At 42.0% G+C, this 72,089-nt stretch overlaps 2 protein-coding genes across 2 annotated transcripts in view; one reads left to right on the top strand and one right to left on the bottom strand.

Annotated features, from left to right (window-relative positions):
* The first annotated feature begins 25,824 nt into the window (after nt 1–25,824).
* On the top strand, nt 25,825–33,250 carry LOC110565990 (alpha-1-antitrypsin 1-6-like). The gene is made up of 6 exons (XM_060388351.1): nt 25,825–25,859; nt 26,136–26,210; nt 27,485–28,164; nt 31,152–31,254; nt 32,082–32,229; nt 33,065–33,250. Exons 1-6 carry the CDS (start codon nt 25,825–25,827, stop codon nt 33,248–33,250), a joined length of 1,227 nt encoding a protein of 408 aa, XP_060244334.1.
* A 27,898-nt stretch (nt 33,251–61,148) lies between these two features.
* The window catches only part of LOC110542091 (cytochrome c oxidase assembly protein COX16 homolog, mitochondrial), an 11,989-nt gene continuing 1,048 nt past the window's right edge, over nt 61,149–72,089 (bottom strand). Inside the window, exons 2-4 of the mRNA XM_060387796.1 lie at nt 68,595–68,666; nt 64,169–64,231; nt 61,149–61,401 (exon numbers count right to left, since the gene is read on the bottom strand). Of these exons, the coding sequence (XP_060243779.1) occupies nt 61,285–61,401; nt 64,169–64,231; nt 68,595–68,666 (252 nt within the window). The 3' untranslated portion in view covers nt 61,149–61,284. The remainder of the gene's footprint in view (nt 61,402–64,168; nt 64,232–68,594; nt 68,667–72,089) is intronic.

Genomic DNA, 72,089 nt, shown 5'->3' on the forward strand with positions numbered 1-72,089 from the left:
ACTCCCATCCAGGCCCAGCTCCAGTGCTTTGAATTGGCCCACCCCGACATCTACCCCATCTATGAACTGCTGAAGTGCACGAAGAGACGAGTCCTGCAGAACCAAAGCATCAGGATCTCCATAAGAACTGGGCAACACCATTGTTACTACCATCTCATTGACGGCTGTTGGAGCTACCACCAGGGCATTAGCCATGAGTCATACTAGGCAGACTGCTCAGACCCTGAATAATCATTTAGCCAATGTAGCTCATGCCTTAGTTGTACATAAAGGAATTAATGCTCAACTAAAAGGAAGCTTGATGGTGTTCAATCAGAGGATTGACCTCTTGCAGGAGCAAATTGATACCCTATGGCAAATCGCTCAACCTGGCTGTCAATGAAAGTATGCTGGACTTTGTGTCACTAGCATACAACATGAGAATTTTTCCTGTGCTGCAAATCTGTCTAAACAATTGTCTAGCTATATTTTAGGTAATTGGACTGGAGAATTCGATACTACGATGGAGCAGCTGAGAGTGGCCATTGTCACAGTAAATTCTACCAGAGTGGACGCAGGACTAGCCACAGGATTATCAACATGGATTGCTGCAGCCATGAATCCTCTGAAGGAATGGGCGGGCATGGGAGTGTTAGCAGGCCTTCTGGTGTTGGTCTCCTTGGTTTGCCTGTGGTATATATGCAAGATTAGAGTCTCACAACAGTGTGATGCAGCCATGATCATTCAGGCCTTTACAGCCATTGAAGCAGGACATTCTCCCCAAGCATGGTTGGATACCATAAAAAGCTAAAATGATACGCTCAGGATGGGAGGCTAAGCACTGCACTCAGGGTCAGCCGCTTTGGACCCAGAGAAGAGCATGTCTGATTGCATGCGGGTTGATGCCTCAGGTCCTGCCTCTGAGAAAAAGGTATCGGACGGGTCTGATGCTCTTTGGGTGGATGACAACTAAATGAACATCTGTACAAAGTCCCAATTTATTTCTAATATCAGAGATCAGACCTCTACTCTTGCCTGATGCGTCTAAAACAAAAAGGGGGAACTGTAGAGAGCTGCGGAATGCTATGCCTTAAAGATGGAGCTGGTTTCCGCCTTCCACCTTCCCGATGGTGAGTGCTCTCTGTCACGAACAACTCCACATTTGGCTAAGGCCGAGGATCTGGCTTGCTTCCATGTATGTGGACCTATCTTCATTGCCCCCGTGGCACGCCTGGGTTGGCTACCCAGAGGCTATTTAAGCTGTGGGCTGGCTTTCCCCGGGGTCCGAGGATTGTTCAATGTTCCTGAATAAACTGCATTGAAAAAAAAAAAAAAAAAGAACTGGGCAACAACAGGGTATCCCAGAGGAGTCCTAGTGGGGATCCTATATTGATGGCGTAGCAGAAGCCAGAGGCCCTAAACCAGGCTAAGGACTCATTACAATGAACATGTACAAGCAAAATTGTTTGGGCAAAAGGGTAACTGGGTGACACATGGTAACGCAAGGCAACATCCATGATGCGATATTTTTTGGGTTTTTTGTTTTGTTTGTTTGTATTTTGGCGGGGGGGAGTAGATTACGAGGGATGGGGGCAGATATGGAGGAACAAAGAGATTGGTACTGTGGTGCATGATGTGAGATTCACAAATCTTGAAAAATTATAAAAAATTTGGAAAATAAGACCACAGATAACACTTCGTATGTGTGTGTCTGTGTGTGTGTGTGTGTGTGTGTGTGTGTGTGTGTGTGTGTGTGTGTATGTGTGTGTTCTGGGCATACATATATTCTTTTTCTTATTAGGGAGGAAGTGAATCCAGAGCCTCACAATTCCAGGGTGACTATTCTGTCACTTTGTTGTACCTAGGCCCCTTAGTAATGTTCATTATACAAATTAAAAAAATCTTCATGCAAATAAAAACCAAAACCAGACAATACTATCTGGACAGACACCTAGACTGCTTAGGAGTATAGATTGCCCCGTGGCAGGCCTACTCGTTAGGAATGTTCCTCTCTGCTCCCTGCCCTTTCAGCTGTCTCACCAAGTTTCTCCAACAAAGACCACAAGCTTCCACCTCCTGGAAGATCACTGAATTGTTCTTGTCTAGAAAGAAGCACCCTCTCACACTTGAAAGGGAGCACAACCTGTTCCCTCCATGGTTGAGACTGCCACCCACCTCCACGTGAAAGAATCCTCCCTCCAAACTATTGTCTCCTCTCCATTCTTCTTTTTACCCTTCTACTATTGGGAAATGTTAGGTAGTAGCCTCGGGTAATGAGGAATTGTGTCAGGGTGCCCAGGACAGTAGCTCTGAGCAATAAAGAAAATGGCGTAGCCCCAGACACCACCTGCTTTGAGGTTACAAAAGCCCATGCCTGGCCCAGTCTCTCTCTCTCTCTCTCTCTCTCTCTCTCTCTCTCTCTCTCTCTCTCTCCCTGTCTGTCCCCCCCACCCCAACCCAACCCACCCCGACCCAACCCAACCCACCCCACCCCACAAGCACATACGGATATAGATCTCAGCTATTTTCTCCAATCCCATGCCTGCCTGCTACCTTGCTCCTGGTAGTGATGGTAACAAATTAACCTCTGAAAGTATAAGCAAGCCCCAATTAAATGCTTTCTCTTATATGAGTTGCCTTGGTCATGGCAACTTCACAACAAGAGAACACTGACTAAGACAATCATGAATGGATGTAGCACTTATCAAATGTTTTTTCTGCACATACCTAGATGGTGATCTATTGCTGATCATTCCGTTGGTTGATGGAGCATGTAAGGCATATGTGTATATTGAACCATCCTCGCAAAGGAAGTTTAAATCCTGCCTGGTCATACTACCCAATCTTTTTAAGTTCTCTTGGCTCTACTTTGCTAATATTTTGTTGATAATCTTTTTCTTTAATTTTTCCTTTTCCTATGTTTGTTAAGGTACAGGGAATTAACCTTTCTAGGGAGTAGCTAGGATCCTAAGTTGTTCTGAAGACATTTTGACACTGATGAAAAGGAAGAAAAATGGTAGAGTTTTTGATGGTCAGCAGGGATTGACTGAGCGTTTCCAAGCAGTTTGTTCTAACCACTAACTCAAAAGCACAACTCTCACCTCAGAGGGAAGGAGAGTCTATTCTGTAGTCAAATAGGTGCGCTTGCTGCCCTGGCGACCAGGCTAGCTTACACCAAACATGTTTCAACAAGGAAACAGTTTCATACATTTTTTAATACTGACAAAACAAAGAAAGCAATACATCAAGTTTTTTTTTTTTTTTTTTTTTTTTTTTTGCTTAAGTTCTTTGGTGGAAACATCAGAAACAAAAGCTTTAGCAAAATGATGGAGTCTCTGCTACAGGCCTCAGTGCTAACTGCTGATGTTTTTAGCTTTGGGGTTGGTAGAAGCTGTCATTTTTTTGTAAAACAAAAAACATATATATTAACTATTTGTGACAAGAATACTAGGTCAAGCAAAGAGGTGGGCAAGGACTCTGTGCCAAGCAGACATAGGTCTGTGTATCTGGCAAACCAAATGTGTTTATTCTACCTCCAAGATCTACAAAGCCTTAACTGTTCAAGCTTGGCTCAAAGCCTAAGCCCATTCTCTCATTTGAGACTCTAGGGCAACTGAGCTGATCCCCCACTAGAGGCCAAAATAAATGACACACACTCAAGATACAATGGTGAAGCAGGCATTGGGTGAACAGTCCTAGTTCTAGAGTGATAAAGAGAGGGACGGGGGAGAATTACTGCGAAGTAACGCTTACTGTGTTGCAAGCACTTCCAATGCTGCTGAAGTAGGGACAAAGGCAGGTCCTTCTGGACTCCTAGGGGGAAAGTGAGTCAGAATGGGGAGGCACAGCTGAGACATTGAGTCCCCTCCCCAGAAAGGACAAAGAGGTAGCCAAGAGGTGCCATGTAGGCTACAATGTGAGGGAAAGGCTGTGTGAGCTGGCATAGGTTCCTCAGTGGCTCTGTGCCTTTGGGGTCCTTCCTCAAAGGAGTATCAAAAACCATACATAGTGCCTCCATGAATACTCTCACATGGCTCCTTTCTCAGAAATCCCCCTTATGCTGCTCACACCTTCTGAAGAATGGTCCTGAACTTGCCTCTTCTGCCTTTGCCCATGTATTCTCCCAGCCATTCTTCAATGGGGATCCTTGAAATTACATTCACGACCAAATCCCTGCGTGGACATACTTATCCTGATTGTATCACTGGGTGCCTTTGTGAGTGTAATTAACACTGAAATCTCAGGACCAAGAGGTCAAGAACTTCACAGTGGCCATCACTGCTGTGTACTGGGGACTGTCCAGCATGACCCATGGCCCCATGGCCCCCTTCTGTAGCTCTCTGAGGTAGGTTGCAATGGCCAAAGGCTCCCTCGCCTATCTCATTCCAAATGGGTGACTCTGGGTGGTTACACTGAACTAGGTCAATTCTGGAAAGAATAGCCCAGCCCTCCAGTCACACCATCACCTGGCCAAGCTGCCCCAGGCTGTTTTTCATCACAGAGGGTCCAGGGCATGTAAGGACCAAGTATCTCATGCCCTCTGTCACCCTATAAAGCACGAAGATAAGGGACATATGAGGAACAGCCAGTACTGCACATCTACCCACAAACCTCCCACTGGCCACAGGGGACCTTGCTCAGTAAGTCCTTCACCAGACTCTTCCTTAGCTCAAGGCTGGGTGCTATCAATCAGCTTCTCAAGCTGGGTTGGCACCATCGGCACTTGGGGGAAGCAGATACCAGCTGTAGTTCCTGACATAAGTTCGGGATATAAGAATAACCTCATTCTGCATGCCCAGAGTTTAGTAGGGACACTCTGGAGCATTGGGTAGGCTGACCTGGTTCATTGTTGAAGCGCCTCCCCAGCCTGGGCCATTGAGTTTCCTTCCTCTAGATACTCACTTCAGAGGATCCACTTCAGGGAACCCTACTCTTCTTCCCCTGCACTTGCTCTGCCTTGGGGGTTCTTATTCCCTGCCCCTTTCAGAACCCAGTCCTAGCTTCAGACCAAGAGTGTAGGCTTTGGAGTTCAATGAGCCTCAAGGGCCTAGAAGAGACCAAATCACTTTCATCTCTAGATTTTCAAATCTGAATTCCAGAGCTCAGTGTGAGGTCCTCTCCCCTCTGCTCTCTGAGCTCCACCCTCCTGCCCAGGGGCCAGCTATCTGTGATCTCTTCCTAGCAACTCTCCAGATAACCTTCGTGGCCTTCTGTTTCCTCCTCTCACTCATTCTTGTATGGGTTCATAATCCCAAATTCTGTCTTTGCTTTATGTCCCACCCCCACTAGTGTTGAGCGCTAGGGGTTTGCAAAACCCATCTCTTTCCTCCCTCATGAACTGTCCTGAGGTCATAGCTTGGTGAAAGTTTGAAATCGCCTCTAATTCTTCTTACTCTCCACAACAACCCTGTTTAAAGTGAGATTTTAGAGAAGTTTAAATATTGGTTGTCACAAAATGGCTGGTGTCACAGTCCAAATTGAAACCCAGATGTGTTTTCACCTCTTCATATCCCGCACAATTGTGTGTCTCTAGAGAGTCTGGATTCTCCTTGACTCACGGCAGGTGGACAGGGCATTGGCAGTGACTGCTGAGGTACCAGGGCATCATCATACACGTTAATGAAACCCCCAAATTCTTACTGTCCTCTGAGCCAAGCTCTGAGCTCAAGCCCCATGCTCAGTGGAGTCAGTGCCATGGGGACTGCCTTAGCTTACATGGAGCACAGGCCAGTCTCTGCCACTCTCCTGGCTGAGTGATCTTGAAGAAGTTGCTGAATACTCTGGGCCTTACTTTTCCTGCCCTGTCAAGGAGACAGAGCTGGATGTCTGAAACCCGTAGGGAATGGCTACAAATGCCTCCAGAACATAGCTTGTCTCATAGGCCCCTGAACAACCAAATTCCTCAGGCTCATAATGTCACAGGCCATGGCACTTGTGTCTTTAAGTCACTACAGATACAATGGAACCTGTCAGAAATATGGGCTACTGACCGGAACAGCCCACTGGGGGACCTGGTTCTGCCACTCTACCTGTGCACTGACTTTGGCTGTGGGCTTTCACCTCTCTGGTGTTTGACACTCTCATAAGCCAATGGAAAGAATAACCACTTCCCCTGTGGACTTCAATAAGAAAGCAGTGGAGGCTGTGGAGGGTAAATTGGCTACTGCTGTGGTTGGTGATCTTTGGTGGTCCCTGGAGCCACACAGTAGCATGGTAGGAGAGAAAAAATTCCCAAAAGTTGTCCCCTGACTTTTATATACTTGATGTGGTGTTCACATGTGTACACACATACACACACACACACACACACACACAAACACACAAACACAGACGATTAATGAAAAATTTAAGAAAAAAAATCAAAGGAATGAGTCAGTTTATCTGAGCTCTTATGACTCTGATGGTTTCCTCTGTTTCTTTCCAGGATGAGAATGTGGAGCATTCCCAGCTTCAGTTGGGCACAGAGCTTGGAAAACCTAGCTGCTTTTGCTTGGTAGTAATGGTTGGTCAGTGAGAGTTACTGTAACACCGATTTGTGGCTTTTGTCCCCTTCTTTGTCTGACAGGACAATAACACCCTATTTTTCTTGCAGCTTCTTTTTAATAGCAGGGCTCAGCTGTCTGCTCCCTGGCTTTCAGACTGAAGGTTAACAAAACACAGGAGCCTCAGAGCATAAAAAGAAGAAGCAGGAGCCTCCTCAATGCCAGACGTCTGCCCCCATCATCATCAACGTCTCTCTGTTCTTACTCCAAAATGCAATGCATCAGCCCAAAAACCCAACATTGCATTCTCCCGAATGATCATTGTAGCTGCCTTCACAGTGCTTTCTCTGGGCACTAATGGCAGCACTCACAAGGAAATCCTGAAGGGCTGGGACTCAGTCTCTTAAAGAAACCTGCAAGGGAGGTCCACACGTGTTTCCAACATCTCCTCCATACACTCCTCCAGCCAGATCACCAGCTTCACTTGACCACTGGCAACACCTTGCTCATCAATAAATTTCTGAGGGTGTCAAACAAAAAAGGCAAATAAGGGGCTGGGAACAATATGCCCTGATCCTGGTGCCTTCCCACCATGCACACTGTGCCTTCCAAATGTTCACTGCTGCCTTTGAGACAGTCACCAAAGCATATCTTATGACACAACCAAGAACAGGAAGATGGGCTTTGACACAAAGAACACAATTGGTACAATGTCAGGGACTAAAAGAAAAGGGGCATAAATTCCCATAAGCTTCTTGGATAGTCTCCTGGTACGAACAGACATTGGTAAAGGTATTATTGCTGGGTGAGCTCTCTGTCCAGCACACTTGCTGCAGTCTTAATGAAGCTTACAGAAGGCCTAAATATCGAGGTGTGCTTGGGCCTTGGACTCCCCTTGAAAAGGCACTTCTTCCAGAAAATGAGTGCTTTCACAGTTTTCCTGGGCAGAGCTTGGTTACAGAAGCCTAGAGATGAAAGGTTAAAGTTGGACACCCAGGACACATTTGCAGGATGCTCTGTTTTTTTTTGATACTCATCAGTGTGGTTTATTGGGTTCCCAAGAGCCAACAAACCAGAGTGTGTTCCCACCAGTGATCCAAGGCCCTGTGTCTGTTTCATGGGCCTGAAGCAAGTGTGGGCAGAGGTACTACTCTGCTGAAAATAGCTCTAAGACCCCAACCTGGAGCAGAGAGCAGAAAACAGGATGGGATTGTGATTGGAAGTAGGCACACAGGGAGGGAGAACATGGCAGGGCCAAGAGAACACCGTGTCTGAGGAGGACATTTTATGTACAGTGACCAAGAGATTGAACTCTCGGCCTTAAAACAACAGCGATCATGTTTCCCAGGTGAGAGAAAACCCCCATGGCATGGGAATCACTTGCCTCCACTCTCATGTGACACAGCCAGATCCCGGAAGAGATCCCAGATCTTGCAGGCACTAGGTCACCAGACCAGAACCACATGCCTGTGTGTCCTGATCACCTACCCAGCCTGAACAGTGGGCACAAAAATACCAGAGACTGGGAGTCCAAGTCGAGAGAAAAACCCACAGGGAAGGAAGGAAACAGGACTGGGCACAGGTCACCCAGTCTTTCCCTAAAAAGTTCTCGCAGAATGGCAGGTGGAAACTGCCAGCACTGAACTGAGCTCCAGCTATGAGCACAGAGATTTGCTGGGAGCCCACCCAACTCTCCTCTGCATCAAAGACAGAACTGGGAGCCCCAGGACATCAGAGTCTTGGAGTCCCTGTTGGGAGAAAACCCCACAGGAAAGAAAGGAAACGGGACTGACCTAGGGTCACCCAGTATTTCCCAGGAAAAGGCCTCACAGAATGGCAGGAGCAAACCGACATCACTGAACTGGGCTCCACCTGCGAGAACAGAGACTTGCTGAGCACCCAGCTCTCTGGTGCAGACAGAGCTGTGCACCCCACAGCAATAGAGACTGGAAGTCTCTGTCGGGAGTAAACCCCACAGGGAAGGAAGGAAATGGGGACCAAATTAGGCCATCCAGTATATCCCTGTAGAAGGTCCCACAGACTGACTGGTGCATGCACTGCCAGCCCAGAGACATTCTCTGCACCAACTATTAGTCACAAACACAACTGTGCACCCCAGAGCACCAGAGACTTGGACTCCCTGTCTGGAAAAATCCCCACAGTGAATGAAGGAAACGTGGACAGAATTTGGGCACCCAGTATATCCCTGGAAAAGTCATGCAGACCAGCCCAATCCAGGGACCTGCTCTGCACCTGCCACAGATTACCGCTAGGGTACTGGGGCACAGAGCCCCAACCTCAAACCTACAAAAGCCTAGGATCTCCGATATCAACATCCAGATACTGCTCCAAGTGGCAACCAGTTATCCCTAACAAAACTGACCATACCACGGGACACACACGTTACAACAGCCGCTGACTAAATTTACAGGAAGAAACCCAGAAGCAGGGCGGCTGTCTCCAGGACTTCCCCGGGTGAGAGGGGAGCCCTCTTGACCAACAAGAACCACAGTTACCACTCAGGTCTCTATGCCTGAGGTGAGCTGTGGCAACACCTGAAAAACACTGGACATACAGTGACCATACACAAAAAGCTGAGGAAGCTTCCTTCAGGAAAAACCATCTTCCCACCAAGGGTATTCTCTCCACCATAGGATTCCAGGAACCAACAGAAACTAACACCCAATACCTAAGGTAGCCCAATGGATAGAGGCCAGTATAAAAGCTCAACCAACCAAAGACAAAGCAATATGGCATCTCCAGAACCCAGTTATCAGGGGCAAGTAGCCATGGAAACCCAGCATAACTGAAATTCAAGAAGATGACCTAACATCTATGCTCATGAAGAGGATAACAGAGGAAACAAATAAAATGTATGAAGACCCAGAGGAAGATATAAACAAACAGATTATGGCCATCCGTAAAGTAATAGAAGAAGATAAAGAAAAACAGATTATGGCCCTCTACAAAGAAATACAAGAAATTGCTGCCAAACAGTTTATGGCCGTTAGAGAGGAAATACTTAAATCACTGAAAGAAATAGAAGAAAAGAGGATTGTTCAAAAAAACACCTGAAGGAATTGAAGGGAAAACAGGAAAATACGGCCAGACAGGTGAAGGAAATCAACAAAATGGTTCAAGATCTGAAGACAGAATTGGAAAAATTAAAGAAAACACAAATGCAGAAAATTGTAGAGAGAAAAGACTTAGGGAAGAAAACAGGGACTACAGAGGTAAGCATAACCAATACACACAAGAGATGGAAGAAAGAATCTCAGGTGTGGAAGATACAATCAAAGAAATCAATGTATTTCTCAAAGAAAATGTTAAATCTAAAAAATTCTTGACACAGACCATCCAATAAATCCAAGACAACATAAAAAGGCAAAACCTAAGAATAAGAGGAATAGAGGAAAAAGAAGATTCACTCCTCCAAGGCCCAGAAAATATTTTCAACAAGATCAGAGAAAAAAAATTTCTCCAACTTAAAGGAGAAGCCAATAAGAATACAAGAAGCCTACAGAACACCCAATAAATTAGACCAGAAAAGAAAATCCTCCCACCACATAATAATCAAAACAGTAAGTATACAGAACAAAGAAAAAATACTAAAAGCTGCAAGGGAAAAAGGCCAAGTAACATAATGGCAAACCCATCCGAATCACACCTGACGTCTCAACAGAGACTATGAAAGCTAGAAGAGACTGGCCCTAAGAGAACACAGATGTCATCCCAGGCTACCATACCCAGCAAAATTATCTGTCCTCATAGACGGAGAAAACAAGATATTCAATGACAAAAAAAAAATTTCAACAATACCTACACAGAAATCCAGCATTACAGAAGACGCTAGAAGGAAAAATCCAACCCATAAAAACTAGCTACTTTCAAGAAAACACAGGAAATAATTAACCTCACTACAGTAAAACAAAAAGCAACCAAGCACACAAACTTATGACCACAGCCAACATCAAAATCAAAGGATCTAACAGCCACTGGTCATTCATCTCTCTCAACATCAATGGACTCAATTCTCCAATAAAAAGACACAGACTAACAGAATGAATGCATAAATGAGACCCAGCAATCTGTTGCATATAAGAAACACACCTAAGTCACAAAGATAGACATTACCTGAGGGTAAAGGGCTGAAAGATGGCTTTCCAAGCAAATGGACCCAAGAAGGAAGCAGAAGTAGCCATTCTTATGTCTGATATAATAGACTTTCAACCAAAATTAGTCAAAAGAGATGGAGAAGGACACTTCATACTCATCAAGGGAAAATTCCACCAGGAAGACATCACGACCCAGTACATCTATGCCCCAAATACAAGAACACCCACATTTAAAAAATATTGATAAAATTCAAACCACACATAGATCCCCACACATTAATAGTGGGAGACATCAACACCCTACTCTCTACAAAGACAGGTCAACAAAACAGAAATTAAACAAAGAAACAATGTCTCTGACAGATGTCATGAATCAAATGGTCCTAACAGACATTTACAGAACCTTACACCCAAACACAAAAGAAATTACCTTCTTCTCAGTGCCTCATGGAACCATCTCCGAAATAGACCATATGGTTGCTCACAAAGTGAGCCTCAACAGATACAAGAAGATTGAAATAATCCCTTCTATCCTATCTGGTCACCATGGAATAAAGCTGGACCTCAACAACAAGAGAAATAGCAAAAGCCTACACACACATGGAAACTGAACAACTTGCTACTCAATGATAGCTGGGTCAAGGAAGAAAGAAAGAAAGAAATTAAAGTCTTCCTAGAATTTATTGAAAATGAAGGCACAACATATCCAAACTTGTGGGACACGATGAAAGCAGTGCTAAGAGGAAAGTTCAAAGCACTAAGTGCCTTCAAGAAGAAATTCAAGACAGCTCATTCAAGCAACTTATTGGCTCACTAAATACCCTAGAAGAAGAAGTAGACAAAACCAAAAAGAAGTAGATGGCTGGAAACAATCAAACTCGGGGCTGAAATCAATAAATTAAAAACAAATAAAACAATTCAAAGAATCAATGAAACCAAGAGCTGGTTCTTTGAGAAAAATCAACATTATAGACAAACCCATAGCCAAGCTAGCAAAAAGGCAGAGAGACACCATCCAAATCAACAAAAGAAGAAAAGAAAAGGGGGGCATAACTACAGACACTGAGGAAATCCAAACAACCATTAGGACTTACTTCAAAAGTCTGTATGCCACAAATTTGAAAATCTAAATGAAATGGACAATTTTCTTGATCGATTCCACTTACCAAAGCTGAACCATGACTGGGTAAAACAATTAAATATTCCTGTAACCCCTAAGGAAATAGAAGCAGTCATCGAATGTCTCCCATCCAAAAAAAGCCCAGGGCCAGATGGTTTCAGTGCCGAATTCTACCAGACCTTCAAAGAGCAGCTAACTCCAATTCTCTTCAAACTATTCCACAAAATAGAAATAGAAGGAACACTACCAAACTCATTCTATGAAGCCACAATCACCTTGGGAACCTAAACTTCACAAAGACCCAACAAAGAAAGAGAATTTCAGGCCAGTCTCCCTTATGAACATTGATGCAAAAATACTCAACAAAACACTTACAAACCGAATACAAGAACACATCAAAGATATCATTCACTATGACCAAGTAGGCTTCATCCCAGGTATGCAGGGTTGGTTCAATATACAGAAACCATCAATGTGATCCAGCATATTAACAAACTGAAAGGAAAAACACCACATGATAATCTCGTTAGACGCTGAAAAAGCATTTGACAAAAATCCAACATCCATTCATGTTTAAAGTATTGGAGAGATCAGGGATACAAGGCACATATCTAAACATAGTAAAGGCAATATACAACAAGCTTATAGCCAACATCAAACTAAAAGGAAAGAAACTTAAAGCAATCCCACTGAAATCAGGGACAAGGCAAGGCTGCCACTCTCTCTATATCTCTTCAACATACTTCTTGAAGTACTTGCTAGAGCAGTAAGACAGTTGAAGGAGATCAAGGAGATACAAACTGGAAAGTAAGAAATCAAATTAACACTATTTGCAGATGATATGATAGTATACCTGAGTGACCCCAAAAACTCTACCAGGGAAATCCTACAGCTCATAAACACCTTCAGCAAAGTGGCTGGATACAATATTAACTCAAAAAAATCAGTAGCCCTCCTGTATACAAAAGACAAAAGGACTGAGAAAGATATTAGGGAAACAACACACTTCACAATAGACAAAAATGACATAAAGTACATTTGCGTAACCCTAACCAAGCAAGTCAAAGACTTGTATGAAAAAAAAAAATCAAGTCTCTGAAGAAAGAATTAGAAGAAGATATCAGAAGATGGAAAGATCTCCCATGCTCATGGATTGGCAGGATTAATATAATAAAAATGGCCATCTAACCAAAAGCAAAAGCAATCTACAGATTCAATATAATTCCCATCAAATTACCAACATAATTCTTTATGGATCTGGAAAGAAAAGTTCTCAACTTCAAATGGAATAACAAGAAACCCAGAATTCCTAAAACGATCCTCTACAATAAAAGATCTTCTGGAGGTATCTCCATCCCTGATCTTAAGCTGTACTATAGAGCAACAGTTATAAAAACTGCATGGTACTGGCATAGAAACAGAATGGTGGATAAATGGAACCCAAGAGAAGAGCCAGAAATAAACCCACAACTTATGGACACCTGATTTTTTACAAAGTTGCCAAAACCATACAATGGAAAAAAGACAGCATCTTCAACAAATGGTGCTGGTCTAATTGGATGTCTACATGTAGAAAAATGCAAATAGATCCATACTTATCAAACTGCACAAACCTAAAGTCCAAGTGGATCAAAGACCTCAACATAAAACCAGACACATTAAATCCTTTAGAAGCAATAGTGGGGAAGGCCCTAGAACTCATTGCTACAGCAGACACCTTCCTGAAAAGAACACCAAAAGCACAGATGTTAAGAGCAACAATCAATAAATGGGACCTCATGAAACTGAAAAGCTTCTGTAAAGCAAAGGACACCGTCAACAAAACAAAACGACTGCCTACAGACTGGGAAAGAATCTTCACCAAACCTTTATCTGACAGAGGGCTAATATCCATTATATACAAAGAACAAAAGAAGCTTAAAAGCAACAAACCAAGTAATCCAATTAAAAAATGGGGAACTAAGCTAAACAGAGAATTCTCTGTAGAGGAATATCAAATGGAAGAGAAACAATTAAAGAAGTGCTCAACCTCATTAGCCATCATGGAAATGCAAATAAAAACGACCCTGAGATTTCACCTTACACTCATCACAATGGCCAATATCAAAAACTCAAGTGACAACACATGCTGGAGAGGTTGTGGAGAAAGGCAAACCCTCCTCCACTGCTGGTGGGAATGTAAACTTGTACAACCACTCTGGAAATCAATCTGGAGCTTTCTTAGACAACTAGGAATAGTGCCTCCTCAAGATCCAGCCATACCACTCCTAGAAATATATCCAAAAGAGGCTCAAGTACACAATAAGGACATTTGCTCAACCATGTTTATAGCAGCTTTATTTGTAATAGCCAGAACCTGGAAACAACCCAGATGTCCCTCAACTGAAGAAAGGATACAGAAATTGTGGTACATCTACACAGTGGAATATTACTCAGCAATGAAAAATAAGGAAATCATGAAATTTGCAGGTAAATAGAGGGAACTGGAGAGGATCATCCTGAGTGAGCTGTCCCAGAAGCAAAAAGACACATACAGTATATACTCACTCAATATAGACATATACTATAGGATAAACCTAATAAAATCTGTACATCAAAAGAAACTAATCAAGAGGGAGGACCCTGACTAAAATGTTCCATCCCCATCCCAAAAGGCATACAGGATGGACATCAGCAGCATAAGAAAACAAGAAACAAGTAAGGAACCTGCCACACAGGGCCTCTGAAAGGCTCTGCCTTGCAGACTATTAAAGCAGATGCTGAGATTTATAGCCAACTGTTGGGCATAGTGCATGGAATCTTATGAAAGAAGTGCGAAATAGTAAGATCTGAAGAGGACAGGAACTCCACGAGGAAAGCAACAAAACCAGAAAATTGGACATAGTTGTATTTCCAGAGTCTCATACTCCAACCAAGTACCATGCAAGGAGATAACCTAGAACCCCTGCACAAATGTAGCCCATGTCAGTTCAGTGTCCAAGTGGGTTCCATAGTAATGGTAAGAGGGACTGCCTCTGACATAAGCTGATTGGCCTGCTCTTTGATCACCTCTCCCTGAGGGGGTAGCAGCCTTACAAGGCCACAGAAGATGACAATGCAGCCACTCCTGATAAGATGTGATAGACTAAGATCATAAGGAAGCAGAGGAGGAACTCCTCTATCAATGGACTTGGGGAGGGGCATGCATGAAAAAGGGGGAGGAAAGGTGGGATTAGGAGGGGAGGAGGGAGAGTTTTATAGTAGCCACAGAGCTGAACACGAAGGACAGCCTGCTCCCAGGCTTGCTTCAGCTTACAGGGTCCCTCTGCTCTTCATCTCAAAGTAGATGTCACTCAGCTGCATCAGCCCAAGACAACACACAGGAGTATCCCTAGCTCTGGGGAAAGAGATGAGACATGATTTCCTGAGAGCGCCCTTACTCTGTCAAGAGGACTTTTCAGAAGAGGAGATCCTTCAGGGGCTACTAGTATCAGTTGATCCCATTAATGTCAACACCTGACCTCCATGCCAAGTGTAGAGGAAGTTGCAATGATAGGTCACCATCCTGCTGTGGACAAAGACAACAAGGCAGTAAATGTGAAAATAAAACACTTTCACACTATGGTTGGTCCAAGAAGAACAGGGAAAGCTACCAAACCCTCATGTTTTTCTTCCAGTATGAGAGGTTTGCCAAGTTACAATTCCCCAGATTCACCACTTCGACCTTTGAACTGAAGACAGTCATGATGACACTGGGTATCAGACAGATCTTCAGCAAAAAGTTGACCTGTCAAAGCTCACAGAGGACATTCCTGTAAAGCTGTTTAAGGTGAGGCCACCTAACCAGTGCATAGCTCAAAGGGTGTGAAGTGCAGAAGGAAATATAGAGGGCACAGCTTGGGCACGAGGCTCCAGATAAAGAAAGACACATGAGCAAAGACCTGGTTGAGCTCTTAGGATTCCAAAGGTACCTAGACAGGATGGTGTTAAAGATCAGGGATGGTACCTCATGTAGGAGGTACCATGGCTTTTGCCTGAGGTGTTTCTCTGACAATCTTGGGCCACAGCCTTCTGCTGGCTGAGCCTTGGTTTGCTCATGCTTATACAAAGAGTCTTAGGCTCAGTTACTTCAAAGAATGTTCTAGAATTTTCCATTAAGTTACAAGTGAACCACAAAGTTCAATTTATGAGGGAGTTAAGCAATAGATCTGGGAAAATGAGTAGACACAAAACAAAAGCCATTGAACATGAGCTTCAGGTTTGGGGAGGCTGGGCATTCTGAGGGTCACAGTCAGAGTCTTTGTTGCAACAAAAATAAAACAAAAACTCAAAACTGTGCACTAGAAATTGCATTTATATTGCAGGGGCACAGCTTTAGGCAGCACCAAAGGTTATCAGACATGGGGGTCAGAAAGGGAGAAAATAAAAAGCAGACCAAGTCAGGAAATGCTCTGAGTGATCCTGAAGAGAGGGGGCCATGAACAAGGTAAGAATGGTCAAGAGGTCAAAGGCCTCCAAGAGGCCCTCCTTGAGTGAGGTTCCCACACGGAGGCTTGCTTCAGCCTAGAGTGGAAACAGCGCAGCCTCTGACCTGCTGCCACCTCACCAACCTGCTCTCTCCCTAGGCGGCGCATATGGCTGTGCTGAGAACTGAAGAAAGAGAGACACAAGTCCCAGAGGGTGTTGACTTGTACCAGACTTTGTGGCCTAAGATCCTCACTGACATGTTCACCAGGCCTTTCCTAGTCATCATCAAAAAAGAAACCCTTGATCTTCCATTTTTCATGACCTAATCAGAATCCCAGACCACAATAATTACACTTGAGCATCTGTCTCTACTTCCTCCACCACATTCTCCCCCTAGGTTACTTCAAGCCTGGGTATTTTCTGGGAAGACTATTTCTATTCACCCCAGATAGAGAGGGCATTGACAAAACAAAATAAAATAACATATCAAAGATTTTCATCTGATTCCTGTTTGGTGAACAAATGAATGAATGACTCTACTGCGTTTCCTCACAAGATTATCAGTGTGTGGTTATTTATGGGAGCATGGCTGACTTTTCAGAAGCTGCATCTCTGAACAGCCTGACACAGCAACTTGAGTGAGACATCAGGAAAGGGCTGTGGCTGAAATTCCTTACATAATTTGCAGGCAGCCAACTCAGTGCAGAGGTGTCCATCCTTACAGTTATTTACTGCTTACATCACCTCAGGAATGGGCCTCCAAATCTTACTTCTTCAGCCTCTGAGGTTCCTCTCCTCCCATGAGAAAATGCTTCAGTCTGAAGGAGCAGCTACACAACACTACACCCCTCTCTTGGCTTCCTCTTCTACCACATTCCCTGAGCCTTGGAAGACATGATCCTCTTCTTGCATGTAGAGCTGAGCAGTGGGCCACTGTGTCAAGGCAGCAGCAACCTATCTTTAGCAATTTGACTGGTGGTAAATCTGTGTCGTCATCATGATCTACTTCAAAAGGCTTTCTTGACCTAAACTACCAGCAGCAGGAATCTAAGCAAATAGACCACATATGTTCAGAAGGCAAAATGACAGACATGTCACATATGTTTAGCAAAGCAATGATATCAACCTTCGACTGGGTCCTCTACCCTTCCGAGCCACAGGTTTCTGTTCAGGCATTCAAGTACTAAGTAAGGCTCCCCTCCTATGGTGCATATCTCCAAACAGTCCATGAACCACACACTTCTGAGGTAGGACTGTGTCCCAAGGGTATCCTGAGGCGTTAGAGCCCAGGAACCACACAGGTCTGAGAGGTCTCCTTGGAAGAGATGTTGCAGCTATCAGGGGAGGCTTGACCCAGCCCCTGATGGGCCTAGGAGCCTGAGCTCACCTCCTTCTCCAGCAGCTACAGCTCTCAGTGAAGGGAAGGAATAGTCACCATGGACAGTTCCCACTGAGGTCTTGAAGGGTGTAACAATATTGTCTCCTACCTCCACAGCCCCAGGGTGGGAAGCAGCGGCTGACTGTCCTGGAGCAGGAAGGAGAACTCTCAGGGAGCCACTTAGAATTTTAGTGGAATTTCATTGCTCTTGGTGTGTGGAGAGGTGGAGCAGTGAGCCGCTTGGATTTCTCACTGCTGCAGCGGATGCAAGGGGAAGGAGGGAAGGCAGCAGGTCACCACAGCTCAGGGAGGAAAACATCAGGAAGGCGTGGTCCGGCTGGGGTGGCCCATCCAGAGCCTTGGGGTAGGTTAGGATGGCTTCAGTTTAGGATTGCTGCAGCGTGGAAATTCCACATCAGTGGGCTATGAGGGCAGCTTGGGATGGCAGGACACCTCAGCTGGGTGGGCAGCCACCACTTTGATCTCTCTGCTGCAGGCTGCTTTGATTGTGGAGAACAGCTGAAAGAATCAGACTAACTTTGTAACCTGTTTCTTTTAATTGCCTTATAACTTATATTTGCAAGTTTTAGGCCCATGTTAATTAAAGCCTCTTAATGCTTCTCCAGAGAGCTGAGGAATATAAAAGTTCCTGACATTAGCCATCTGTGAGGGCAGAGATAAGGAAGAGAACAAGCAGAGATCTCTACTAAATGGAGAAAAAAATCACCGGCTGGTGCCAGTGAGATGGGCTTTGTTTGGAAACTGGGCCAAATGGCCCCAATCCTTCTCCTGACCTTTGATCCAAAGCCTGTAACCCCCACTCCTCAGAACAGACATGGGATGAGTTAATCACCCTCCCACATTTAACTGTGGATGGCAGGAAATTCCAAACTGACTTGAAGATCAGATATTTAAGACACGACTGACTGGACCTAAGGGTGATCAGAACTAACCAATTATTTTAAAAGTTAAACACCTCAACCAAACCTAAATCACCAAGAAGGCAACCCCAGGAGATTGCCGCCTTGTGTCTTTTAAAAACCTAAGGTCTTTGTCTCCTGGTGCCACTCCTAGCTGACCAGCAGTGGTGACCCCATTGCGCAATGGTCAAGAGTAACCTCTTGAATTTTTTTTTTTTTTTTTTGCATCGATGGATGATTAGTTTCCTGAGTTCTCTTCATACCTTCTTATATTTAGGCTCCTGCTGGGCCTAACATTATGGGGGCTCGTCCGGGATTAGGGGGTACTGAGGAGAACTTGGACACTGGCTATCAGAGGACTCATCTGAGCTCAGAAGTAGGTACCGTGATTGTCCTTGTCCTGTGTCTCTTGTCTGTTGGGTTTCTATCTCTCCTGAAGCTTTGCTTATGGTCTCACTCCCGAGCATCTGTAGAAGGGATTCGAGTCCCCTGAGTTGTTCGAGGCCACTCGCCTGGAATGGTCTCGTTAAGGCAGACAGACGTGTCATTAATGCCGAGGCTGTGGGGCATCCTGTAGGACGCTAAGCTTGCCCCTTTCTGTGAATAGGGAGGAGACGGAGAGATTCCGCTCCTCCAACCTGGATTTGGGGAACTCTGCTCCGCCAACAATCTGAGTCTGTGAGCCTTGGCCAAATAAGGCAAGGTGGCAATTCCTGTGTCTCTTATGTATGTACGTATTTCTCTGTGTCTGTTTCTTTGTAGACTTGGACTGACAAAAATTTGGACAGAGGACAGTTAAAATTAGAACTTGTTCTCGCTCGGAAGGGTACAAGGCTGCATGGCAGGTGACACCAAGCAGTGTGCTCTCCCTCCCCAGGCAGCCAAGGAGGGAGTGCTTTCAGGTGGCTGGGGAGATGCATGGAGCTGGCTGCCCAAGGGGATGGGGCTTGGGCGGTGCTCAGGCATAACAATGCACACCCAGCAGGGTACGAGTTTGATGTGGCCCCTTGTTGTGATGGGCCACCGAAGAGCATGGGGGAGGGGAGAGGCCCAGCTGGGAAGCGGTTTCAGGACCTGTGGGGGAGGTAAGCTAGAGTGAAGCTCACAAGAAAGCCAAGGGAGCAGGCAAGGGCGTGGGCTCGCTTGGTGGAAGTCCTTACCCGTGGCTAGGCAGGGAGCAGCACCCGACAGGAGCTGCTCAGGCTGCTGAGAGTGAGGAAAAACTCCTCCCCCTCACCTTCATGTCAGCTCAGCAGGGAAGTGAGCAGCAGGAGCTCACCATGGCCTCTTGCTCCTCTCTTCCCTCCTCCCACCTAGGGGGCGTGAGTCAATTGCAATTTACAGATCAAACAAAGATGTAGGAAGAAAACTGCAGTTGCTGTAATGTTTAGAGTTACAGCTGAGTCTAAAAAAAAAAGTTTTGTCTGTCTGTTTAAATATATGGACATTATGTAATTATTTTCAACTGGTCTTAAATGGTTGGTTTGATCAAAAATAATTGGGTATGTTTTAAGGTTAAATTCAAATTCTTGTTTAAAACATGTATATGTGCCTATGTGTTTGTAGGGTCTATGAATGAATATGTTTAAATAACAACAATGTAAATTGCCACATGGTGTGGCTCAGGAAAAGAACAAAGTTTGCAAAATCTCTGAGTCAAAATGATTTTATTTCCTTTTAGGATAAGAAGGGAGTTTTGTTCTGAGTTGATATTGGTTCTGAAGATTGGGTTGTTTGCACTGATAAAATTTGGTCTTAAAAATTTGGTTTTGACTTTTAAAATTATGGTTATGCTTTATAAATTTACTCCAGAAGAAGATACTTTGTTTTGATATTGCAAAGATGAGTTTTAAAAATTATTTAGATGTTTAAGATGATAAAACGTTTACAGTTTATCAGATTTTTTTAAGCAATAACTCTTGGGCAGTCTAACAACAAACTTGGAACAGTTTCCCAACCCTTTGGAAAATTAGAGAAAATTTTTGATGGGAGTTTTTCTGTTGTCTAAAAGAAAGAGAGAGTGAGCAAGAAATATTAAAGAAAGGAATAGCTTGTCTAAAGCAAGAGTGTCTGGTTAAGCCAGAAGAATGAAACTATGAACCTAAAGGTATACAGAATGTTATAAAAGGTCTGTGTATGTATATAAAAGCCAGGGGGCATATGAATGATGTTTGCTTTGGTTCTTTATACCTGCAAATATTATTTGAGAAAGAACTATAAAATATGTTGTACTTCATTTAAAAGGCTGGTGATTCTTCATTGCAAAATGTTTTCTTATGTTCTTTTAAAAAAAAATTCTGGCTGACAGGTTTGATGTGGACAGAATAATTCATGCAGTTTAAAATTGTTCTATGCTGTTGTTTGTTCTGAACTGTTCTGTTAGGCAATTGGTTCTCAAACTTATTTGATCCCAGTGTGTAAAGTTTTTTTGCTGTTAAGTTTTAAAGAAGATGAGGAGATTCATAAGATTTGCTAGCCCCTTTATAAATTGTGCCTGATTAAAGGTCTTATTTTGATTTTAGTCAGAAAGAGCAGATTTAAAGTTACACTATAGACTAAGCTTTACCCAGTCCCTTTGTTTAGGTTGTTTTTCTAAGGTTAAATTTAGAATGGGTAACTATGAAGTTTGCCTATATGGATCTACTTAAAATTTGGTTCTAAAACATGCATCTAAGGAATATGCCAAAATTAGAGATTATAGCATTCTGTTTTATAGGACACAGGTTAGAACACATAATAAAAACAAAAAGTAACTCAGATATGCTGGCCCTCACACGTGTCAGAGATCTGACGAATATGGCATTTTAACATGTGTAAGTTCATTGTGACAGGAAGTCCCAAAATCCTGGCAGTAGCTCCCCAAGGTCTCTGAGAAGATTTGGACAACGACAGATGACCGTGACTCTGGATTGTAGTATGCTAACCACTGGGCAACACTGCCTCAACTGGCCCACTGCCAGAGCCCAGCCTAACTGTGGATGCAGCTGTGGACACCTGCAGAGTCATTGTTTCACATTGTCTGAGGTGAGGTGAGGTCAATCTCTCCTGTTCCTCTTTCCACAGCAGCAGTTTCTCATCCTCTATGCCTGATGGCTGGATTGCCTCTGCTCAGGAAGCCAGGAGACCACATGAGCCAGGGACACTGCCTAGGTGATGGACTAACTAGTCATATCTGTCATTTTGATTGGTACATGGATTGGTACATTTACTTAGCTCATAATTTATCCTTCTCAGGTCTCTGATCACATTGATGGCTAGGCTGGAAGGCTAGGCTAAGTTAACAGTAGCTTGACAGCTAAAGAGCAGACAAGTAGGTCCACTATCAGCTCATTGAACAGTTCATTAGTTAGTTACAACTATCAGGTACTATATCTTTTGTGTAAAAAGGGAAACAGGTTTGCCCTGCTCACAGGCTTTATATCACTTGCCTGTGTCTTATGATAAGTAGTTGGATAAAAAGATATAGAGCTTATGTAGGGTCTGAGGATATAGGAGTTTAGGTTATGATGATTTAATTATTTATTGCAGTGCTGGGAATTGAACCTAGCACCTCAGACATACTAGGCAAATGTTCTACCACTGAGCTACATTCTCAGTGCTCAGGAGTTTAGGTTATAAAAATAAAAACTGTTGTTTGGTCTAAAAAAATGTTTCAGGGTTGATAAATGCAAGAAAGATTGGAGAGTCTAAGTAGGTGTTTTAAGGAATATAATTAAGAGTTATAAAAGTATAAAAATATTTTAAAGCATGTTAAAAATGGGAGATACTTTAGATCTCTCCCCCCTCTTTGCTACTGTTGTGCTTATGTTATGAGATTTCAGAAGTTCAGAGTTTTGGCATTGATCAATAGAGTTGATGGAGCACTGACTGCTTATTATTCAGTCATCAGGTTGAGATTTTAATTTCCTTTGATTGGCTTCTGGAGATAGATTTAAAGGTACTTATCATCATGCTAAAAACATCTATTTAATGTATATACCTGACCCAAAAGTTATAGCATAGCTTTTATTACAGTATTCTTAATGTCTGCCATTTCTGGGGTAGACTTCGATACAGAGATATCTTAAACCTATTCCTTCTAGCTCCTTTGATGGCTGGGGGAAAAAAAATCCAAGCATCCAGGGTTTAGCAATAAAGCCATTAATGTATTCCTGTCTAAATGTACAAAAGGTAGCTGAGCTCCTTTGATGGCTGATTACCAACAGGGCTCACAGTTAAAATGTTAGAGTTTCAGACTGTGGACAAACTTAAGTTGTTTATAAAAGATACAAAACAAACTGCTGACTGGTGCCCATTCCGTTGGATATAGTTTTACCTGTTACTCTCAGAATGTTGTTGTATTAGATTTGCTGATATGTTACTTTTCTGAGTCTTTTAATACATATTTCCTTTTGTGTACCAAAAATTCATATGAGTTTATAAAAATCAAAAGGTCATGTGACCTAGATCTGGCATAGCTCAAACGGATCCCAGATGAGTTTTTCCCTGGTCTTAGGATTCCTCATTTTTCCCATGTAATAGACAAATCTTAACTTCTGTCTCTAGACTGAATTTGTCTCAGCAGATTTTCACCTGGTTGACTCTATTTCTGGGACCAGCTATGGACTACAAGCTGAAATCTGGACTTTTTGGAAGCTGACGTGACTGGTCCCCATCTCTTCAATTGAATCAACTAACCAGAGACTGATAAGGACTGCCTTGCCTCATTGACCAGCCTTTGACTGGCTCCTTGTAATCTTTACTAAATTAGGAAAAACTTATGATTGGACAAAAGGCCATGATTTTGGCATCAAAATAAGAGATTCTAGTATCTTGGGTGAGAGCTCTAAAGATCCAGGAGAAATTCAGTTAGAAGCAACTCCCTTGGGCACTCAAGAAATGGGACCCTTAGCTACTCTGCTTGTTTTTTCCAATGTTTGAACCCTGCATTGTAAATCATCTGGTTGTGTTTATTAGGAAAAGATTAGTGCAGTGCAAGTGCTTACACTAAGATAACATTACCAAAGAGTAAATATGACTGGGCATGGAATGGAAACAAAAACCCAGATAATTACAGACTAAGGTAACTACCCACGTACTCGCCCCAACTTTTGACCAGCATTTTAGCCTCTTTCAAAATGAGATATCAACAGCCCAGTCATCAGCATGAAGAAATTCCAAAAGACTGATCTTCAACCCACTGTCCCATTCTACAGGCTAAAATGTTGAGTCAAAAGGCGAAATTTTCTTAAGATAGAATCCTCACTCTATAGCTGCTTCATGATTGAAGCAGTTACAAGGAGAAGGGGGAATTAAAGAATCAGACTAACTTTGTAACCTATATTTCTTTTAAATGCCTTATAACTTATATTTGCAAGTTTTAGGCCCATGTTAATTAAAGCCTCTTAATGCTTCTCCAGAGAGCTGAGGAATGTAAAAGTTCCTGACATTAGCCATCTGTGAGGGCAGAGATAAGGAAGAGAACAAGCAGAGATCTCTACTAAATGGAGAAAAAAATCACCGGCTGGTGCCAGTGAGATGGGCTTTGTTTGGAAACTGGGCCAAATGGCCCCAATCCTTCTCCTGACCTTTGATCCAAAGCCTGTAACCCCCACTCCTCAGAACAGACATGGGATGAGTTAATCACCCTCCCACATTTAACTGTGGATGGCAGGAAATTCCAAACTGACTTGAAGATCAGATATTTAAGACATGGCTGACTGGACTTAAGGGTGACCAGAACTAAAGAATTATTTTAAAAGTTAAACACCTCATCCAATCCAAATGGCAAGAAGGCAACCCCCAGGAGATTGCCGCCTTGTGTCTTTTAAAAACCTAAGGTCTTTGTCTCCTGGTGCCACTCCTAGCTGACCAGCAGGGGTGACTCCATTGTGCAATGGTCAAGAGTAACCTCTTGCGTTTTTTTGCATCGATGGATGATTACTTTCCTGAGATCTCTTCATACCTTCTTATATTTAGGCTCTTACTGGGCCTAACACAGCTGCAGTAGGTTTGATGGGGCAGAAGCCTCTTTGATCAGGCAGTGGAGCACCATGGCTCAGGTTATCTCCCAGAGCCGCCTCCATAGCTGTGGGGGCTCAACTGCCAAGGCCCAGTCCAACGCTGAGGTGGTGGGTTGCTGAAGCTCCAGGCCTACATCCCCTCTTTTTGTTTAATAAAGAATCAGGAAGATAGAAAGGATGCGGTTGGAAAGGGGGCATTGTTGTCATCACAGTTTCCTGATGATTTGGGGTGTTGAGGTCCTTTGGGGAAGTCTGGTAAGGGTACAATTGGACGTTGCAGGGCCTGGCTCCATACTTAGGGGTCAGTAATCTTGTAATAGTAACCGATGAAAACTCTGATTAGAGATCCTTTGAATTTGCTGTTGCAAACCTTTACACAGAAGTTCATGAGGCAGAGTACAATGAGTAAAATAAAGAAAATGAAGCAAATGGTGGTGGGTAGCATAATCAGGGGTTGAGAAGGTGATCAGGAAAGGTGATGGTTGAAATGTGAAGCCAGGGGGCAGGACCAGCTGTCCATACATGAGCACAAGGGAAGAGATGGAAAGAGGTAGGTAATCCACAAGAAGTTTTTGGGAGAATCACTGGGTTTCTGCCTCCAGCTGGCTAATCGTCTTTGCTTTCATCACTTCCCCCAAAATGGCATGATATGAATCCATCGATATATTAGGCCATAGAGAAAGTCAACCCCCACCCTCATGATCTAATCAGCTCTAGAAAATACTCAGAGACAGACCAAGAGCTAGGTGTCACTGTATACCAAGGCTTTTTATACTCCAATTAAGCTGGTCATTAAAATCAACCAACAGGTCATACTCCCCAGCAATATCACCTATCCCTTATTGCAAAAGAAATGAAAGGACCTTGGCAGACATGTTTACACTTGTTTTCAAGATAGCATGATCTATGCCCCTAAGCCACATGTCTATCTCAGAATGGATGGACAAGCAAAAGAATATGGTCAGAGTACTTTCCATTCGTTTAAAAAGGCAGAGAACCCGTATCTTCGCTCGGTGTACCAGAGGAAATTTCAAGACACTGGCAGGCCTGCCAAGCACTGGCAATTGAGGGTTAGAGGCAGGAAGTGCTGCTCCCTATGCGTGCATCTGGGGTTGAGGCTGTTGCATGGGTTACACAGAGTGGGTGCACTCATGAGGATGAAGAAATTGTATTCTCCATGTCCTCAAGGCAGAGTTCCTCCTCCCCAGAGTGGACACCATTTAATTCCCTCTCAGCTACATAAAAGCTATCTTCTGAGGCACTGGGCTATATCCATGCTCTGTCCAAGACAACTGGGTTTGAAGGCAAGATAGCACAGATTCTAGTAACCAAGGGAGTCTTCCCAGGCAAACAGGGGAAACACACTCACTAACTTCAGGCCGATGATTATTGTAAAAGACAGCAAGACGAGGCGTAGGTACGGACCCACGGCCTCCTCTCAACAACTCTCTGAACTGGGCTGAAATCGCCACAGGGCTCCCTTTGTCTAACTCCTAGAAGGTTAACACCCACCAGCTACGCTTCACTAAGTCAGTTCAAGAAAAGATAGCCAGGCCCTTAGGCAACAGCAGCACCTGGCACACCGTCTTCTAGTCAGGATTACAATCTGGCCCAGGCTCTCCTCAAGCATGAGATGTCATTGCACATATAGGGAGTGAAGTGTCCCACACTCTGCTGAGCCTATAACGCCTAGAGCAAGCGCAGAAGGGAACGTCTGTGCTGTACACCCAGCCCGCGAGCTTCCCGTGGCCTTAGCGGACTCTACTCGGTAAGTCCTGAACCCATCGGGTGGGCACTGCCAACCTTACTACTTGTCTCCAAACCCATGCACACAGAGGAAGGGAAGGCACATATGCAACTCCCAAGAGCAGACCCGGAGGAGAAAACAGACCTTGCTCTGTGTTCCCAGAACACAGAATACCCACTGTTGAACACTGGGGAGGGCTTACCTAGGGGCCTACCCCTCCCTGAGGAAGCCTCTAGGCCTGGGCTGGTTTTGGATCTCTTACTTTTCTCTAGTCTCCAACTTGGGTGGAGAGAGATGAGGAGACACCTCGGGCAGTCCTATCCTTCCCCACTCCTATTCCCACACCCAATATGTTCAGCTTTGACCACAACCAGGTCCCTGACACTCTACCCAAAGCCATGAACCTTAACCTCTGCTTGTGGATTCAAGGACCCACACAAGACTCTCTTAGAGGAGAAAATGGGCCCTTTAAAACAGCTAACCTTAAAAGCATGTTTCTAACAGCTCCCTAAGACAGCCCAGGGGACTGGGACTCTTCTCTCTGCCCAGGGGCTGTCTGCCCTTGACCACCTGGGAAGAACTCCTTATCTACAGGGAAAGACATGCTCAATAACTCTTTCACTGAGGTGCCGCCCTTCCAACCCCTCTTCCTTCTTTTTGATTTGAGTTCACACTCCTGATTCACCCCACAGCTCTCAGGGTGCTTCTGAAGCACGGAGGTTGCCAAACCTACAAACTGCTCTCTACATCATATCCAGGTATAAGTACCCATGTCTGTATTTACGTTACAAATATGTTTCTGTTTTTAAAATGAGGCTCAGAAATTGATCTCTATTACAAGCTTCTATGGATTCTAGGGACACAGATCTTGGTCAAACAGTGAAGGTTCTCTTGCTTGGATTGTTGCAGATGGGAGCTGAGTAGGATCCAGTCAGCCTTCTGTAGGACAAGGTCCTGCCACAGTCCCTGCTTGGGCTCTGAATAGACTCTTTAATCACTTTGGGATATTTGTCCTCACCAAGGATTAGAAGACTGTGTAGTGACTCTATGGGACAGAGATAAGAAAGCAAAATACTCTTACATGTCAGAGGAGTGCAGACCAGATAGACATGACCTGCCCTGAGAGTTATCACTGACTCTTCTTTCTATTATAAGGCTGTAGGAAGTGCCTGCCCCAGAAGAGCACACAACACAGGTGTAGGAAACTGTGATTGCTTTTTACATGTGTCAATCATTGGTTAGTGAAAGTTGCCATGTCTCTGACTCCGGGATGTGTGTCTTTCTCTGTCTTGCAGGATAATGAAACCCTTTTTCTCCCATGGACTCCTCTTGCTAGCTGTCCTGTGCTGTCTGCTTCCCAGAACCAAGACAGACTATCAGGAAGAACTTGACAATAAACCAGACATTGATATCCTCCACTGCCAGAGGGAAAACTCCCAGTGCCAGAAGGCACGTTTCAAGTGCCGGAAGGTAGCTATGACCATCAGCAATGTCTCCATTTCTTTGTTCAAAGAGATGGCCCAAAGATCAAAAGACGAGAACATTTTATTCTCCCCAATTAGAGTTGTTGCTGCTATTTCAATGCTCGCCCTAGGAGCCAAGGATAACAATAGCCAACATATCCTGGAGGGCCTGAGGCTCAACAGAACAGGCTTGACCGAAGCTGAGATCCACAACTGTTTCTGGTATCTGCTCCATTCAGTCAAGCCGCGTACAGCACAAGCCCAAATAAGAGGTGGTAGCAGCATGTTCATCGACAAGGCCCTGAACAAGGTAGAAAAATTTGTGAAAGGAGCCAAGGACCTATACCACACTGATGTCATCCCCATTGACCTCACAGACAACAGTGCAGCCAAAACACAAATCATCAATTATATGAGGAAGGAAACTAACAAGGAGATAGTAGATGCAGTCAAGAGTCTGAAAAATGATACAGTCCTTGCCCTGGTGAACTACATTGACTTTAATGGTAAGGGTGATATCACTTTGGCTCAGCTGGCTCCAGGGGGGGTTTGCAAATAGATACTCACATTCCAATGTTCTGTCTCCTTGGTACCCCAAAATGGAGGAGGGCAGGATGTATGTGTCATCTTTAGTCTTTCACCAATAAGCAGTGTAACAGTTTCCTACAGTTGATGAGATTGGAGGATGACAGATTAAAATAAGCTCATGGCTGGGCTTAAGAGACCATCCTCTATGCAAATGTTTTTCTGAAATCTTTTTGAGTAAGGCAGGAAAATATGTGTGAATTCCAAAACAAATTATAGCATGAGAACATAAGAAAGGCAGTTTCCATGGATTGTAATTAGACACAGTAAGTGCTATAGAAGAAGATCACTTTGGAGCCTGAAAATATTAACATCAAATGTGGCCTCTGTCATCCCTTACCTGTCTACACAGGGCAAGCCACTTTATCTGTTTGTGAATAACCATTTTACAACAAAGCTAGCCCAGTGCTGTGAGGCAATGGAAGAAGTAAGGTTACAGAGTGCATAGAACTTTGTGGAGCACATGCACTTCATCAAATAACTCTGACCCCAAGCATGACCTCCTGCTTGGAACTGGTTAAGTCAGGACCCTGAGAGGAGCAGCTGTTCCCCCAAGGAATATACATCCTGGGAAAGGAGTCAAACCTAAGGCCTGCTCCACTTAACCTGAGCTCCCTCTCCCCAGGGCAAAGTACTGCAGAGCACAACCCTCACACCATAGCTTCATTACCTTTCCATCCCCATCACCCCCTCTTTTCTAATGAGAACATGGGTCTGCAAGATATCTGTCCAAGCCCTGCTGGCTTTCATAGTCTCTGCTGAGAAGTCAGGTGTGATTCTAATGGGTTTGCCATTATACATTACTTGGCCTTTTTCACCTTGCAACTTTTAGTATTTTATCTTTGTTCTGTACACATACTCTTTTGATTATTATGTGGCAGGAGGACTTTCTTTTCTGGTCTAATATATTAGTTGTTCTGTAGGTCCATTGTATGCTTATAGGCCTCTGCTTTAAGTTGGGGAAATTTTCTTCTATGATTTTGTTGAAAATATTTTCTGGGTCTTGGAGGAGGGAATCTTCTTTTTCCTCTATTCCTATTATTCTTCAGTTTTGACTTTTCATGTTGTCTTAGATTTCTTCGATGGTTTGTGTTACAAATTTTTTGTATTTAACATTTTCTTTGATGGATACTTTGAATTCTTCCATTGTACCTTCCACACCTGAGATTCTTTCTTCCATCTCTTGTAGTCTGTTGGATATGCTTACCTCTGTAGTTGCTGTTTTCTTCCTTAAGTTATTCTTCTCATGATTTCCTTTGTTTGTGTTAACTTCAATTTTTCCAATTCTATCTTCCCATCTTGAAGCGTTTTGTTGATTTCGTTCACGTGCCTTACTGCATTTTCCTGATTTCCTTCAATTCCTTCACCTGTTTGTCTGAACATTCCTCTGTTTCTTTTATTTCTTTCACTGACTTAATTATTTCCTCGCTGAAGGCCACAAACTGTTTGGCTGCATCTTCCTGTATGCGCATGGCTACAAACTCTTTGACTTTATCTTCCTCTAATTCTTTATACATTTTATTTATTTCCTCAATTAACCACTTCATGAGCATGAATTTAAGGTCATCTTCCGGAGTTTCACTTATGAGAGGGTTCCAGGGCTACTTTCCTGCGAATAACTGGGTTCTGGAGATGCCAAATTTCTTCAGCTTTTGTTGGTTGTGCTTTTATGCTGGCCTCTACCCATCTGGCTGTCTCAGGTGTGGGCTCTTAATTTCTGGTAGCTCTTGGAATCCTGGGATGGGGAGAATCCCCTTGGCAGGAAGATATTTGTTCCCAAAGGAAGCTTCCTCAACATTTTGGGTATGGTCACCAAATAGCTGGAGCTTCTCAGGGATTACCACAGCTCACCTCAGGCTTATGGACCTGTGTGGTCCATAAGTGTGGTTGTTGGTTGGCACTGGGGCTCTCCTCTCACCAGGAAAAGTCCTGGAGACGGCTACCCTGCTGCTGTGTTACTTGCTTTGAATTTGGTGGGCTTCTGCTGCTGCTGCTCCTACACTGTGTTTGCTGGGTGCAGCCCTCTTGAAGAGGCAGGGAGCCCTGTGCTTTGGTCAGTTTAGCTAGGGAGACTGGTTGCACCTTGGTGCAGCATCTGGGGCTGAACCAATGGATCCCAAGCTTCGGTAGGACTGAGATTGGAGCTCTGTGCCCCAGTACCCAAGTGGTAACATGGGGACAGGAGCTCTGAGGGTTGTACTTATTCTGATGACCTTGAGGAAATGTCCCTAAGGCCCCTACCTACTCAAATAGCCATGATGGTCATGTTCTTGTACATTTTTAGGGAGGCTACTTCCTATCTGCCCCCAAGCATCTGCACTGTATCTCAGGCTCAGGAAAGGGCTCAAGACACCATAAAAGTGTGCTTGATTGTTGACTAAACCATTGTCTACCAAAAACAAGGAGCCTCTAGAAGAAAGGTGTGCAGCTGTGACTTAGGGACCTGGGATTACTTGCATTTGTCACCATTTAGCATCCCCAGAGAACCATCCAACAAACATAATAGTAAACATTTTTTCTAAGGTGCTTTACCTTTGGAATCATCCAAAACACACCCAAATTCTCCACACACCCCATGTTAAAGTCACATTCACAAAGCCCTTGTATCATATTATATCAATTCTTATTCTGCTTTTATCTTATGAAACTGGGTCCCAAGAGGAGTTTCTGGGCTTTTTTCCTCTGTTACTCTCCCACAGACCTAGACCTACCCGTGTCTGACATCCCTCTTCATCCTTTCCAGCCAAACTTCTCAGCAACTTTAACTGTCGGGTTATCAAAATGGAGTACTTCAACCCAAAGAATAAGGTGCCCAGCAAGGTACCAACCATCCATAGCGTGGATGTGTACGATCTATTCCATTACAAGGATCTGTTTAGCTCGGTGTTTACATATGGAGACATCGCAATGGAAGCCATGTTCTACTTCATCTTACCTGAGAGAGGGAAGATGCACATGGCAGAAGAGAGGCTGAGCTATCCACACTTCCGCCGGATGAGGCAATATTTGAACCTAAGGTGATCCCCAGTCCCAGGAACTACCCAGAGCCACCCAAGTTCTGACCAGTAAATGACAGAGACCCTAGAGGACTGGCCAGAAGTTGAGGACACAGCAACTTTGAGCTCTCAGGCAGACTTGGTGCTCATTTCCATAATGTAGGCCAGGCTCATTGAGAGAAACAGGATTCAAAATAAAGAGGTAAACACATTGTCCTTGTGGGAAATCACACTCCAGTATGGACACACTCCCTCCTCAATATGAGAGCCTAGGGCAGGGTCTACATTTGTCATGTAAATTATGGCTGAGCCAAGCAGATGGAGATGGCTCTCAGGACCTAGCCACATTAAGGGTAAGAGGTCAAGGTGGACAGTCCATGGGAGTGATTGGAGGACAGGGGCGGAATCTGTATAGAAAACCTCAGACAAGAAAAGAGAGGCCAGGGCATGACTGCAAGGCAATCTATCTTCTGCCTCTCTTCCTGGGGTTTACTGGGTGCCCAGAGACATGTCACACCAGTCTATAAGCCCATGCTCTCCAAGCAAACCCAGGCTCAGGCAGGCCTGAGGTAAACTGCAGGCAAAGATGCCACTCTGCTGCCTGGCCTCACCAGTGAGCAGTTGTCCTCAGCTACACTGACTCCCACTCTCTTCAGAATCATGTCTTGGGGGTATCCCTGGCTGAGTAAGAGGGGTGACCAAATACTGTAGGGCATAATGAAACATGGTTCCATGGGAACACCCTGAGTATGCGGGAAGGGATTCTCAGATTAGGTGCCATCCCAGGGGCTCCTAGGACAAAGGCATTGGTTCTTCCACACTAAAGAAAACCTTTTTTTGCACACCAGGATGGTCAGAGCGCACATACCAGAATTGTCAATATCTGAGACCCATGACCTGGAGTCAGTGTTGAACCTACTAGGAATCAACTATGTTTTCAACAATGAAGCCAACAGTTCAGTGGTCACAGATGACATACTTCATAAGTCCTTCAAGGTGAGGTCACCTCACAGTGCCTTTCCAGTGTCTGAGTCAAATAGGTAGAGGTGCAGCTCAGATACAAGGCTAACGGGAGGGTAAAGGATGCATATCAAGGTGAAACTGGTCTTCTCTGGGGGACCTTTGTGATTTAACTGGAGGATGGCTCAGAGGCCAAAGCTACAACAGAGAGATTCTTGTGCTGCTGATAATGTAAGCATCTCCCCTGAATGGCTTTCCTGAACATGAGTTTCACTGTTGCTCAGGACCATTGAGTTGCTGGGGCTCAGTTTGCCCATATTCATACAGAGAGGCTTGGGCTCAGTGACCTGAGACTTTAGCCTAGAATTTTCCATCTGTAACACTTAGAGCAACCCATCAACAACAAAGTCAGGAGGTCTAAAGTGTTCTCCAAAGATGCCAATAATTAAGGGAAATTGAAGGCAGTTCAGATCAGGCTGCTTACCCTGAAAGTCTGGACACTCAAGGTCATCTTCAGAAACCTTGTCTGCAGAGGGCTCACAACTACGCATTGGAACAGTGACCCTTGTGCAAAGGACATGAAATCCAAATGGTCCTCCCACCGTGAAGGTGTGAGTTGTATCCAAGGCCATGAGAGATGGAGTCAGGAAGGGAACATGGTAGGGAATGGGCCAAAGCAGGCAAAGGCTGGAGAGAAAGGGATACCGGCTTTGGGTGACTACAATGGACCGCCAAGGGCAGAAAAATAGTGCCACAAAGGATGGACACAAACTATTGGAGGTTCTTCTTTTCTGAGTTCCAAATGAGATCTTACCCTAGTCCGCAGTGGGTGTCTCCCCTTTCTGACAGGCCTCTGTTTCCCTTCCTACAGGTGATAAGTATGGCCACACTGACCTTCGATGACAAGGGGTTAGAACCTGTACCGAATTATTGCGGTAAAGAAGAGTGGGCTAGTATTTCAGTTCTCCGGTTAAACAGACCCTTCTTAATCTTCATTGAGCATTTGGGAAGTGGGGCCCCTATCTTCTTAGGCAGGGTGGTAAATCCCAGAAACTAACTGCCCCCTGGGAGTCAGCCCCTCTCCTGAGAGCCATGTCCATCCCCTCCCTGTTGACATTAAACATGGGATAACTTAAACCATGCCTTGGCACATCCAGCAAGGCCCTCTCCTTTTCGTGTCTGTGTCTTCCTCTATTCCCTGAGGTATGTGGCAAGTGCAGGTCATAGGACATCTCAGGGTTTCCTGCATCTGGGTTTAGGAGATCCCCATGATGTCACATCTCCAGCACTGAAGGGAGAGAGGGGGTCATGTCTCCTTCTGAGTGTTTCCTGAGAACAGCTGGAGGAGATGGTAGAGCTCTTCTTCCTCAGGCTGGAGCAGGGCCCCAGTATCTGTCCCTGTCATCCCTTCCCTGCCATAGGGGATATACACATCCTCCAATGAACAGGAAGGTCTCTGGACCTTAGCCTTTTTCTTCTTCTCAAGCCAGTAAGACCACTGGGCCCAAAGTCACTCCCTCTGTCCTCTCTAGTCATATGCCCTTTTACATGAATGCATCTACAGGTCCTTAGAAGGGCTAGGAAAAGTAGCTCCTGCCCTCTTCCAGAACTATCTAGCCCTGCCTCTCAACCAGACAACACAGGATAGGTAGCCCTGCCTCTTGGAGGCCCCACCCCTCACCTGGGCAAAGCTGGAGAGCGGCTGGGCTAACCACTCCAGCTCCCATCCTGGCCCAGATTCAGTGCTTTGAGTTGGCCCACCCCGACATCTACCCCATCTATGAACTGCTGAAGTGCACGAAGAGACGAGTCCTGCAGAACCAAAGCATCAGGATTTCCATGAGAACTGGGCAACAACAGGGTATCCCAGAGGAGTCCTAGTGGGGATCCTATATTGATGGTGTAGCAGAAGCCAGAGGCCCTGAACTAGGCTAATGACTCATTGCAATGAACATGTACAAGTAAAGTTGTTTTGGCAAAAGGGTAACTGGGTGACACATGGTGATGCACGGCAACATCCATGAGGAGATATAATTTTGGGTTTTGTGTGTGTGTGTGTGTGTGTTTGTATTTCTTTTGGGGGGGGAGTAGATTGCAAGGGTCGGGGCAGATATGGAGGAACAGGGAGATTGGTACTGGGGTGTATGATGTGAGATTCACAAATCTTGAAAAATTATAAAAGAATTGGAAAATAAGACTACAGATAACAATTTGTGTGTGTGTGTGTGTGTGTGTGTGTGTGTGTGTGTGTGTGTTCTGGACATACATATATTCTTTTTCTTATTAGGGAGAAAGTGAATCCAGAGCCTCACAATTCCAGGGTGACTATTCTGTCACTTTGTTGTACCTAGGCCCCTTAGTAATGTTCATTATACAAATTAAAAAAATCTTCATGCAAATAAAAACCAAAACCAGACAATACTATCTGGACAGACACCTAGACTGCTTAGGAGTATAGATTGCCCCGTGGCAGGCCTACTCGTTAGGAATGTTCCTCTCTGCTTCCTGCCCTTTCAGCTGTCTCACCAAGTTTCTCCAACAAAGACCACAAGCTTCCACCTCCTGGAAGATCACTGAATTGTTCTTGTCTAGAAAGAAGCACCCTCTCACACTTGAAAGGGAGCACAACCTGTTCCCTCCATGGTTGAGACTGCCACCCACCTCCAAGTGAAAGAATCCTCCCTCCAAACTATTATCTCCTCTCCATTCTTCTTTTTACCCTTCTACTGTTGGGAAATGTTAGGTAGTAGCCTCGGGTAATGAGGAATTGTGTCAGGGTGCCCAGGACAGTAGCTCTGAGCCATAAAGAAAATGGCTTAGCCCCAGACACCACCTGCTTTGAGGTTACAAAAGCCCATGCCTGGCCCAGTCTCTCTCTCTCTCTCTCTCTCTCTCTCTCTCTCTCTCTCTCTCTCTCTCCTTTCCCTCTCCCTCTCCCTCTCTGCCCTTCCCCACCCCACCCCACCACTGCATGCAGATAAGGATATAGATCTCAGCTATTTTCTCCAGTCCCATGCCTGCCTGCTACCTTGCTCCTGGTAACCTCTGAAAGTATAAGCAAGCCCCAATTAAATGCTTTCTCTTATATGAGTTGCCTTGGTCATGGAATCTCTTCACAACAAGAGAACACTGACTAAGACAATCATGAATGGATGTAGCACTTATCAAATGTTTTTTTCTGCACATACCAAGATGGTTATCTAATGCTGATCATTCCGTTTGTTGATGGAGCATGTAAGGCATATGTGTATATTGAACCATCCTCGCAAAGGAAGTTTGAATCCTGCCTGGTCACAATGCCCAATCTTTTTAAGTTCTCTTGGCTCTAAGTTGCTAATACTTTGTTAATAATCTTTTCTTTATTTGTTCCTTTTCCTATGTTTGTTAAGGTACAGGGAGTTAACCTTTCTAGGGAGTAGCTAGGATTCTAAGTTGTTCTGAAAACTTCTTGACACTAATGAAAAAGAAGAAAAAATGGTAGAGTTTTTGATGGTCAGCAGGGTTCGACTGAGCGTTTCCAAGCAGTTTGTTCTAACCACTAACTCGAAAGCACAACTCTTGCCTTAGAGGGCACGAGAGTTTATTCTGGAGTCAAATAGGAGTGCTTGCTGCCATTGCACCCAGGCTAGCTTACACCAAACACGTTTCAACAAGAAAACAGTTTTCATAAATTTGTTTTATATTGAAAGAACAAAACAAGCAATACATCAAGAATTTCTTAAAAAGTTCTTTTAAGAAACTCAGAAGCAAAAGCTTTATCAAAGTGATGGAGTCTCTGCTACAGGCCTCAGTGCTATCTGTTGACATTCTTAGCTTTTGGGTTGGTAGAATCTGTCGATTTTTGTAAATAAAAAACAAAAATACTGACTATTTGTCACAAGAATACTAGGTCAAGCAAAGAGGGCAGGAAATGGCTACTGAGCAGGGCTAAAGATAGCCCAGGATGCTTTACTTCCAGAATTGTAACATTCCAGCTGCTTAGCCACAGACGTTGTTATCACCAGTCGGGCTTGTCGAATCTCTAACATAGGCAAGTCTCTCCCCACACAGGCACTTCATCTCTCTCATTACTTCATGGCCCTCTCCTTGGATAAGTTCCAATTATCAGACTCCTTTGGTTCCCCCTTCTTTGTATTATGGAGAGTCTGTCTTAGGTTGGCAAAATGTGCATTTTTCTTACCTGTCATCAAGGTCTCAGATGCGATTTTCACAAGCCTGTCTTAGGTTTGAAAAACCACAATTTCACTCTGACTAGTCATTGACTTACCTCCATATCAAACGGCGTTGTTAGAGATCTTTAATTTAAATTCATGAAACTGCACTTGCATGCGTTGAAGTTGTTGAAGAAGGAACTGTATCACACAAGGAAGGCAGGCACAGGCCAACAAACCCATACCCATCATGCCTGCAAGTGTCAGTCCCCACTTAAGCCCAGAGTCAAAGGATGGAAAGCACTTCCTGAGGCTAGTAAATATATCCCAGGCTGTATTGGCCAATTCCAACCTAGGTCCCTTTCCAGATTCTATGACATGGATCTTATTTCTCATCATTAACTTGTCCAATGAGAAATTTTTGCTAGACCAAATTCCAGCAAGGTGATTCTGAACCTGAGTCCAATTAAATTTTGTTTCGTCATACCAAGAAACAGGAACCCTGACAGGAATCATGACAAAGGCAGATTGCTTAGCAACTAATACTGAAAGAGCATTATTATCAGCACTAACACAATTAGTAAGATTGCAATATACACATCCAATCAAATAGGTATCATTGTTTTTTAAATGCCTTACTACAATGTCTCCAATTAGCAGTAAATAAGGAGGATTAAAACATGCCAAAACAGAAGTATACTTGATTAATTCAGCAAAGCTATTTGCATTCCCAGGGAGAATGCCTATATAACCCAAGGCAGCTCCCAATTTCCATACATAGGTTTGCCAATTTTTATCTGAAGTCCTCCAAAGTCCAGCACTAACAGCTTTTTCTAAAACAAAGGAATTTTGACTGCCTTTATCAGAAGCCAAGTTCTTTATACCCTTAATGATAGACCAGTCCACGACTGTAAATGCAGGGTCATTGTCCCAGGAGTAGATGGTGGATGTTTCTTAGATGCATCTTGTCCAAGGAACATCGATTGAGGACAAGTGCATTGATCCCCTTTTTCATGGGGTGGGTAACTCAATTTCAGCTGGAGAAGATGTCTGAATTTGACCTGCAGTCTCTAACTCTCTAACCTAGGCAAAGACTGAGCTACATATGCACTATCTGTAAAAATATTTAAAGACTGCTTATTAAAACTTTGAAACACAGCCAATACTGCAGATAACTCTGCTATTTGCACAGATGTGTTAGACACTTGAAAAGACATTGTTTTTCTTTCATAAGTATAGGCAGTAATGCCAGATGATGAACCATCAGTAAACACTGTTAAAGCATCAACAATTGGGCTAACTTTTGTTTTAAACAGAAAAACTATAGGTTGCACCTTTAAAAACTGAATTAATTTGTTTCTTTGCGCCTCAACAGATTGGACTCTGTCATAATAAGCTTACATGTGTTAAAATGCCATGTTTATCAGATCTCTCACAAGTCTGAGGGCCAGCATATTTGAGTTACTCTTTGTCTATCTTTATTATCTGTTTTTAATCTGCATCCTATAAAACAGGATGTTATAATCTCTAATTTTGGCATATTTTTAAATGCATGTTTTAGAACCAAATTTTAGGTAGATCTATATAGGCAAACTTTATGGTTACCCATATTAGATTTAACCTTTAAAAAAAAAAAACAACCTAAACAAAGAGACTAGGTAAAACTCAATCTTGTACTCAATATAATCTTTAGCATATCTTTAAATCTGCTCTTTTTAAACTAAAATTAAAGCAAAACTTTTAATTAAACATAATTTATAAAGGGGCTAGCAAATCTTATTAATCCTATCATATTGTATTAAAACTTAACAGCAAAAAATTAAAGGACAAAAGTTTTACTTAGCATTAAACAGAGAACTAAACTTAGCTTGTAGCCCTCAACAAAAATGGACTATTCTGACCATACCAAATCTATAGGCTAGAAAGAAACAGCACTGAATCATTTACTTAGGCACTGACAGCCAGGCATATATTTTATATAATGGTTAACTATGGCAACCTATTTGGAGTAATTGGCAAATTGCTATGCACATCTCAACAAGAGAATCCGGCCTCTTGGTCCTTGTTCCTATCTATTGATGGCTAAGAGATTGACCTTGGCAACAGAGGGCTTCAGCCCTGAGAACTAGACCATAAACTCCATGTAACCATGGTAACCAGATATCAGGCTCTATGTAACCTTGAGTAAGCCCTCTTGTGTTTTGGCTAAGTAAAATTTCCTGCGTGAGAAACTGCTTGTACTTTTTTGCCTACTTAAGTGTTAACCTGACGTCCATTAAACCAACACTTTGGTGAGCATGTAGACTTGGTGTCCTTCTCTGTGTCGCCCTGTCTCTCTCTCTCTCCCCAGCCCTCTCTCAGGTGGTATTCAGGTGTCACTGCTGGTAGGTGACAGTTAACAATGATCTGAATATAACCCTGCATAACCCTGGGCTAACATGGGACTGTAGTCCTTTTTCTCCTGTAAAAGAGCATAAGCAAACATTTTGCATTGAAGAATTTCCAGCCTTTTTAAATGAAGAACAACATATTTTATAGGTTTTTTTACATGATATATTGTAATAACTGGACTTTTTGTTTAATTGGCTTAAACAGCATGGCTTGCTTCTACTTTGTAAAATTAATAAAATAAATACCAAGGTCTTTTGACCTCCCCCAAAAGGTTGAGAAACTGTTTTAAGTTTTTTGTTAGACTATCCAAGGGTTATTATTTTAAAAATACCGTCAGTCAGATTTTAAAATATCAGTCTAAGTCCTAAAATAAACATACACAAAGAAACAGAAATCTCACAATGCCACTTGTCTGAGTAACCAGAATACCCAAATACCAGGACTTGACCCAGTCCCTATTGTTAGAAATCGTGTGGGATGAGAATTACACAGCAGGTTCACAAATCATACCTCCAGATTGGTTCCACATGGGAAGTTTATTAGGGGAAGGGAAAGGGCTCCCCCAAGGGAAACTGAGGCCCTAATAGAGATGGAGGTCCAGCAAGAGGGGTCAACCATGGCCAGTTAAGACCTTGGTTGAGGGTTCCCCCACTTCAAAGAGCAGTGAGAAGGTGCCAGACTCTCAATGGTCACTCTCCTCTTGCCCAGAGAAACGTTTATGCTGACCAACAGGGAAAATCACCAATTTAGCCGGTGTTGGATGTCTTGGTAGCTATCTGGTTGCTGGAAAATGGGGGTCTCGGGCGGATTTGGAACAAAATAGGTCTCCAGCAGCCTCAGTGAGGTGCTGGCACTCCCCACTTGATGTGCCCACTAGAGTGAACCTACCCCTGGCCAAAATGCACCAATGTTAGAAATTGTGTGGGATGAGAGTGAGCACAGCGGGTTCACAAATCATACCACAAGATCAGTTCCATGTGGGAGGTTTATTAGGGGAAGGGAAAGTGGTCGAAGAGAGACGAGACAAAAGAGAAAGAGGTAGGGGAGGGGCTCCGAGAGTTCTCTTATAAGGTGACCCAGAGCATGTGCAGGTGGTTCCACATGACCAGTGGGTGGTCTTCTCAGTGGCTTCATGAATGCCAGATAACCAGTTTGTCAGGTCCCTTGGGGCTGGCCGTACATATGCCTGCTTATGGATCCCAACACCTACCAGACACAAGTCCCACAGATTCCAGAAGGAGTGGACCCCCTCATGGGCCCCCTCCACACACATAGATTTCAGAAGGAGCAGAACTCTCATGGCCTTCTCCACAGCTTCCAGATGGAGAGCGGGCTCCAGCAACCCATTTTTCACACAGAATAGGGTCCCAGCAACCCTCTCTTCCTGGTCCCAAAAGGAGTAGAGCCTTTATGGACCCCTTTCCTGGGAATTGGAGTGTCCTCCAGCTTCCCTCAACCAGATTAGAAACTCTCCAAGTTTCCCTACACCTCAAGAGCAAACTGAAACCAGAAACCAAAACAGACAGCTGGCAGACAAAAACAAAAAACAAAGACAAAAGACAAGAACAACCATGGTACCTGCTTTTTAAACATTTAAATATTTTTTAAACATGTTTTTGCAATATTAAAATAAAACATCCTCTTTAGGAGTGAAATTATAAAGCACATTTATAATTTTAAAAGTCAAAACAAGATTTTAAAATTTACCAGTGTAAACAATCCAACTTTTTAATTATTATTTATTACTATCATTATTGTAATTTTAATTTCTCTAATTCCCTCAATAACTCAACTTGTTCCCTTTCTAATTGGACTTTCTCCCAGAGAACAGTAATATCTTCCTGCAGTGATCCTGTGGCACCCGCACATGTAGCAGGGAAAGCCATGGGAATGGACAGCGCAGGAGGCCAGTCTGAATTATGAGACATGGCATTTCTTTCCTCCAACTCCGTTTTATCCTCACTATTTAGCTCCTAAATTATTTTCTGCTCTCAAATTACACAAATCTGTTTGAGCTCCTTTATGAACATTTGAAATAAAATAGTACTTAAAATAAAAAAGTACTTTTTTTCTGCCTGTTTGGCTGTTCTAATTTCCCCAAGTAACTCTTTAGCTTGTGAGATTCCTTTTCCCAAGTTTCCAGATTGATGGTACCTTCAACTAGGAAACAGGGACAAACTTCATTTACAAACTAAAGGGGATAAGGTGTTTCTCCCAATTCCTCGCATTTATTAGCATTGACTTTAAAGTCCTCATTAACATCTCCCTGCTACTGGTCTGCCCCATGATTGCTCTGCCTGCCTACCTTGTCTCCCTCCGTGAGATGGGCGATGGGCAGTTGTCAAGAAGCACTTTTTTCTTAGGCATCTGGAGCTCCAAAAACCAGCGTTTCTCAAGGGGGAGGGAGAGTTAACACATTCCATGAGCTTTCTTAGGGGCTACATGACCCTAGTTACACCCTAAGGTTAATCTGGGCAAGGGACTGCTGCTGGACCCCTGCTCTGAAAGGACTGTGATATGGTGATTTTGCCCCAGTCCCAGGAATTAACTCTAAGTTTTTTAACCTCTCACTAAGAATTCACTCAAGGTTACACAAAGTTTGCTGTCTGGTTCCCAAGGTTATAGGAAGCTTGCTATCTACTTTTCTGGCTCAGAACACCCTGCTTGCAGAGACTGCCAAGGACAGTCTCTGAGACATAGAGCTTAGATAAGACCTGCATTTGCCAAGGCCAGGAGGCAAAATTCCAATTACCAGACTCCTTCACCTAAAGAAGCTAAACAAGAAGGAGGACTCTGGCTAAGATGCTCAATTCCCATTCAGAAAGTCAAAGACGATGGACATCAGAGGAGGGAGAAAACAGGGAACAGGACAGGATCTTACACAGAGGGCCTCTGAAAGGCTCTATCCTGCAGGGTAGCAAGGCAGATACTGAGACTTATAGCCAAACTTTGGGCAGAGTGCAGGGAATCTTATGAAAGAAGTGGGAAATAGTGAGACCTGGGGAGATCCACAAGGAGAGCAACAGAACCAAAATGTCTGGGCACAGGAGTCCTTTTGGGACTGATATTCCAGTCAAGGACCACTCATGGAGATGGCCTGGAACCCCTACACAGATGTAGCCCATTGCAGTTCAGTGTCCAAGTGGGTTCCATAGTAATGGGAACAGGGACTGTCTCTGACATGAATTGATTGCCCTGCTCTTTGATCGCCTCTCCTCCGTGAGGGGGGAGCAGCCTTATCAGGACACAGAGGAAGACAATGCAGCAAGTCCTGATGAGACCTGATAGACTAGGGTCAGAGGCAAGGAGAGGAAGACCTCCCCTGTAAGTGGATTGGGGGAGGGGCATGGGTGGTGAAGAGGGAAGGATACTGGGATTGGGAGGGGAAGAGAGAAGGAGCTACAGAGGGGATACAAAGTGAATAAACTGTAATTAATAAAAATAAAATAAATTTTAAAAAGTATCACTATTTCCAGATTATATGATCGTATACCTGGGTGACCCTAAAATTTCTACCAGCGAACTTCTACAGCTGATAAACACCTTCAGCAAAGTTGTCTGGATACAAAATTAACTCAAAAAAAGCAGTAGCTCTACTTTATACAAGTAATAAATGGGTTGATAAAGAAATTAGGGAACAACACCCTTCACAATAGCCACAAATATAAAATCTCTTTGTGTAACTCTAAGCAAGCAAGTGAAAAACTTGAAGACATCTCTGAAGAAAGAAATTAAAGAAGATATCAGAAGATGGAAAGATATCCAATGCTTATGGATTGGTAGAATTAACATAGTAAAAATGGCCATCTTACCAAAAGCAATCTACAGACTGAATGTAAATCCTATAAAAATTTCAATACAATCCTTTACAGACTTTCAAAGAGGTCTGTAACTTGAAAGAGGTCTCAGCTTCATATGGGAAAAAACAAAAAAACAAAAAACCTGAATAGCTGAAACAATCCTATACAATAAAAGAACTTCAGGAAGTATCACTATCCCTGATTCCAAGCTGTACTACAAAGCAATAGTAATAAAACTCACATGGTGTTTACATAAAAACAGACTGGTTGATCAATGAAATTGAATTATAGATCCAGAAATAAAACCACACACCTATGGACACTTGATTTTTGAGAAAGAAGCTAAAATGATACAATGAAGGGAAAAAGCATATTCAACAAATGGCGCTGGTCTAACTGGATGTCTACATGGAGAAGAATGCAAGTAGATACTTATTTATCTCCCTGCACAAAACTCAAGTCCAAAATGGATCAAAGACCTCAACATAAAACCAGATACACTAAATCTAATAGAAAGGACAGTAGGAGATAGCTTTGAACTCATTGGCACAGGAGACAACTGCCTGAACAAAACACCAATAGCTCAGGCAGTAAGATCAGCAATTAATAAACAGGATCTCATGAAACTGAAAATCTTCTGTAAGGCAAAGGGCACCATCAATAGGACAAAATTGCAGGCTACAAAATGGGAAAAGGTCTTCAACAACTCTACATCTGACAGGGGTTGATATACAAAATATATAAAGAACACAAGAAATTAAGCACCAACAAACCAAATAATCCAATTTAATAATGGGGAACAGAGCTAAACAGAGAATTCCCAATAGAAGAATATCTAATGCCTGAAAAGCTCCTAAAGAAATGTTTAGAGTCTGTTGCAGGTTGGTCTGATGTGTGTTACTGGCCCTTAATATCTGGTTACACCTTCCTTTGTTTTGTAAATCTGCCTAAGATATATTTGATTGGTTGATTAAACAGCCGATACCTGTGCAGGGCAGAGTGGGGTAGGCATGCTAAGGTTCCCAGGCTTTTGAAGACAGAAGAATCACAAGAATCATGGCAGAGATCTACAGAAAGAGAGGAGAAAGGAGGATGCCAGGAGGAGTTAGTGTGGAGAAAAAAAAAAAAACTACTTGGGATGGAAAAGAGGACTCCAAAAATGGCGTGAAAAGGCTCAGATGAAGAATACAAGCAAGTACATGGGATTATGGATAAAAAGGTCGACCAGATGAGTAGGATCAAGGCAGATGGCATTGGATGGGGGCTGGGAGATGGAGAAGGATAGTGAGGATATTGAGACAGTATAAGTGGAATATCTGCCTGGCAATTATATAAGGCAATTATAAATCTAAAAGGTGTTTGTGTCTTATTATTTATGATATCAGGTTAAATAATACCACCATAGTAATATTAGGGCAAATAATAAACATTTTATAGCCCAACATATAGCCATTTTTTAATTTGCTACAACAAATGTCCTTAGTCATCCTGGAAATGCAAATCAAAATGACTCTGCGATTCCACCTTTGTACCTGTCAGAATGGCTAAAATCAAAATCTCAAGTAACAGCACATGCTAGTGAGGACGTAGAGAAGGGGGAGCCTGCCTCCACTGATGGTGAAATTCAAAATTTGTACAACCACTTTGGAAATCCATCTGGTGCTATCTCAGAAAATTGGTATACCCAGCTATACCACTCCTGGGTATATAGCCAAAATATCCTTGACCATACAACAAGAACACTTGCTCAACTATGTTCATAGCAGCTTTACTTGTAATAGGCAGACTCTGGAAACAACATAGATGTCCCTCAAGCAAAGAATGGATAAAGAAACTGTGGCACATTTACACAATGGAATACTACTCAACTATTAAAAAACACACTTATGGACACCTGATATTTGATGAAGACACCAAAACCATACAATGGAAAAAAGATAGCATCTTCAACAAATGGTGCTGGTCCAACTGTATGTCTACATGTAGAAAAATGAAAATAGATCCATACTAATCACCCTGCACAAAACTGAAGTCCAAGTGGATCAAAGACCTCAACATAAAACCAGACACATTAAATCGGCTTGAAAAAAAAGTGGGGAATACCCTAGAACTCATTGGTACAGGGGAAAACTTCCTGAACAGAACACCAATAGCACAGGCTCTAAGAGCAACAATCAATAAATGGGACCTCATGAAACTGAAAAGCTTCTGCAAAGCAAAGGACACCGTCATCAAAACAAAGCAACCGCCTACAGATTGGGAAAGAATCTTCACCAACCTTTTATCTGACAGAGGACTCATATCCAGTATATATAAAGAACTAAAGAAGCTGAAAAGCAGCAAACCAAGTAACCCACTTAAAAAATGGGGAACAGAGCTAAACAGAAAATTCTCTGTAGAGGAATACCGAATGGCAGAGAAGCACTTAAAGAAATGCTCAACCTCACTAGCCATTAGGGAAATGCAAATCAAAACAACCCTGAGATTTCACCTTACACCCATGAGAATGGCCAAGATAAAAAACTCAAGTTACAACACATGCTGGAGAGGTTGTGGAGAAAGAGGAACCCTTCTCCACTGCTGGTGGGAATGTAAACTTGTACAACCACTCTGGGAATCAATCTGGCGCTTTCTCAGACAACTAGGAATAGTGCTTCCCCAAGATCCAACCATACCACTCCTAGGCATATATCCAAAAGAGGCTCAAGCACACAAAAAGGAAATTTGCTCAACCATGTTTGTAGCAGCTTTATTTGTAATAGCCAGAAGCTGGAAACAACCCAGATGCCCCTCAACTGAAGAATGGATGCAGAAATTGTGGTACATCTACACAATGAAAAATAAAGAAATCATGAAATTTGCAGGTAAATGGTGGGATCTGGAAAGGATTATCCTGAGTGAGTTGTCCCAGAAGCAAAAAGACACACATGGTATATACTCACTCATATAGACATACAACATAGGACAAACCCACTAAAACCTGTGCATCTAAAGAAACTAAGAAAGAGAGAGGACCCTAACTAAAATGTCCAATCCCCATCTGGAAAGGCAAAGAGGATGGACATCAGAAGAAGAAGAAAACAGGAAACAACCTAGGAACCTACCACAGAGGGCCTCTGAATGCCTCTGCCCTACAGACTATCAAAGCAGATGCTGAGCCTGATGGGCAACTGTTGGGCAGAGTGAATGGAATTTTATGTAAGAAGTGGGAAATATTAAGAGCTGGAGAGGACAGGGTCTCCACAAGGAGAGCAACAGAACAAGAAAATTTGAACACAGGGAACTTCCCAGAGACTCATACTCCAACCAAGGACTATTCATGGAGATAACCTAGAACCCCTGCACAGATGTAGCCCAGGGCAGTTCAGAGTCCAATTGGGTTACATAATAATGTGAAGAGGGACTGCCTCTGACATGAACTGACTGGCCTGCTCTTTAGTCACCTCCGCCTGAGGGGGAGCAGCCTTACCAGGCCATAGTAGAGGACAATGCAGCCACTTTTGATGTGAACTGATGGACTAAGATCAGAAAGGAGAGGAGAACCTCCCTTATCAGTGGACTTGGGGAGTGGCATGCATGCAGAGGAAGGAGGGAGGGTGGGATTGGGAGGGGAGGAGGGAGGGGCTTATGGGGGGATGCAGAATGAATAAAGTGTAATTGATGAAAAATTTTTAAAAAAACAGAAAAAAATAATTTAAGAACCTTAAATGACTTTCAAAAGTGGAGGAAAACATGGAGTTAGTCAATTTACATGGAGCATGTCTCGCCCCTGGGGGCAATGGTCTCCTGAACCTACTCAGACCTCGGACACCACCACTGCTAGTTCTAGAACTGATGCAGGATGTTCCAATGAGGGGGTTAAGGCTTCTCATAATATTTCCTATAAGCCCACACCTGTTTGTTTATATCCCCCATTTTTATTCATTATTAGCCAGATAGAGCCAAGTAATTGTGGTAATGATACTTGCTTTTTTGCCCAATGCTGGAATGCTAGTAAATTTACTAGCCAGTTACTCGCATGCCTCGCTGGGTGCCTGTGCCCGTTGATGCCCCTCACGCTATGACTCTCTTCAGACAGAAAAGGGATCTTGGAATTACAGCCGCCATTGTTACTGCCATCTCATTGGCGGCTGTTGGAGCTACCACCAGGGCATTAGCCAGGAGTCATACTGTGCAGACTGCTCAGACCCTGAATAATCTTTTAGCCAATGTAGCTCATGCCTTAGATGTACAAAAAGGAATTAATGCTCAACTAAAAGGAGGCTTGATGGTGTTCAATCAGAGGATTGACCTCGTGCAGGAGCAAATTGATACCCTATGGCAAATCGCTCAACTTGGCTGTCAATGAAAGTATGCTGGACTTTGAGTCACTAGCATACAACATGAGAATTTTCCCTGTGCTGCAAATCTGTCTAAACAATTGTCTAGCTATATTTTAGGTAATTGGACTGGAGAATTCGATACTACGATGGAGCAGCTGAGAGTGGCCAATGTCACGGTAAATTCTACCAGAGTGGACGCAGGACTAGCCACAGGATTATCATCATGGATTGCTGCAGCCATGAATCATCTGAAGGAATGGGCGGGCATGGGAGCGTTAGCAGGCCTTCTGGTGTTGGTCTCCTTGGTTTGCATGTGGTATATATGCAAGATTAGAGTCTCACAACAGTGTGATGCAGCCATGATCATTCAGGCCTTTACAGCCATTGGAGCAGGACAGTCTCCCCAAGCATGGTTGGCTACCATAAAAAGCTAAAATGTTATGCTCAGGATGCGAGGCTAAGCACTGCACTCAGGGTCAGCAGCTTTGGACCCAGAGAAGAGCATGTCTGATTGCATGCGGGTTGATGCCCCAGGTCCCGCCTCTGAGAAAAAGGTATGGGACAGGTCTGATGCTCTTTGGGTGGATGACACCTAAATGAACATCAGTACAAAGTCCCAATTTATTTCTAATATCAGAGATCAGACCTCTACTCTTGTCTGATGCGTCTAAAACATCAGACAAGAACTGTAGAGAGCTGCGTAATGCCGTGCCTTAAAGATGGAGCTGGTTTCCGCCTTCCACCTTCCCGATGGTGAGTGCTCTCTGTCACGAACAACTCCACATTTGGCTAAGGCTGAGGATCTGGCTTGCTTTCATGTATGTGGACCTATCTGCATTGCCCACGTGGCACGCTGGGGTTGGCTACCCAGAGGCTATTTAAGCTGTGGGCTGGCTTTCCCCAGGGTCAGATGATTGTTCAAGGTTCCTGAATAAACTGCATTGAAAAAAAAAAAAAACAAAGAAATATTAAAAATAAAAAACAAAAATAAATAAAAAACAATGAAATTTGCAGGCAAATGGGTGGAACTACAAAAGATTATCCTGAGTGAAGTAACCCAGACACAGAAAGACACACATGGTATGTATTCACTTATAAGAACATTTTAGCCATATAGTGCAGCATAAACATACTATAAGACACAGATCCAAAGAAGTTAAGTAACAAGGAGCCCTTTGGAGCCATTTAGTGCAGGTTGTCATTAATAAAAGACTCCAACAGGCAAAAGCAATCCATGCATTTTAACACATTTCTTCATAGGACCAGAACTGGGGCTTCAGCACTTTGGTTCTGGAAAGCTGGCATGCAATTGGGATTTAAGATGTTGAATCAAGATTCCAGTCAATGTTAGACTAATACAAATGCCAGTATCTCCCACGTTATGAGTTTTGACCACTGTCTTCTTGGAACACAATCTGGCATACATCAACTAGCTAATAAAATCAGCTAAGGAAAAAAAAATGTGTTCTGGAACAGGTACTCTATGAGTCTACTTGAGGGATGAAGAATCATTTTTAAAATATTTGAAAGCTATGAGAGATTATTCTATTGATGCTATAAACATCTTACTCTCATTGGACTGTCAATGTAAATACTTTACCACCTCCAGTCATTTAAAAACGTTTACTCTCCATCATTTAATCTAAAAGCAGCATGCTGTTTTGCATATTATTGTAAGGCTGTAGTGCTACTGTTAAGAAAAGATGTTCCCTATCTTAAAGAACCTGGCACACAAAGTACAATGTCAGGTTAGGAAACAGCCAACGCCTGTGCCATTTGCCTGCTGGGTGAGTCTTATGCTCTAGTTTGTGTGGCACAGTCACAGAGTGCAGATGAGAGTAACATTTCTCATGCTTCCATGGGAAACTTTTTCTTCTGTCTGCCTTTCTCAGTTGCCTCTGAGGTCTTCCTGTTATGGTTACTGAATTAGCCTCCCAAGTACAGAGATACAAGAAAAGAAGGAAGAGAATGTGAGATTCTCAAGTCTATTTTTCACCCTGCTGAAAGTTACCTTATTGTTTAAAAATGCTTATAGAATTATCTTCCTTTTGCCTAGTGTTCCCTCTGATTTCCTTAGTAGGTAATGTACGATGACTTTGATCTTTCTGCCATTGTCTCCCACTCAGTACATAGTTCGTACTAGAGTAGACAACATACCTTCAGTATTCCATGAATTTTTACAACTTCACAAATACATTCCAGAGAATTCAAATTTATACAACCTTCCTATTCTTCAGATGTAAACTACTCCCTCATGGGCAGTTTACTCCTACTAATGCATATCATATGAAAGCACTTATACAAGCAACACAAAAACAAGGGAAAATTCTGCTGAATTCCTTCCTTCTAGAAAAGTCTTTAATTAAAGGCAAGGTTTAATAAATGTTTGATGACTAATTTTAATGAATTCTCCTATGCTGGTGCCTCATTCATATCAGTCCTGTAAAGCAATTTGGGTATACTAGTTTAAAATTTGTTTATTTTCTTCTTAGGAAAACAACAACACAGCTCAAATGAGACAAAGAAAATGAGTTGTTATTAAGGCTTCTGCCTGTTTCCAAAAGGACCAAGGGATATCACATGGAACTTAACACTTTGGAATGACAAGCTTAGAGTAAGCACATCCTGAAGCATGGATATCGGCAGTCCCTAGAGGGGATTGGGAAGGGTTTCTGGGATTCCATCATCACAAGATTGTTAAAAACATGTCTCTCTAGCTGAGCCCATAGTTGGCCTGGTACCTTACTTCTTTAGTGGCCCTAGCCACATCACCTTATTTCATCTACTGTAGATGTGATTTGCAAGATAACCTGAATGAGGCCTTGGCCCAAGTCAAGTGCATGCCTCATTCCAGCTGCCAGAGAGGCATATATAATGTATGATAGTTCATGTCATGCTTTTTTTTTTTTTTTTTTTTCAAAATCCCCAGTATTTCATTGTTCCTTTCAGAAACAAGTTTGAGGCCTTTATGTAATAGAAGTTTTGGTTTCTTTAAAAACTCAGTTATGTTATATAAACATGTTTCTGTTTTAATTCCAAGTGTGACTTATGGGACTGCCTTACTTTAACCACAGCTGATAATTGCCTCCATGACTCAGAGAGGTGCATGGCCTTCACCAGCTGGAAATAGTTTAACTCTGAGGACTCTGAGAGGGTATAAATATGAGAACCATGAAAGGCTTCAGAGAGTATGATCAGAGAGAGAGAGACAACACTTCAAGGGATGCAGAAAAGGAGGAAGGCTGCTGCTGCTGTTTGCTGGACTGCTAGATATCCTGAACACTGAGATTAGTATTTCCCCCCAAAGAACCTGAAGACCCTAAACAAGCAAGAAGTAGCCAAAGAGAACACTGACCACTCTCTCCACTAAACTTCTTTCTCTCCTACTTAGTTTTGGGGTATTGTGAGGTATTATGTGAGATAAGGGATAGTGAGGGAAGGTAGAAGCATTAAGAAACCAAAATTTAAAAAAGAGTGTAAAAAAATAGCACTTACACTTTCAAGTGCCCAGTGAGATCTTTGTTTCTTCTTGCCTTGCTTTCCCTCTGATTTCATCTCTCCTTTCTTCCAGAATTTTTGTATCCAGCCTTATTTGTCTCATTACTCTTGTTGCATCCCTATGTTGCAGAATACTTGACCACACTGTGAACTCTGAGATTGTGTTGTTCTACTGGAAAAACCTGTTTCTAGCTGTGGAATGTCTTAGCCCTAGCACACACTTTTAATCTAAGAGCTTCCTGCTTGAATATTATAAACAGAATTAAAGAAAGTCAACCATAAGTCAAGAGGCAAATCAAGCAACCAGTTAACAAGAAGTGAACATAGAAAAAAAAAAACATAGCAAAGAGGGAGAAGAGGACAAATAGAGAGACACACAGGAAGTAGAAGGGAGGGACATTTCTTTTGAGGGGTTTACTTTTTAAGACATTGTGAGGAAGGAGCTCTTCCTTCTTTTGGAACATCAGCTGAGAAGGAAGGTCAGCTGGGTGCTTTTTCTGCCTCTCTGAGATAGCAGTCTTTCACCCCAGCATCTGGCTCCTGAGTCTTTATTGGTAAAATCAAACAATTGAGATTTTAAAAGATATATATATATATATATATATATATATATATATATATCACTACCTTGGGGATCTTTATGCCGATTGTTCTCCCTGCTTAGAACCAGTTTTCCCCAGATACCAGACCTTAATTTCTTAACTGCCTTACTTTTACATGTTTGTTCAAATACCGTTTCAATGAGGCCAGCCTTCAGCTCCCTTTTAAAAAGTGTAACCTGCTTCCCCTTTATACTCTCAAATTCCATCATTTTTCTCACTTAGGGCACTCATCATTTCTCTAACATAAACAATAACTTACTGGCATGTAATATGAGATTATAATACTTGCATGGACAGGGACCTGTTTCTAACATTGGTTATTTCAAATGTGAAGGTGTTTGGTTCATAGTAGTCACTTGGTAATTAGTTATTTCATTAATTTAACCTTTCCATCTATGGTTTTGATGAAAAATGTCTTCTATAGTTTTAGGCACATGAACAGGTGGTTCCCAGTTGGTGACACTGTTTAGGGAAGTTTGGGAAGTTCAGCCTTGCTGAAAGTATGAGATGAAAAATTATGTCACTGGAAGTGGGATTTGAGATTACAAACCTCATACCATTTCTAAATTTCTCTCTTTGCTTCACACTTACACCTCAAAATGTGAGCTCTCAGCTTCCTTCCATGCCTGCCACTTGTTGCCATGCCTCATCACCATGATGGCCTCTTATCCCTCTGGAACTGTATGGCCAAATAAACTCATTCTTCTGTTGGGATTTGATCATGACAGGAACCCAGATATGTCTGACTAGTGATCTCCTAAGATTTTATTCAAACTAGGATCTGTGTTCTGTTATCGCCAATAAAGCATCTTGTACACTTCTGCAGACCTGTGGCCCATCACCTCATGCTGAAAAAATTGCTTCCATCAGCAGCTGCTTTGCTGAATTCTCACAAGTAGAGACCATTATTGGAGTCATCCCCATTTTAATTACATTGAGATGAATTCTTTTCATTCCTATGTTTCTCACTATAACAGTTGTGCCTCTCAGAAACCTAGTCCCCAGCATGCAGGTATATATAAGCACATTGCAGCAGTGTATCATAAAAAAAAAGTAGTTGTAAGCAAAAACACTGAACTTGAACTTAATTTCCACATGCATTAGTTGATAACACTGAAAATACATAAAGTCTACTCCACACAAGATTGTGCATATCAAGGTGTGTTTGAGTGTCTTACTTTTAGTTCATCTGGTTTTTGTTTTGCGAAGACAGGATTGTAGTTCAGGGTATTTCGCATTTCTAGAGAAATGCACTACAATGTGCTGCAGAGCAAAAATGGTCTCCACCATAGTGTTGCAGTTCTATGTTCCAGAGATTATAGACCCCAGTCAAGCTTGCTTCCAGGCAGTAGAGTCCATTCTGCAACAGATGTTTTCAGGTGCCAAAAACTTAATATTTCAAGGGGGAAATCCACCCTGTGATGATGTCTTCTCATCCCTTCCTTCTGTCTGTTATAGAACAGGAAAAAGTTGGGCAAGCATGAAAAAAGAAATAGCTCAAGGAAGAATAATGTCTTGATCAGACATAAACAGTTTATAGCAAATTGGAAAGGCCTTCTGGGAACTCTTAGTCTCTTTTTTGTTATTCAGGTATTATGTGGCTCTGCTGGGATGAAAGCATTAAGCATACTCTAATAAGGCAGCTCTACCGAAACAGGATATGATGGCTGAAGGAGCCAAAGCAATTAACACACAGTCATAAGCTTCTGCAATCAGTGTCTAAAGAGACAGTACAGAGAAACAAAGTGAAGATTCCTGATTTAAAACCCTTTCTGGATCTTAAGGTAGCACTATTCCTAATTGTGTGAGAAAGCATCAGATTAATTTCCAAAGTGGTTGTACAAGTTTACATTCCCACCAGCAATGGAGAAGGGTTCCTCTTTCTCCACATCCTCTCCAGCATGTGTTATCACTTCAGTTTTTTATCTTAGTCATTCTGATGGGTGAAAGATGAAATCTCAGGGTCATTTTGATTTTCATTTCCCTGGTAGCTAAGGATATTGAGCATTTCTTTAAGTGTTTCTCTGCCATTTGATATTCCTCTATTGAGAATTCTCTGTTTATCTCTGTACCCTAATTTTTAATTGGATTACTTGATTTGTTGCTGTTTAACTTGAGTTTTTTTATATATTATGGATATTAGCCCTGTCAGATACAAGGTTAGTGAAGATCCTTTCCCAATCTGTAGGCTATCATTTTGTACAGTGTCCTTTGCTTTACAGAAGTTTTTCAGTTTCATGAGGTCCCATTTATTGATTGTTGATCTTAAAGCCTGTGCTGTTGGTGTTCTCTTCAGGAAGCTATATCATTCTTAGGCATATATCCAAAACATGCTCAAGTATACAACCTGGATATTTGGTCAACCATGTTTGTAGCAGCTTTATTCGTAAAAACCAGAAGCTTGAAACAACCCACATGTCCCTCAGTTGAGGAATGGATACAAAAATTGTGGTACATTTTTACACAATGGAATACTACTCAGCAATTAAAAACAAGGAAATCATGAAATTTGCAGGCAAATGGTGGGAACTAGAAAAGATCATCCTGAGTGAGGTATCCCAGAAGCAGAAAGACACATACTGTATATACTCACTTAGAAGTGGATATTAGACATATCATATAGGATAAACATACTAAAATCTGTACATCTAAAGAAGGTAAGCAAGAAGGAGGATCTGGGTAAGATGCTCAATCCTCATTCAGAAAGCCAAATGGGATGGACACTGGAGGAGGGAGAAAACAGGGAACAGGACAGGAGCCTACCATAGAGGGCCTCTGAAAGACTCTACCCAACAGGGTATCAAAGCAGAGGCTGAGACTCATAGCCAAACGCTGGGCAGAGTGCAGGGAATCTTATGAAAGAAGGGAGAGATAAAATGATCTGGAGGGAACAGGGGCTCCACAAGAAGAGAAAATAATTGGGCACAGGGGTCCTTTCTGAGACTGATACTCCAACCAAGGAACATTCATGCAGATAACCTAGAACCCCTCCACAGATGTAACCTGTGCCAGCTCAGTGTCCAAGTGGGTTCCCTAGTTATGGAAACAGGGACTGTCTATGACATGAACTCCATGGCTGGCTCTTTGATCACCTCCCCCTGAGTAGGGTGCAGCCTTACCAGTCCACAGAGGAAGACAATGCAGCAAGTCCTGATGAGACCTGATAGATTAAGATCAGATTGAAGGGGAGGAGGACCTCCCCTCGCAGTGGAATGGGGAAGGGGCATGGGAGGAGAAATGGGAGGGGTAAGATTGAGAGGGGCAGAGGGAGGGGGCTACAGCTGGGATACAAAGTGAATAAACTGTAATTAATAAAACAATAAATAAATTAAAGAAGAAAAAAAAAAGAAACCCTTTCTGGGGCCCTGTAAAGTGCTAAAATCTGGACTTTACTGGTTTCACCCTAAGAGGTCAGTAGTGAAACCCTCTTAGATACTGAGCTGCCATGGGCTACATCTGTGCTGGGGTCTTAGGTTATCTCCGTGCATAGTTGGAGTATCAGTCTCAGAAAAGACCCCTGTGCTCAGATTTTTTGGTTCTGTTGCTCTCCTTGTGGAGTTCCTGTCCTCTCCAGATCTTACTGTTTCCCACTTCTTTCATAAGATTCCCTGCACTCTTCCCAAAGGTTGCCCATAAGTCTCAGCATCTGCATTGATAGTCTGCAGGGCAGAGCCTTTCAGAGGTCCTCTATGTCAGGTTCTTGACTTGTTCCTTCTTTTCTCCTTCTTCTGATGTCCACCCTCTTTGCCTTTCTGTATAGGAATTGAGCATTTTAGCAAGAGTCCTCCCTCTTGATTAGTTTCTTTAGGTGTACAGATTTTAGTAGGTTTATCCTATATTATATGTCTATATGAGTGAGTATATACCGTGTGCATCTTTCTGCTTCTGGGATAGCAGCTCAGTATCCAAGTGGGCTTCATTGTAATAGGAACAGTGACTGTCTCTGACATGAAATGATTGTCCTGCTCTTTAATTACCTCCCCCTGAGGGGGAAGCAGCATTGCCAGGCCACAGAAGAAGACAATGCAGCCACTCCTAATTGACTAGGATCAGAAGGAAGGAAAAGAAGTCCTCCCCTATCAGTGGACTTGGGGAGGGGCATGCATGCAAAGGATGGAGGAAGGGAGGGATTGGGACGGGAGGAGGGAGGGAACCACAGAGGGGATACAAAGTGAATAAAGTGTAATTAATAAAGAATTAAAAAAAAGAGAGGTCAGTAGTGTTGCATGGTTTTGGCATGCCCCCTGGTGGTAAAAGTGATGACTCACCAACGCTTGCCAGACCATGCTTTCAATTGGAAGTGGCCACAGCCTACAAGTGGCCATCTCAAAACCTGGTCCTTGTTCACAATCTAATGGGCAGCACATAAGCATCATCCAGCCGGTTTCCGAAACACTCTGTCCACTCACTTTCTGCATTCTAATTGGACTTCTAACAGTGTAAACATTATTTAAGGTTCAAAAGGAAGAAAACAAACTCAAAAAGAAGAAAAATACTGCATTACCTGAAGCCATCAAGCATCTGAGAGCAGACCATGTTTCTTATACTAATCAATAATAGCAAACACTTCTTTGTTACTCGTTCTTTATCTCTGGATTCTTCATATCACCCGCTTTGATTAACTAACACACTCCATCACAAATTTCCAACCTGCAAATGAAGTACCCAAGATTCAAGTTATGTAAGGTAATTTGTGTAAGGTTTATAAATGACAGATCTGAGAGTTCAATTGAAGTCCACTCATTTGGTCGACTCCCACTGAAGTTTGCTCTTTCCAGGAGGAAAAATGACATTGAAGATCATCTAGATAAACGTTCCACATATATTTGTTTCTTGTCTGCTGAACACTGTTATTAAATGCGACCTGACCATGTAGTTAGATAAGAACTGTTGCTACTAATATCCCTTCTCTGTTTTGTATTAATAACAGTTGGTGGCTATCATCTGTTTTCTTTGTGTTGGTCATTGTTCTAAGAGGTTTTCATAATTAAACTCATTTCATGATCTTGGTACTGTCATTATATCCTGCTTCCACATGAGAAGGCTTAGAAAGTAAGTAGTTCAGTTTCCCAAAGATAGTTATTCCCATTTGAATTCAGTATGTAAAATAGCATTTTCCTCAGTGTGGTATAAAGTAGAAACAAGCTTGTTTTCAGATGATCTGTGCTACGGTTTTGCTAGTATGTAGGAGCCAAAGAAGAAGCTGAGTGAGTCTATGTACTAATGAACTTTGATATAAGGGGAGATCTGAGAGAGTGCTGGTTATGAGCAAATAAAGATCCAGAAGCAGAAAAGATAAGACCCATCAAGAATCCTACTAAGTCTCAATGGAGATGAGAACAGGATGTCACAAGTGGTCCAGAGCAGAATGATGTTATGGGGAAATTTGGTAAAAGCATTTCTTGAGTAGATATTGTACTGCTATGTAAACTGTCCTAGTCTCTTCCCTGTGAAATCCTGCTAAGTTTTATATTGGTGCTTTGTGTTGAGACTATTTTTAGGACAGAGAGCTCCAAAGACAATATAGAACACAACCAATGACTGCATCATAAATAGAAATAGTCCCATGTGCGCTCAAAGGAAAAATGTATCAATGTCTTTAACTGATGTATTCCATGCCAGCATCTTGGAAAAAATACAATGAAAAGATTTTCCACACATATATACCTTATAAATCAATGTTGCAGTAAAGAGTAGGTAGAGCAATACTGGCAAGTGTTGTCTCTAGAAAAAAATTCATTGTGGTCCTCATGCTTTTTAGATCCATAATATCTTTCTGTTTTCATAAGCTGTTTTAACAAATATTTTCTATTTTAAAAACTTCTATAGCTTCCTTTTTTACTGTGTGTGTGTGTGTGTGTGTGTGTGTGCATATTTGTGTGTGTCCATATACCTCTGGATAGGCATAATGTTATCGTGTAGTGTGTAAAGATTCAAATGTTGATTTCTGTGGGTCCCATATCCTTGTTCTGAGAATCTCCTGTCTAAACCTTGCTCCCCAATTGTTCCCTGATATGTCAGTGAAGAAACTTGCCAATGACTGAGCAAGGGAGAGAATAGGGCTGGACTTCCTGTCAGCCAGGGGAGACGAAGAGAAAGAGAAGTGGGGATTGATCCCTGAGGAGAAGTCCAGGAGCCATCAGGAGGAGCAGCTGTAGCAGAGAAAGCCATAAAAGCAAATATCTCAGAGATTTACACTGGGTGGGGAGAGGGGGCAGACCAGCTCAGAGAGTTAAGATAGATTAGTACTAGCCAGGCCAGTGGCACACACCTGTAATCCCAGCACTCAGCGAGGCAGAGGCAGGTGGATTTCTGTAAGCTCGAGGCCAGCCTGGTCTACAAAGTGAGTCCAGGACATCCAAGGACTACACAGAGAAATCCTGTCTTGAAAACAAAAACAAAAGATTAATACTGTGCAGTTCATGTGCCATAAAGCGTATCAAATAAAGTAGTCTCAATTATTTGAGTGCTAGCTTAGTTAAGAGAGAAACTGCAACACAATTTTCAAACTACCACTAACACCTGTGTAAACTCATACAAAGATGTTGAAAGCCTTCGTCTATATCTCTCTCTTTATATTTTCTTACTGAGTCAGCAAGCTAGTAAGCAGAACTTCCCCCATGGCCTCCATATCAGTTCCTGCCTTGACTTCCCTCAGTGATGGCTGTTGCCTGGAAGGGTAACTTAAATAAACCCTTTCCTCGTCTAGTTGTTTTGGGTCTTGGTGTTTTATCACAGCAATAAAAAAGACAGACATTAGTAGCAGTAGCTACTAGTAGCGGGGTATTTTTGTAACAAATCTGACAATATTTGGGAGGACTGTGGAAAGACTTTGAGACTTTGGACTCGAAAAGATTTTGAGTGTTCAAAGCTCAGTGGGCTGTTCAATGGGAGCCTGGAGAGTAAGAGTGTTGAGAGAAACTCAGATAGTAGAGGCTTGGCTTGTGAAGTTTCACAAGGAAGTTTGAGAGTTCCTCAAAGACTATTAGGGTCATTTGATATTTTGAATTAAGATTCTGGATCTGGTCAGCTGGGGCTGAAGAATTAACTCTAATTAAACAGAGACCAGAAACCTTTGCTTTGAAGGAACAGCTAATGAATAATGAACTGCGGTTAGGAGACCAACATCGCCTGGTCTGTGCTGCTGCCTAAATCCATGTTGATTTTGACACCCATAGACTGTGCAGCCACCAGGGACCATGTCGATGTGAGTGGCCTATCCTGCTATGTTAATGCCTATGGGTCATTTTGCAGCCAGGGCCTGTGTTGATGTCCATAGCCTCTGTTACCACCAAGGGCTAGACCAATGTCCACGGTCTATGATGCCACCTGAAGCCATGTTGATGTCCGCAGGTCATGTAGCCACAAGAGTCCATGTTGCTGTCTGTGGCCTGTGCTGCCACCAAGGACCACAATGGTGTCTATGGCCTGTGCTGCAGCAGAGGGCTCTGCCAATGTCTGTGATCTGTACTGCCAGTGGGGGCCATGTAGACATCCATGGCCCTTCATGTCACCAGAAGCTATATGAAGTCCGTGATCCATGCTCCAGCTGATTGTAAAGAGCGAGGAAGTTACTTTTTAAGTGGTACGAATGACTGCAGACTCACAGTTGAGAGTCATAGAAGGACCCTGTGACAACCTCCTCCTCCATCAATCTTCATCCCACCCCCCACCCCCCAAAAGTAACAGACTAGGCAGGAAGCAGTCAAAGAGAACTCTTTAACATTTTGATATGGATGCTGAAGTGTCGCTCTCCAAAACAGATGGCTTCTGGCAGGGGATAAGGATAAGGAAGGACTCCATTTTCCTTAAGGATCTGTCCACTGGGAGTTTGACCATCCTCCAGTGAGTATATGGGCAACACAAATTGGACTTGTAGGGGTTATTTTTCCTCTTCTTTCTTTTTTTTTGTTGGGGGGGGGCATAGGCTTAATAAGAGTGGTGGGTGGCATACCTGGGAGGAACGGGAAGTGTGTGATTGTGGTGCATTAGGTGAAATTCCCAAATAATCAGTACAAACATGGAGAGAGAGAGACAGAGAGAGAAAGAGAGAGATAGGGGGAACCTCACCCAAGGCAGACTCTTCTGGAAAGTGTTTCCTCTCAATCAGAACACGGAAGCCACAGCCCAGGAGTGGAGGTTTCAACTCATGCTGGCAACCGAACTTGGTAGTGTAACAGTCAACTCAGGTAACACTGGATTTGAAGGCATGAAGGGGTCATGGAGTATAGCTGAGGCTTGGCATTTTTTGGCAGGGCTGGAGTTCCTGAAGGGATGCATGGAGAGGCCATTGGTGAAGGTATAGCCTCAGCTGCAGTAGAAGGCCCAGGTCTAAAGAGGTCAGGGAGAAGTTGAGGCTTTGTACCAGGTATCAGGGTCAGAGTCCTTAAAGAGATACCAGGAGGAACTACCGATGAAAGCACGGCACAGCTGTAACAGCAGACACCAGCATCTTAGAGATAGGGGTACCAAAAGACAGCTGCCGAGCACAGCAACTGCAGAGCAGGGTTCAGACTAGGAGACAAACTTCATGTGCTTGCAGCAGTTCCCAAGAAGTAAAGCAAGCTATCCAAACCCTCTGGAGCCCAAAGGATCATGAAAGGGCCTCAGATGTCAAGCACCAAACTTTCTACACTATTGAATCTGGGTTTTGATTTTATTTGTAATTGTACATGTGTGACTGAGTTCTTCCCTTTAAGGTTAAAAAAGTATTTAACTTTTTTGTCTTTAGTTTTGTCCTTGTTTCATCTTACAGGAACCCATAGTTAGAAAGAGTTTCGTTATTTCAGAGAAACTTTGGAATTTTAAATAGCCTTTGAACTTTGAAAGAGACTAGATGTTTTAAAGATATTGAACATTTAAAGTGTTGAGATTTTTACTGACAGTGGGACTTTCAAAGGTTGGGATGGTTTGCACTGTCAAATAAATAGAAGCATGACATCATGGGAACAAGAAATGTTATGGCTTAATACATGCCATATTAGTATGTCAAGTTGACAAGAGGCAGATTATTATGGTTGGCTTTCATGTCAACTACGCACAAACGAGGGTCATATGGAAAGAATCATAATCAAGAAAATGTCTCTATATGATTGACCTATAGGCAAGTATGCAGTTAATTTTTCTTGAATGATGACTGACATGGGAGAACCTAGCCCCTTGTGGATGGTGCTACCCCTGAGCAGTCCTGAGGTGGATAAGAAAGGAAGCTGAGTAAGCGATAGGGAGCAAACCAGAAATGCAGAAATTCCTCCATGGCCTCTGAATTAGTTCCTGCCCTGACTTCCCTCAGTGATGGACCCGACTTCCCTCAGTGATGGACCATTGCCTGGACATGTAAGCAAAATAAACCCTTTCTTTTTCAAGTTGCTTTTGGTCACACTGTTTTATCACAGCCAGAGAAAGGTAACTGAAATCAGTTTGCCATTTTCCATTAAGTAACATTCTAAGATTCTAAAATTAACCTGTTGAAATGAACCGAAATTTTTGAGGGAAAAGTGTGTGGGTTTTTTTTTTTTAATTTTTTAATCCTTTGTAATAGTTATAGCAGGAATAGTTCAGCTAAAGATTCATGTATTTAAGAATTCAGCATTAAGATTACACAGGCTGGAGAACTGAGACCGCCTAAGCAGAAGTAAACAGAGAAAACAAGCTGTTCGTTTTAAAAACACAACTCTACCTTTCACATCATTTTGCTTAGGGATGACGACAGCAGATCTAACAAACAAACCAGAACCAACTCCCAGACTATGCATAGCACAGGCATCTGATAATCTTAATAGACATGTCACATCTTACCATCATGCACTGCATACGAATGATGTAAATTATATCATTTCCTTAACAGGTTCAATGGCTTCAGAGGCTGATTTATGAAGTATTAGGAATAAAAGAAAAGACCGTTACTAGATTATCATTGCTTATTTATAGGCTTAACATAGTCACTATTTTATTGGGAAAATTTGGATCCAAGCCTATGATTTTCATCAGAAACCACAATGAAGTAGCAGAATGTTCCAGTTGCTGGTAGAAAAACAGTATGAGTGAGTTATAGGAAAGAAGAATGCATGGCACATTATGGTAGTAGTAGTCACATTTTTTACAGATAGGTAGGGGTGTGTGTGTGTGTGTGTGCGTGTGTGTGTGTGTTTTCAACACTGCTACTTTCACTTGCAAGTAGACAGAAAAACATACAGGCATATTTGACTTTTTAATAAAAAAAATTTTCTGCCATCACAACCAGGTTTGAATTGCACAGGTCTGAAATCTTTCTGCTTCTTCCTACAGGTCCTGTTGAAAACATTTTATTGGAAAGAAGTAAGCACACTCAAGTTGCCTTAGACTTAAGAGTTTCTGGGTTTCGTCCTTGGAGGAGTTCAGGATCTTCCCAAGGCCTCGGACCTCGAATATTCTTCCAGTCTTCAAAAGTAGAGTCCTTTATTTTCTATAAGACCACAAAGTCAAACACATTAGTTCAAAAGCCCAGTGGCTTTGCCTGAGGCATCACCAAGTACTGAGCAAGTAAAGGAAAACCCAAAAGGCTCCAGGACAGTTCAGCAAACAGACCACCTCCAAGCCAAGCTCAAGGACTTCTTGGGGTTAGAACGATACTTGTTTGCTTTAGAGACATCACATCTACCTTTGCCCATAATAATAAACTCTTAGTGAAAGGAGGAGTCTACCCTCTTTCTGAGAGCACAAAAAAAAAAAAAAAAAAAAAAAAAAAAAAGGAAGAGCCTGGAAAACCAGGGTCCGTGTGAAGCTGCTCTAGCCTAGCAATAGCTGAAAGGCTGGTGGGGGTGCCAATGGAAAAAAGAACTAAGGTGCAGACCCTAGTGTCTTCACAAAGATGACGACCAAACTGACTTGTCCTGCGCCTGAGAAGTGAGCGACACTGGGCTTCAGAATGAAGTCATTCTCCACAGTCAACCTTAGGGAAGTATTCATCTGTAAGCAGAACTATTCAATTACACTATAAAGCATCCTAGCCTCACTTAGTCTCAGCCGTCTCAAGCACAGGAAGGAGACAGGAGAAAATGGATAGACAGAAAAGGTCCTTTATTCTCTCCAATGATCACTTTTATATACTTGCCTCTGTTCTGAAATAACTAAGGAGGAGAGAAAAAAAGGCTAGGAGATCAAAAGGTTATATCCAGACATGGAGAAAGTGAGGTATGTTTCCCTTGACACTTAGATACGAGGTACTCACTCTTTTACTGACTAGCTATGCAATCTTTACCACGTAGCACAGGCCACCTTGGCATCATCTCTCTTACAAATGATCACTAGAAGGTGAGACAAAATGTTGTATATTCTGCTCTTAAATTTTATGATTCCTAAAAGAACTACACAGAAAATCTACTCCCAGATAAACCTCCATAGCACCACTGCACACACAGTGCTACTTCCTCAAGCACACACCCCATGGTTTCAACCAAATGGCAAGAAAGCACTAAATAAAAGCGGTTTTCTTGAAAAGTCAGGAGCAAGTAGTAACTATATACGAGTATGCAAAATGCTATTAATTTAGCTAAGTATTTTCAAGTATGGTTATGTGTAATGAAAGTTTTGCTGTCTTTTAAAACTCAGTTATGTTATATAAATATGTTTTTGTTTTCATTCCAAGTGTGGGAGTTTAGTTTGGGCTTTAGTTTGTCCACGGTTGATAACTGTTTTGTGTCAGGCATAGTCGCGATCTTTGACAGCTGGTAACAACCTGTTTTGTGTGGCAGGGAGAGGGGTGTGGTCTAGGGCTCTGAGGATATAAATAGGAGGGCCCAGAAAGAGAAAGTGCGGCTTTTTAGAGAGTCCAGGGGACAGTGTAGCGGCTTGGAGATAAATACAGAGAAACATTTCAACGTGGTGGCTTGGAGGAGACTGCTTGCTGCATTCGCTGTTGACAGAGAATTGATATAGCCCCAAAAGAACCCTCTGACCCTAAACAAGCCGAGAGAGGTAAAGGGCTCTTCGCTCCCTCTCCCCACTAACTTTCTCTCTTCTACCTAGGAACTCCAAATAAATAGAGTTTAAAAATGAATACAGTAGTTATGAAATGATGAAAAGCAATGTTTCTCAACCTTCCGAACACTGCAATCCTTTAATACAGTTCATGTTGTGGTGACCCTCTACCATAAAATTATTTTTGTTGCTACTTCATAACTGTAACTTTGCTACTGTTGTGAATTGTAATGTAAATATCTGACATTTCTGATGTTCTTAAAGGGGTCACAACCCAAGGGTTGAGAACACTTATCTAAAGGAGTTAAAGGGCCTGTTTGTTTGTTTGTTTGTTTGTTTGTTTTTAAACACAGTCTATATAACCCAGGCTAGCACTAAATTCATAGTAGCCTAAGCAGCAATCCTAGTGCCTTGAACTCCCCAACTTCTAGGATAACAAACATGTGCTAACATTCCTGGCAAAAGGTATTAATTGAGTAATGGCCGTTATTCAGATATATTAAAGTATATATGCTGTTAAAAATTTAAAATAATTCTTAAGATGTAAGGTTGACAAGACAGAGTCATGGAAATGTGTGTCTTTGGGAGCCATTTACAGGAAGAACTCCTTGTAGAAAATATGCAAAACATACAGCTGGCTGAATGCCAGACTGTGCACATATGCTAGGCAAGACCCAAGCCTCACAATCTAATCCCCAATGCTGTAGGACTGAATGAGGAGCATAGGACATACTGAAGAAATTCACCAGAAACTGGATACGGACCCAGTCAAGCACAGACCTCTCCTCAGTATTCTCTTGCTACCCTGACATCCAGATAAGACACTGAAAGGCTACTGTTGCTTAAGAATAAAACTTTTGATTCACAGCACCAAATTTAAAGCCAAACCCCTGGCAACACCCTCTGGTGTATATGTGTGTAGTCTGGAGGAGTGTAATTAAATAATGAGGCCTATCAAGCTAACGGGCACAGGAAACAATGGAGCTTGTCCCCAGATTCCCCTTTATAAAACAAAACAAACAAATAAAACAACAAAAAGCTCACATATTTTGTAACAGCTCAGGTAGCTCCACTGCTGAAGTCTAAATGAAAAACTCTTTAATCTCGATCACTTCTGGTTCCAGATTTCAGATAATTTACCAAATACCACACATTCAAATTAAATTTTTTTTCTTCACTAATTTATCTTGAGAAACAGAACCAATCATGACTATTAAGACTCTTACAAAACATAGAATATCAACATACTATACCTCATACTCTGACTCTAAAGTTATTTTGTTCACTTTCAACTTTTTCTCCAATTCAGGATCAATCTGTAGAAAAGAAGGAAAAAAAAGCATATATTATTTAATTCTTTTACATTAATTTTCACTTGACTATTTGTCCATTTTGTACATTTAAAAGTCATAGGAGAGCTGAGCCTGATGGTGAATGCCTTTCATCTCAGCACTGAGGAGGCAGAAACAGGAGGATCAGCCTATTCTACATAGTGAATCCCAGGCCAACCAGGGACACAGTGACACTCTGTCTCAAGCAAACATACAAACGAAGTCATAGGAAAGATGGCTAAGATAGTTCAGCCAATTTAAGCATACATTAAAATCTCTACCATCCACTGTGCTATTTAATGCATAATGATAATTAATACACAATTCCAGCCACCGATACACTGTATACACTGTATACACTGAGAAAGCATACAGTATACTTTATACACTGAGCATCTGTTGTGTGCCAGGCATTTGTATATGCATATACTGTTTAATGCTCACAAAACCTGTACGATGAACATGAATTTCATCTTCATTATTACATGTAAGGGAAGCAAGGCACAGGAGCTTGAATAACTTGTGAAAGATACACATGTTAGTGTTAAGCATTGGCCCTCTGCCTCCAGAGGCAACCTTATTCACCACCAATGTAAATTTTGTAGCACAGATATATTTAAAATGCTACTATATAATGCACTTGAAAAACAAAAGAATCCCCTCGAAAGACCAAATAAAGAATTAGCTATGGAAAATTTGGGGTTCCACAAGGGCACTTTGAAACTTGCTTATTGCCTGTGAGTGACAAAGAAGAGTGTAACTGGTGAAACAAACAAGACAAAGTAAATGAAATACCTGAGTATGAGTGACTTAACAGGGTCTATGAAAAAGTAGTGAGGCAGGGATATAATCCCAGGATTCCATTACAATGATGTATGGATAGAGACAAATGAGACAAATCAAAAAGGGGTATTTTGTGACAAGTAGATCCAAAAATCCCAACATATGTGTGCCTGGGGTTCCAGAATGGTATCAGTGCTATTGAGTACATCAGATTAAAATGTTCAAAGAAGTCAAAATAATTTATAAAACAAACAAATAAATAAATAAAATTAACCAAAAACTCAATTAAGTCTTCAGTTTGGGGATCAACAGGAAAAAAAAATCTCACTATAGGAAGAAGGTTTCCAAGAGCTGAGAATTGGAGTTGAAACCCATTTTCCCCCTTTGCTCCACTTGCCAAACCTGAAAAAGAGTATGGCCTCATCACCAAGGGTTAATGTTACAGCCAGCTAGCATATGCATCCTCTCATCTAGGAAACTTATGGAAAAAAATAAAGAGAGAAAGGAAAAGAATTATTGGAAATGTCCACTGGAAAAGGGGAAGGGGAAAGGAGGCATAAGAAAAGGTGCTATGGTAGTGAATATTATCAAAGCACATTACATACATGTATGAAAATGTCATAACGAAGCCTATTACTTTGTACAATTTACATGATAATTTTAAAAGAAGAGGAACCAAGGCTGGAAACAAGGTAGATGCCACTCCTGGAGGTTAGAGAAATCATCACACAGAGCTATAAAGACAAAAGCAGAAAGCAAATGATACATGACAGAAATTTATCTCTCAAAACAATTACTAAATTAGTAATTCCTAAATTCCTAAATTCTAAACTCCATAAGACAAGAGTATCTAGCTAAGCTGGAAATCTCTAAAAAGTAGAAGTGAGTTTTCTAGCGTACTAACTGAAAGTCATACAGGGTCAGATCTGAAGAATAAAGAAGAACCAGAGATGTGGTAACGCCAACTTGAACTTTAACCAAACCAGGACCCAGCTCACACTCAAGTATTAAAGGGACTAGACCCCATTCTACCTGCCTAGAAAAAAAAATGATAAACTGTTTTTGAAGGAAAAACAATATCACCTAGAACCTTTACAGTTACCTATAAACAATAATCTTTAACTGAAAATAATTATAAGGCATTCAAAGATAAAATGGTATAGTTAAAATGAAGAAAAAGTTAATAATTATATCCTTATAGGAGATGGAAATTTTAAGTAATTATAATTCACAAAGTCACTTTAAGTCACTGAAGAAAAAAATGGATAAAATATGACATTATGGAAAATTTCCTCTAGATTATTGAAAAACATAATATAAAAATTAAGTGAACAGTTTAGAAGTGAAAAATGTGTATCAAATCACAAAGTTAATGGACAGGTTTAGTGAGAAATCTTACATAACAAAAAACAGATTTAGTGATTAGAAGAGAAAAGAGCAGAGAGACTCTAGGGATGGGTATATAGACAAAAAGCGTTAGGGACAGATTAGCAGGGTACTCTGCAGCTCATTCGGGCCACAAACTTACACAGGTTAAAGTCCACTCTGTAGTTCTTACAGCCCATGAGTTTATGCATAGTGCATGCCATCGCTCTTAACTGCTGCATGCAGTTAAGCAGTTTCACAGTACAGGCTAAGGCTCCTGCAGCCCCTGAGCTTAGACATAGATCAATAGTCTATGGATCTTAAAGTGCCATGGAGGAAGCAGAAAGAAAACTGAGGAAGAAAACATTTTACAAAACATTTTACAAAACATCAACCTTTTTTTATGTGTTCCATGGTTTTGCTTAAAGTCCTCAAAGAATTCAAATGTCAATTTAAAACTCCATTTTTTTTTCCACATTAGCGTACCTAAGAGTTAAGAAAAACATTTCTTGCTTCCATGATTTAACATTAATCTTTCCTTCATTCTGCTAGAAGTCAAACCCAGTGCTTTCTCGGTGTTAGGCAGGTGCTCTACCACTGAGCTCCACCCCCAGGTCAAGCTATCCCTGTGTATAATATAGCAGAAAGGATAAGCCTTGATAAGACTGTGCAAGACCAACTGTGTTCTTGAGGGCAACAATATATCTAGTGTTAGAACTTCTCCTTTTGCTCACCACTAGATTATATTTTGGTTCTACCTCATGAATTAGAAAAATAGAATTTTAATTGTAGATCAGGCAAAGAAATAGTATAATAAGTTAGTATGGTATGCACAAGCTAGCTCAAGATTTACTATTTGAGGTTAAGTACTGGTGTCTTAAGATGAACCAATTTAGGACTGATTTATAAGTACTTGCCTATCTTATCCTGTATATGTGGGAGTCAATCTTCATATGTGTTCTCATCCCTGTGTCCAATACACTACACCCAACTGCAATTCTTTTTGCATACTGTGCAGTATGCTGTTTTGGTTATATAACTCCCTAATCCAGCTGTGTGTGCCCTTCATTATCTGTCAAGTAACAGGATTATTTGGCTTTCTTTTCCAGTGATGTCTGGATCATATAAGCACTGCTATTATGATTATTACTTTTATTATCTGATCTTGAAAATAGAATCACAATATTTACATTAAATATTAAGCTAGTACTATCTTGTTAGGAAGCACAATAAATAGGCAAGTCAGAGACTGTCCTAGTCACAAATGCATGCATTTAAACTGCATGCTTGCTCATATTACTTGGTTTAATGTAGCAACAGAGGGTCCATTATCACAGTGAATGACACTTGTATCTATATATGATGGTACATTGCATATTATTATTTAGAAAAGCCTTCAAACATCAGGTATGTGCTCCCTCTCCCCAAATTACAACACCCTTCTCAATTAATGAACCAGAGTTCTTGTGTAAGACCCTGCATAAATTTCACAGTGAAAGTGTAATTACAGAGGGTGAGAATACTAGCTCTGCCCTGGAATAGCCACATAACTATATAGATATAGACAATATAGTTTTCTGGGCCTTTGTTTCCACACCTGTAAAACAGAGGACCTAGTATACTCATACAACAATGCAGATACTGTAGAAAGATAGGTATCTTTATTTATAATAAAAATACTTACTATCTTGTAAAGTATTTTGTACCCTTAGAAGGTAAACAAACAGGAATGCCATTGGTCAACTAACTGATATTTACTATAAATAAAGATAGGTATCTTTATTTATAATAAAAAATACTTTAGTAACTTTAGTATCAGTTACTAAAGAGAAATGGCAGTGTATTTACATCACTGGCATTACAATTTATAATTAGAAAAATAAAATGAAGTAAAATTATTGATCCATGTTCTTTAGTTTCTTAAAAATATAAGAAACAAATACATCTGAGAATATTTGGGGGAACTATTAAAACAACATTACAAACTCCCTAGTGAATGCAGAAAACTGTTACCAAATGCTTTAAATGATTCCCTTTCCTGGACTCATTAGTGATATTTTAAAGAAGAGAGGGTGCAAAGACCACCAATGGGTTTGCAAGACAAGTCAGATTAATAAATCTAAGTGAACTGAGCATGTACTTCTCCTAAACTGAAACACATACATTCAGACACAAGTCAAACACCAATTACAGCTCTTACCTTAATCTTCACAGCATCATATCGGATTTGTGAAAACTCACGAAGACCAAAAGAACCTCCAACAACCAGCAACTGAAACAAAGGAAGGGAATAGCTATACAAAATAGAGGGGCAGACTCCACTTGGCTACATTCAGTTAAACAATGAAGACTATAAACAACCTACAGAATATTTTTCCTAGAAAATTATTACTTATCTTTTAAAAGTAGATGTGTTGGGAGTTACCTTCACAGGCATTCCAGTGACACATATTGAACCCTAAATTCATTATGGTTTTTCCTATACATAAAACAAAGTTTAATTTTCAAAAGAGGCATAAAAAGATTATCAACAATAACTAATAATAAACTACAATGATAATATATTGCATTAAATGTCATTTAAAGCTTATGGTTTTGTTTGTTTGTTTGTTTGTTTGTTTTTGGACAACAACTGACAAGCAAGTGAAACCTCAGTGAGGATACTATATTATCCTGGATAAATTATACAGATCATTACTGAATGCTCTAAATCAATACCAGAGATGTATTTGACTTTCCTTGTTTGCTGTTTTTTGAGACAGGGTATGGTGATTTGAATAAGAACGGCCCCCAAAGGCTCATATATTTGAATGCTTAGTCATCAGGAAGTAGCACACTTAAAAGGATTTGGAGGTATGGTCTTCTTGGGGTAGGTGTGGACTTGTTGGAGGATGTATGTCACTGGGGGCAGTCTTTGGAGTGTCAGAAGCCCAAGCCAGGTGGCTCTCTCTTCCTACTGCCTGCAGATCCAGATGTAGAACTCTTGGTTCTTTTTCCAGCAGCATGTCTGCCTGCTTGCTGCTATGCTTCCCACCGTGAAGACAATGGATTAAACCCCAGAAACTGTAAGCCAGCCCCAATTAAATGTTTTGCTTTATAAGAGTTGCCATGGTCATGGTGTCTCTTCACAGCCACAGAACAGCAACTAAGGCACAGTGTCTCCTTAGCCAAGATGGCCTTAAACTTGCTCTGTGCCTGAGGATCACCTTAAACTTCTGATCCTCCTGCTTCCAAACTCAAGAGGAAATAAAAGCACACCCAACTAAATGATAGACTAATGTTAAGTAGAGTTTGGAGTGAAGCAGTCTCAGTACTTAAGTTCTTTTAGAGATTTTGTACCCTTAGAAGGTAAACAAACAGGAATGCCATTGGTCAACTAACTGATTAGACCAAGTCAAATAATGCAAATGTCTAACTCTAGCCAATTAAGTTACTTTTGTAGTTTCTTTGTCTATAAATATTCACTGCCAATGTAGCAGGACAGAACTCTCCAAATCTCTTTGGTTCTGAGTGCTGTTCAATTCAGGAGCCTTGTTTTTGTTTTCATTTTGGTTTTGTTGTTTCAAGACAGGGTTTCTCTGGGTAGCCTTAGCTGTCCTGTATTCCATTTGTAGACCAGGCTGGCATCAAACTCTCAGTGATCCGCCGGCCTCTGCCTCCCTGAGTGCTGGGATTAAAGGCTTGTGCCATCACTGCCTGACTTCATGAGCCTTCTTTGCTCACACAGAATTGGTAAAATTTGTTTTGTTTAAAGTTTTTCCTTTTTTAATATATTTTAGCATTTGTGCATACATGCATATGTGTGTGTGTGTGTGTGTTGTGCATACATGCATATGTGTGTGTGTGTGTGTGTGTCTATGTGTCTATGTATGTGCAGGTACATGGGGGTGCCTGTGGATGTCAGAAGAGTGCATCTAGAACTGGAGTTACAAGCAGCCCAATATGGGTCTTGGAAAAACTCTTGTCCTCTGAAAGAGCAGCCAATAGTCTTACTCAGGGAACTACTTTTCTCACCCTTCAAGATTTCCTTTTAATACTATAACTACATAGGATAAACGTGAAAATAAAACTCTGGTCTTGTCTGTGCAGAATTTCTTTCAGTTTCATAATTTTACAAAATTGGACATTGGAAAACATTCTCTTTTATTTTCTTATCAAGTGATAAAGGAGTCTTGCAGCTCATGCCACATTTCTCAGTATGCAGAAACCCTTAAAAAGGGCTTCCAAACTGCCACTGCTACTTTGCCTAAGTCCCACTCAGCTATAATTCTCACATCAGAGATGCAAAAGCTTAGCCATTAGGAGGGAAAAGCTTGATCTCTATATCACTGATTAAATAATTAAGTATAGAAGTATAAAAACATGAAGCATAAATTTAAAATCTGAAATTCATAAAAGCAACCAACTTCACTGTTGTAACTTTGAAACTTCTGAAAAATGAAAAACAAAACGAAATAAACTAAAAAAACAACAAAACCCACAAACCTACACACCTATACACATGTACACTGTACACATATACCTACACACACATGCACACACACACATATACACACATTCACTCACATATGCATACACTCACATATACACACTCACACACATACATACACATACACACACATATACACACTGGTAGGGGGTAAAAAGCAAAACAAAAAATCATAAAAAAAAAAACACCCAGCACTAGATTTAGAGTCCTGTGTTACTAGATCAGTAGCTCAACTAGAAAACCTGCTCCGTCGTCACCTCGATGCTTTTCTTCTCTCTAAGAATTTCTCTTCTGCTGCTTCCTCTCTTGCAATCTAGAGATTAATCCTCTTCTCAAGTTTTAGGGCCCTTCATTATGTCCCTTTGACTTGTAGATAAAAAGCTGTCACAATGAAAAGTTTATATTTAACAATTATACTTATGAACTATTCTTGGCTATCTTTTTTTATTTGCAATTACTTAAGACTGATACAAAATGGATGCATCAGGCTACCTTTATATATACATATAATATGTAATTATGTTATATATACATTTACTATATAAAATAATAATCAAAGAAGTGGTGTGGCAGCACACACCTTTAATCCCAGCACTTGGGAGGCAGAGGCAGGTGGATCTCTGTGAGTTCAAGGCCAGCCTGATTTACAAAGTGAATCCAGGATAGGCAGGGCTACACAGAGAAACTATGTCTTGAAAAACCAAACCAAAACAACAACAACAAAAAAGAATCTGAGAGAGAAAAGGGAATCACAGGAGACGTCGGAGGGAGAAAAGGAGGGGTGGAAATTATGTAAATACAGCACTCCTCTATGAAATTCTTGATATATATAATTTTTATATAAAAAGAATGCTATTTTATATAAACACGAGGGGTGCGTGTGTGTAGCAAACAGAAATGAATGGTTAGCTAAACACCATAATTTCATCTAAAGAAGTTTTCATGTGACTGGAGGCTTCCTCAGTGTTCCAAAGCACAGCTGACTACGATGTGATAAAAAACAGAACAGGAAAGCTTCAGAACTCAAAAAGAGGTTCCCTCAGATCACCATAGGACACGCTTTTTCCTCAGGAAACGGCATGGGGAAACAAATTAGGCATGAGAGTTTTGCCTAGACAGGACTCCAGAGCCTCTCCCTTCATAGTAAACTCTGACCATTTAAAAACTGCGAAAGAAATATCTGTGAAGGAGTCTCCTTGCTGATTA

The sequence above is a fragment of the Meriones unguiculatus genome, chromosome 7 (assembly GCF_030254825.1).
Source record: "Meriones unguiculatus strain TT.TT164.6M chromosome 7, Bangor_MerUng_6.1, whole genome shotgun sequence".
Classification (NCBI taxonomy): Eukaryota; Metazoa; Chordata; class Mammalia; order Rodentia; family Muridae; genus Meriones; species Meriones unguiculatus.

Coding starts and splice junctions, on each gene's coding strand:
- LOC110565990 (XM_060388351.1), top strand. CDS start 25,825: ATGATTATTGTAAAAGACAGCAAGACGAGGCGTAG. Junction 26,211..27,484: donor GCCTTAGCGGACTCTACTCG/GTAAGTCCTGAA, acceptor TCTGTCTTGCAG/GATAATGAAACCCTTTTTCT. Junction 31,255..32,081: donor AGGCAATATTTGAACCTAAG/GTGATCCCCAGT, acceptor TTTGCACACCAG/GATGGTCAGAGCGCACATAC.